Below are 72,089 nucleotides of genomic sequence, written 5' to 3'. Positions count from 1 at the left end.
CCTCCCACTTTCTTTTGACTTGCTTCACATTGGCCTCTTCAGCAGTCTGTTCTTTAATTCTTTCTTCAATCTGGTTCACTAGTTTGTGAGCCATTCTACATGCCTGTTGTATGGAGGCGGGCTCGTGTGAACTTATATCTTCTTCAATTCTTTCCGGTAATCCTTTCACAAACGCGTCGATCTTCTCTTCCTCATCTTCGAATGCTCCCGGACACAATAGGCACAATTCTGTGAATCGTCTTTCGTACGTGGTAATATCAAATCCTTGGGTTCGTAACCCTCTAAGTTCTGTCTTGAGCTTATTGACCTCGGTTCTGGGACGGTACTTCTCGTTCATCAAGTGCTTGAATGCTGACCACGGTAGTGCGTACGCATCATCTTGTCCCACTTGCTCTAGATAGGTATTCCACCATGTTAACGCAGAACCTGTGAAGGTATGCGTAGCGTACTTCACTTTGTCCTCTTCAATACACTTACTTATGGCAAACACCGATTCGACCTTCTCGGTCCACCGTTTCAATCCGATCGGTCCTTCGGTTCCATCAAATTCCAAAGGTTTGCAGGCAGTGAATTCTTTGTAGGTGCATCCTACACGATTTCCTGTACTGCTAGATCCAAGGTTATTATTGGTATGTAGCGCAGCCTGTACTGCGGCTATGTTTGAAGCTAGAAAAGTACGGAATTCCTCTTCATTCATATTCACGGTGTGTCGAGTAGTCGGTGCCATTTCCTTCAAAATAGTCAAATGGAACAAGTTAATCATACAGAATATTAAGAGTAGTTAATAGTATTTCGTAGCATAATATGAACTCATTTATAAAAGCTTTTTCTTCATATTAGCATTTTATAAGTTTAAATTCGGGTAGTACCTACCCGTTAAGTTCATACTTAGTAGCTAATATACAATTCAACTACTACAATTCTATATGAAAAACTGATTATAATAATATTTCGCGTTCAAACTTTTATACAATATTTTACAAACTTACAATACCGCTTATTTTACATAAAGCATGAAATATAGCACAAAATAACTTTGATACAAGATAGTTGTGAAGATAATTCTAGCTAGTACACAAGTCGTTCAGCAAAGGCAATAAAGACACGTAATTCATACGTCCAGAAACAAGTCATGCATTCTGGTTTTACTAGGACTACTTCCCATCCTTGGTCTTGTGGAACATAACCGTTATGGCCGTTGATAAGACAGCGTGTTGTAACGTCGTCAAAGGGACGAGGGTTACGTAATGTCCAACAGTCCCGTAATAATCTAAAAACCTCATTTCTTACCCCAATTACCGACTCCGTCACTTGTGGAAACGTTTTGTTTAATAGTTGTAGCCCGATGTTCTTGTTCTCACTTTGGTGAGAAGCGAACATTACTAATCCGTAAGCATAACATGCTTCTTTATGTTGCATGTTAGCCGCTTTTTCTAAATCACGAAGTCCAATATTCGGATATATTGAGTCAAAATAATTTCTTAACCCGTTGCGTAAAATAGCATTTGGGTTCCCCGCAATATATGCGTCAAAGTAAACACATCGTAACTTATGGGTTTCCCAATGTGATATCCCCCATCTTTCAAACGAAAGTCTCTTATAAACCAAGACATTCTTGGAACGTTCTTCGAATGTCTTACAAACTGATCTCGCCTTAAATAGTTGTGCCGAAGAATTCTGGCCGACTCTAGACAAGATTTCATCAATCATGTCTCCGGGTAGGTCTCTTAAAATATTGGGTTGTCTATCCATTTTGTGTTTTTAAACTGTAAAATAGACAAGAGTTAGATTCATAAAAAAAATACTTATTAATACAAGCAATTTTTACATATATCATAAAGCATAAGCACACTATATTACATATATTACACCACACGAATACAACTATCTTATTCCGACTCGCTCGTTTCTTCTTCTTCGGTTTTGGTTCGTTTTGCCAAGTTTCTAGGGATATATGATGTTCCCCTAATACGAGCCGTCGTGATCCACATTGGTTTAGAAAAACCTGGTGGTTTAGAGGTTCCCGGGTCATTGTTACAACTTAAGGACTTCGGGGGTTGACGATACATATAAAGTTCATCGGGGTTGGAATTAGATTTCTCTATTTTTATGCCCTTTCCCTTATTATTTTCTTTTGCCTTTTTAAATTCAGTTGGGGTAATTTCTATAACATCATCGAAATTCTCGTCGGAATCCGATTCATCGGAGAATTGGTAATCCTCCCAATATTTTGCTTCCTTGGCGGAAACACCATTGACCATAATTAACCTTGGTCGGTTGGTTGAGGATTTTCTTTTACTTAACCGTTTTATTATTTCCCCCACCGGTTCTATTTCGTCATCCGGTTCCGATTCTTCTTCCGGTTCCGATTCTTCTTCTGGTTCCGACTCTTCTTCCGGTTCCTCTTCGGGAACTTGTGAATCAGTCCACGAATCATTCCAATTTACATTTGACTCTTCATTATTATTAGGTGAGTCAATGGGACTTGTTCTAGAGGTAGACATCTATCACATAATATCAAACGCGTTAAGAGATTAATATATCACATAATATTCACATGTTAAAAATATATAGTTTCCAACAAAATTTGTTAAGCAATCATTTTTCAAGTAAACACGGTCGAAGTCCAGACTCACTAATGCATCCTAACAAACTCGATAAGACACACTAATGCAAAATTCTGGTTCTCTAAGACCAACGCTCTGATACCAACTGAAATGTCCCGTTCTTATTGATTAAAAACGTTCCATATTAATTGATTTCGTTGCGAGGTTTTGACCTCTATATGAGACGTTTTTCAAAGACTGCATTCATTTTAAAACAAACCATAACCTTTATTTCATCAATAAAGGTTTAAAAAGCTTTACGTAGATTATCAAATAATGATAATCTAAAATATCCTGTTTACACACGACCATTACATAATGGTTTAAAATACAAATATGTTACAACAAAATAAGTTTCTTGAATGCAGTTTTTACACAATATCATACAAGCATGGACTCCAAATCTCGTCCTTATTTAAGTATGCGACAGCGGAAGCTCTTAATAATCACCTGAGAATAAACATGCTTAAAACGTCAACAAAAATGTTGGTGAGTTATAGGTTTAACCTATATATATCAAATCATAATAATAGACCACAAGATTTCATATTTCAATACACACCCCATACATAGAGATAAAAATCATTCATATGGTGAACACCTGGTAACCGACATTAACAAGATGCATATATAAGAATATCCCCATCATTCCGGGACACCCTTCGGATATGATATAAATTTCGAAGTACTAAAGCATCCGGTACTTTGGATGGGGTTTGTTAGGCCCAATAGATCTATCTTTAGGATTCGCGTCAATTAGGGTGTCTGTTCCCTAATTCTTAGATTACCAGACTTAATAAAAAGGGGCATATTCGATTTCGATAATTCAACCATAGAATGTAGTTTCACGTACTTGTGTCTATTTTGTAAACCATTTATAAAACCTGCATGTATTCTCATCCCAAAAATATTAGATTTTAAAAGTGGGACTATAACTCACTTTCACAGATTTTTACTTCGTTGGGAAGTAAGACTTGGCCACTGGTTGATTCACGAACCTATAACAATATATACATATATATCAAAGTATGTTCAAAATATATTTACAACACTTTTAATATATTTTGATGTTTTAAGTTTATTAAGTCAGCTGTCCTCGTTAGTAACCTACAACTAGTTGTCCACAGTTAGATGTACAGAAATAAATCGATAAATATTATCTTGAATCAATCCACGACCCAGTGTATACGTATCTCAGTATTGATCACAACTCAAACTATATATATTTTGGAATCAACCTCAACCCTGTATAGCTAACTCCAACATTCACATATAGAGTGTCTATGGTTGTTCCGAAATATATATAGATGTGTCGACATGATAGGTCGAAACATTGTATACGTGTCTATGGTATCTCAAGATTACATAATATACAATACAAGTTGATTAAGTTATGGTTGGAATAGATTTGTTACAAATTTTCACGTAGCTAAAATGAGAAAAATTATCCAATCTTGTTTTACCCATAACTTCTTCATTTTAAATCCTTTTTGAGTGAATCAAATTGCTATGGTTTCATATTGAACTCTATTTTATGAATCTAAACAGAAAAATTATAGGTTTATAGTCGGAAAAATAAGTTACAAGTCGTTTTTGTAAAGGTAGTCATTTCAGTCGAAAGAACGACGTCTAGATGACCATTTTAGAAAACATACTTCCACTTTGAGTTTAACCATAATTTTTGGATATAGTTTCATGTTCATAATAAAAATCATTTTCTCAGAATAACAACTTTTAAATCAAAGTTTATCATAGTTTTTAATTAACTAACCCAAAACAGCCCGCGGTGTTACTACGACGGCGTAAATCCGGTTTTACGGTGTTTTTCGTGTCTCCAGGTTTTAAATCATTAAGTTAGCATATCATATAGATATAGAATATGTGTTTAGTTGATTTTAAAAGTCAAGTTAGAAGGATTAACTTTTGTTTGCGAACAAGTTTAGAATTAACTAAACTATGTTCTAGTGATTACAAGTTTAAACCTTTGAATAAGATAGCTTTATATGTATGAATTGAATGATGTTATGAACATCATTACTACCTTAAGTTCCTTGGATAAACCTACTGGAAAAGTGAAAAATGGATCTAGCTTCAACGGATCCTTGGATGGCTCGAAGTTCTTGAAGCAGAATCATGACACGAAAACAAGTTCAAGTAAGATCATCACTTGAAATAAGATTGTTATAGTTATAGAAATTGAACCAAAGTTTGAATATGATTATTACCTTGTATTAGAATGATAACCTACTGTAAGAAATAAAGATTTCTTGAGGTTGGATGATCACCTTACAAGATTGGAAGTGAGCTAGCAAACTTGAAAGTATTCTTGATTTTATGTAACTAGAACTTGTAGAATATATGAAGAACACTTAGAACTTGAAGATAGAACTTGAGAGAGATCAATTAGATGAAGAAAATTGAAGAATGAAAGTGTTTGTAGGTGTTTTTGGTCGTTGGTGTATGGATTAGATATAAAGGATATGTAATTTTGTTTTCATGTAAATAAGTCATGAATGATTACTCATATTTTTGTAATTTTATGAGATATTTCTTGCTAGTTGCCAAATGATGGTTCCCACATGTGTTAGGTGACTCACATGGGCTGCTAAGAGCTGATCATTGGAGTGTATATACCAATAGTACATACATCTAAAAGCTGTGTATTGTACGAGTACGAATACGGGTGCATACGAGTAGAATTGTTGATGAAACTGAACGAGGATGTAATTGTAAGCATTTTTGTTAAGTAGAAGTATTTTGATAAGTGTATTGAAGTCTTTCAAAAGTGTATAAATACATATTAAAACACTACATGTATATACATTTTAACTGAGTCGTTAAGTCATCGTTAGTCGTTATATGTAAGTGTTGTTTTGAAACCTTTAGGTTAACGATCTTGTTAAATGTTGTTAACCCAATGTTTATAATATCAAATGAGATTTTAAATTATTATATTATCATGATATTATCATGTATGAATATCTCTTAATATGATATATATACATTAAATGTCTTTACAACGATAATCGTTACATATATGTCTCGTTTAAAAATCATTAAGTTAGTAGTCTTGTTTTTACATATGTAGTTCATTGTAAATATACTTAATGATATGTTTACTTATCATAGTATCATGTTAACTATATATATATCCATATATATGTCATCATATAGTGTTTACAAGTTTTAACGTTCGTGAATCACCGGTCAACTTGGGTGGTCAATTGTCTATATGAAACATATATCAATTAATCAAGTCTTAACAAGTTTGATTGCTTAACATGTTGGAAACATTTAATCATGTAAATATCAATCTCAATTAATATATATAAACATGGAAAAGTTCGGGTCACTACACAAATCAACGAAAAACTTCAATTCATCGAAGAACCCGTTGAAATAATGGATCGTGAGGTTAAAAAACTTAAGCAAAACAAGATACCAATTGTTAAGGTTCGATGGAATGCTCGTAGAGGACCCGAGTTCACCTGGGAACGAGAAGATCAGATGAAGAAGAAATACCCGCATTTATTTCCAGAAGATACGTCAACACCTCCAACTGCTTAAAATTTCGGGACGAAATTTATTTAACGGGTAGGTACTGTAGTGACCCGAACTTTTCCATGTTTATATATATATATATATATATTAAATGAAATTGTTATTTACATGATTAAGTGTTTCCAACATGTTAAGCAATCAAACTTGTTAAGACTTGATTAATTAAAATAGGTTTCATATAGACAATTGATCACCCAAGTTGACCGGTGATTCACGAACGTTAAAACTTGTAAAAACTATATGATGACATATATATGGTTATATATATAGTTAACATGATATTATGATAAGTAAACATATCATTAAGTATATTAACAATGAACTACATATGTAAAAACAAGACTACTAACTTAATGATTTTGAAACGAGACATATATGTAACGATTATCGTTGTAACGACATTTAATGTATATATATATATCATATTAAGAGATATTTGTACATCATAATATCATGATAATATAATAATTTAAAATCTCATTTGATATTATAAACATTGGGTTAACAACATTTAACAAGATCGTTAACCTAAAGGTTTCAAAACAACACTTACATGTAACGACTAACGATGACTTAACGACTCAGTTAAAATGTATATACATGTAGTGTTTTAATATGTATTCATACACTTTTGAAAGACTTCAATACACTTATCAAAATACTTCTACTTAACAAAAATGCTTACAATTACATCCTCGTTCAGTTTCATCAACAATTCTACTCGTATGCACCAGTATTCGTACTCGTACAATACACAGCTTTTAGATGTATGTACTATTGGTATATACACTCCAATGATCAGCTCTTAGCAGCCCATGTGAGTCACCTAACACATGTGGGAACCATCATTTGGCAACTAGCATGAAATATCTCATAAAATTACAAAAATATGAGTAATCATTCATGACTTATTTACATGAAAACAAAATTACATATCCTTTATATCTAATCCATACACCAATGACCAAAAACACCTAAAAGCACTTTCATTCTTCAATTTTATTCATCTAATTGATCTCTCTCAAGTTCTATCTTCAAGTTCTAAGTGTTCTTCATAAATTCTACAAGTTCTAGTTTCATAAAATCAAGAATACTTCCAAGTTTGCTAGCTTACTTCCAATCTTGTAGAGTGATCATCCAACCTCAAGAAATCTTTCTTATTTACATTAAGATATCTTTCTAATATAAGGTAATACTCATATTCAAACTTTGATTCAATTTCTATAACTATAACAATCTTATTTCGAGTGAAAATCTTACTTGAACTTGTTTTCGTGTCATGATTCTACTTCAAGAACTTTCAAGCCATCCAAGATCCTTTGAAGCTAGATCCATTTGTCTCTTTTCCAGTAGATTTATCCAGAAAACTTGAGGTAGTAATGATGTTCATAACATCATTCGATTCATACATATAAAGCTATCTTATTCGAAGGTTTAAACTTGTAATCACTAGAACATAGTTTAGTTAATTCTAAACTTGTTCGCAAACAAAAGTTAATCCTTATAACTTGACTTTTAAAATCAACTAAACACATGTTCTATATCTATATGATATGCTAACTTAATGATTTAAAACCTGGAAACACGAAGAACACTGTAAAACTAGACATACGCCGTCGTAGTAACACCGCGGGCTGTTTTGGGTTAGTTAATTAAAAACTATGATAAACTTTGATTTAAAAGTTGTTCTTCTGAAAAAATGATTTTTCTTATGAACATGAAACTATATCCAAAAATCATGGTTAAACTCAAAGTGGAAGTATGTTTTCTAAAATGGTCATCTAGACGTCGTTCTTTCGACTGAAATGACTACCCTTACAAAAACGACTTGTAACTTATATTTACGACTATAAACCTATACTTTTTCTATTTAGATTCATAAAATAGAGTTCAATATGAAACCATAGCAATTTGATTCACTCAAAACGGATTTAAAATGAAGAAGTTATGGGTAAAACAAGATTGGATAATTTTTCTTGTTGTAGCAACGTGAAAATTGGTAATAAATCTATATTAATCATATCCTAGCTAACTTATATTGTATTATACATGTATTCTAATATATTATGTAATCTTGGGATACCATAGACACGTATGCAAATGTTTTGACATATCATATCGACCCATGTGTATATATTATTTGGAACAACCATAGACACTCTATATGCAGTAATGTGGGAGTTAGCTATACAGGGTTGAGGTTGATTCCAAAAAATATATATACTTTGAGTTGTGATCTAGCCTGAGACGTGTATACACTGGGTCGTGGATTGATTCAAGATAATATATATCAATTTTTTCTGTACATCTAACGTTGGACAACTAGTTGTAGGTTACTAACTAGGACAGCTGACTTAATAAACTTAAAACATCAAAACGTATTAAAAGTGTTGTAAATATATTTTGAACATACTTTGATATATATGTACATATTTGTTATAGGTTCGTGAATCGACCAGTGGCCAAGTCTTACTTCCCGACGAAGTAAAAATCTGTGAAAGTGAGTTATAGTCCCACTTTTAAAATCTAATATGTTTGGGATGAGAATACATGCAGGTTTTATAAATGATTTACAAAATAGACACAAGTACGTGAAACTACATTCTATGGTTGAATTGTCGAAATCGAATATGCCCCTTTTTATTAAGTCTGGTAATCTAAGAATTAGGAAACAGACACCCTAATTGACGCGAATCCTAAAGATAGATCTATTGGGCCCAACAAGCCCCATCCAAAGTACCGGATGTTTTAGTACTTCAAAATTTATATCATGTCCGAAGGAGGATCTCGGAATGATGGGGATATTCTTATATGCATATTGTTAATGTCGGTTACCAGGTGTTCACCATATGAATGATTTTTATCTCTATGTATGGGATGTATATTGAAATATGAAATCTTGTGGTCTATTGTTACGATTTGATATATATAGGTTAAACCTATAACTCACCAACATTTTTTGTTGACGTTTTAAGCATGTTTATTCTCAGGTGAATATTAAGAGCTTCCGCTGTTGCATACTAAAATAAGGACAAGATTTGGAGTCCATGTTTGTATGATATTATGTAAAAACTGCATTCAAGAAACATATGTCGATGTAATATATTTCTATTGTAAACCATTATGTAATGGTCGTGTGTAAATAGTATATTTTAGATTATCATTATTTGATAATCTACGTAATGCTTTTGAAACCTTTATTGATAAAATAAAGGTTATGGTTGTTTTAAAAATGAATGCAGTCTTTGAAAAATGTCTCATATAGAGGTCAAAACCTCGCAACGAAATCAATTAATATGGAACGTTTATAATCAATATGAATGGGACATTTCACGTGGATTAACCCAGTACACTGTGTACCTAAGAAGGGTGGTATGACTGTTACCACCAATGATAAAAACGAGTTAATTTTCACTCAAACTGTCACGGGGTGGCGTGTTTGTATTGACTATCGTAAGTTGAACGACGCCACACGCAAAGACCACTTCCCGTTACCTTTCATGGATCAAATGCTAGAGAGGTTAGCGGGAAACAGTTTTTATTGTTTTCTTGTTGGTTTTTCGAGCTATTTTCAAATTCCCATCTTGCCCGACGACCAAGAGAAAACCACTTTCACGTGCCCGTATGGCACATTCTCATACCGCCGCATGCCCTTTGGCCTTTGCAACGCTCCGGCCACTTTTCAAAGGTGCATGATGGCCATATTCCATGATATGATAGAAGATTGCATGGAGGTGTTCATGGATGACTTTTCGGTCTTCAGTGACACTTTCGATTCATGCCTTCTTAATTTAGAGCGGATGTTGGTAAGGTGTGAGAAATCTAATCTTGTGCTCAACTGGGAAAAGTACCATTTCATGGTACAAGGGGGCATAGTTCTCGGGCACAAGATTTCTAGGAACGGTATTGAGGTGGATCTCGCAAAGGTAATGGCTATTAAGAACCTTCCGCCTTCCACCGATGTTAAGGGTGTTCGGAGTTTTCTCGAACACGCCGGGTTTTACCGGCGGTTCATAAAGGATTTTTCCAAAATCGCTAACCCGATGAACAAACTCCTCGAAAAGGACACACCTTGGAACTTCTCCGAAGAGTGCCAAAAGGCATTCGAACTTCTTAAGGAGAAACTCATCAATGCACCTATCATAATTGCTCCGAATTGGTCTCTTCCGTTCGAGCTTATGTGTGATGCATCCGATTTTGCTGTTGGCTCTATTTTGGGCCAAAGGGTCGAGAAACACTTCCGACCCATCTATTATGCAAGCAAAACCTTGCAAGGAGCACAATTGAATTATACTACCACTGAAAAAGAGCTCCTTGCGGTGGTCTTTTCGTTTGATAAGTTTCGGTCCTACTTAGTCTTATCTAAGACTATAGTCTTTACGGACCATTCTGCTCTAAAGTACCTTTTAGCCAAGCCGGATGCCAAACCTCGACTGCTTAGATGGATCTTGCTTTTGCAAGAATTCGATATCGAGATCCGGGATAAGAAGGGTGCTGAAAATCTCGCGGCTGACCACTTGTCTAGACTCGAGAATCCAAATCTCGAAGTCCTTCATGAGTCGAGTATCCATGATGATTTTCTCGATGAATATCTCATGAAGATGGACAAGGTAGACGAGCCATGGTATGTGGACATTGCTAATTATCTCGTTGGGAAATTCTTGGAAAAAGGGTGGTCACATCAAAAGAGGAAGAAATTCTTTAGTGACCTTAAGTACCATTTCTGGGAGGATCCTTATCTTTTTCGTTGTTGTCCCGATGGGGTTATCTGCCGGTGTGTTTCCGGTGAAGAGTGTATGCAAATTTTAACCGAGTGCCATAGTGGGCCTACCGGTGGGCATTTTGGACCCCAAATCACGGGGCGTAAGGTTTATGATGCCGGTTTCTTTTGGCCGACAATTTTCAAAGATGCCCACCTGATTTTTAAATCGTGAGATTCTTGTCAAAGGGCCGGTAAAGTCACCAAACGGGATGAGATGCCTCAATAAAGCATCCAAGTATGCAAAGTATTTAACGTTTGGGGAATTGACTTTATGGGGCCATTTCTGAAATCTCATAATTATAGTTACATACTCGTTGCCATTGACTACGTGTCTAAATGGGCCGAAGCACAAGCTTTAGCCATAAACGATGCACGAGTTGTGATTTCCTTCCTTCAGCGTTTATTCTCTCGATTTGGAACTCCTAAAGCATTAATTAGCGATAGGGGTACTCATTTTTGTAACGCCCAAATGGAGAAGGTATTGAAGCGATATGGAGTTCTTAATAAAGTTTCTACTTCATACCATCCCCAAACGAGCGGGCAAGTTGAGAATACCAATCGAGCTCTTAAAGGAATTCTTGAGAAAACTGTGGGGTCGAATCCGAAAGAGTGGGCGAACAAGCTCGATGAAGCTTTGTGGGCGTTTAGAACCGCCTACAAAATACCGATTGGTACCACTCCTTATCGGTTGGTTTATGGAAAAGTGTGCCATCTCCCGTTGGAGATTGAGCATAAGGCGATGTGGGCACTTAAAAAGTGCAATTTGGATTTAAAGGAAGCCGGACGCCTAAGGGCGGGGCAATTGAATGAGCTTGGTGAATTACGCCTTGATGCGTATGAAAATTCGTTGATTTATAAGGAGAAAACCAAGCAATGGCATGATAGAAGGTTAAAGGATCCGAAAGAGTTTAATGAGGGCGATCGAGTGCTTTTGTTTAACTCTAGATTGAAGCTTTTACCCGAAAAACTTAATACCTGGTGGACGGGACCATTTGAGGTTGTTAAGGTGTACCCATATGGTACAGTTGAGTTGAAAAATGCGAGTGGTACTACCTTTAAGGTTAACGGACATCGAGTGAAGAAATATTTCAATGGTCCGTTGGAGATTAATAACGGGGTTCACGTTGAACCTGATTCTAATGTCACTTGAAGTTGGGGACGAGTCTTGTGAATGACTCGGTAATAAACTTCACATTGTTGTAGAGTTTGTATGTTTTTGTGTTTGTTTGATGATATGTGCAATGTGATCATGCTCGGCTTTTTGTTTGGGTTGTTTGTTGGTTTTTAGGTTGAGAAATTGGGTTAAAATGGCTTAAAATTAAAATTGCGAAATTCTGGGTTATCAGTACTTGGAGCGCCGCTCCAAACCTTTGAGCGCCGCTCAAGGTGCACGTATTTGATATACCAGATGTTAAAAAAACCCTCGACATGAATTTTATGACTAATGGAGTGCCGCGCAATGGTTTTGAGCGCCACGCAATGGTTTTGAGCGCCGCGCGAAAGCCCGGCGCGCCGCTCCGTTTCACAGTCGGGCATGCTGTTTTTTTTAATATTAAAAAAAGCAATCCGAATTTTCCAACCACACAAAAATAGGAGACGGGTTCCAGCTTTATTTTACACTCAAACCATCTTATTCCATCTATTCTATCTAACTTTCTACACCTACAAACCCTTAGATCTAAAAACCCTAAATTCCTAATGTGACGACCCGGAAATTTCTGAACAAATTTAAATTTTATCTTTATATCATTAGATAAATATTTCAAACATATATATTACGTACAAATTTACAATTCTAAATAAATATATATATATATATATATTTTAACTTAGTCATAAAACGTCCTGATTTAAAATAATATATTTTGATAAACAACGAGCCACTGATTTATAGAAGCAGATGACCACAACGCTCAAATATATAAGTTACATACCTTATAAAATGTTTCATTATTGTCTTAGTCTAATTTTTGTAAAAGGTACACGTCGCGTAACGTAAAAGGCTAGTTTTCTAAACATACGAAAGTGCGGTCGAAAAACCGAAAGTGGAACATGAGTCGTGAGACCACGTCCGTGTCATTTTTGTAAAAATTATATTTTTACCACGAACATAAATATAATATAATATATAATTAAATATATGAATTAAATATATTAAATATAAAATATATATATTAATGAGTGTCGGCATGTAAGGTTAAGAGATTATGAGCTGTATATCTAGCTCATGCGATTGCATGCTAACACCATGAAGACCTCATGCAATCGCATGAGGAGCTTGGCCAAAAACTATCTATAAAGCTCGACTAACTGGTTCCGAAAACACACACATCTATATATCTATTTTACTCATTCTGTATTATTATTATTATTATTATTATTATTATTATTATTATTATTATTTATATTAATATTAATATTAGTATTATTAAACTTAATATTATTATTAAGTAGTATGAGTATTATTATTAGTATTATACATAAAATACTACGACAAGGGGTACGCACGAATTATTTCAACATGGGTTTTTCGAGTAGGATAGGGCTAAGGAAATTATGGGTTATGGCTATGGAGGTTATGGGTATGGATCATGGGTATGCTAGTGAGGTCAATCTAGTGTTTATCATCTCTGCTGCGTCTACATACCTTTCCTGTAATATTGAATCTCAATATTAATACGTGAGTACTCATAAATTAACTTTTATATATTAATAGTATATCCTTGACTAGTGCTCGAGAATATAGGATTATGCATGCTTGTACTTTTTTATATTGCCATTAGATACGTTAGGTTGAATCTTGAATTAGTTACATATGCGGTTGAGATAAGGCATAAGATATGCATGTCGTTGGAAAGCTGGCGAAAAATTAAGAACTTTTCATTTAGAATTCGTGTGATTTCGATGAACGGATTAAAAGATACGACCAACTGAATTTTTGTATTGTTATTAAAATAATTATTATTATTATTATCGTCGTTATTATCGTTGTAATTATTATTATTACAAAATAATACAACTTTTACACATTATTATTATTGTCAATTTTATTTTATTAAATAAATATGATACAAAGATATTTTTACAACGCGTAATATAATTACAATAATAATACCTATCACTATAGTTTTACGATATTAATTGAACTTCATAAATTTTATAAAAGTATATTTTTATCATATATAAATTTTAATATATTTTTGTATTTATAAATGATTTTTATTATTTACTTTAATAAAAACCGATAAATATATTTAAAACGACTATATTTATATAATAAACAAGTATAGATTTTGGATATCATTTTGAGTCAAGTTAACTTTTGTTGACTTTTGCATGATAATCTCGAGCATTAGGATTGTGATACACTATGACCAAACCTAGCTTATTAGACATGTATTGACCAACATATGTTCTCTAGGTTGAGATCTACGGTTAATTTTGCATTCTGAGTTTCGGTCACTTTTTGGTGAATGACCTTATGTGCTGCTAAGGTGAGTTTCATTTGCTCCCTTTTTAATTGCTTTTGCAATCTATATTTTTGGGCTGAGAATACATGCACTTTATTTTAAACACAATGGATACAAGTACATACTAAATTCTACACTGAGTTTGAACCGAAAATCCCTTAGCTTTGGTAACTAGTAACTGCCAGTTATAAGAACTGGTGGGCGCAAGTAGTAGTATATGATCCATAGGGCTTGACATCCCCGTCCGAGCTAGAGCACTAGCCTTTTAACGGATGTATGCTATTTGAGAAGCGTATACATTGGTTTGCGTGTATTATTAAGATTATTATACAAAGGGTACTTATTATATAGACGTTAAAGTTCAGTTACCAGGGTGCTCTGTTACGTAGAATCTTTTGATAAACGTTTCTGGATGAAACAATTGAAATATTGTGATCCACCTTTATATACAGATTATGCGCAACATTAAAACTATGAACTCACCAACCTTTGTGTTGACACTTTTAAGCATGTTTATTCTCAGGTTTCTAGAAGTCTTCCACTGTTTGCTTATATGTGATACAAGCTATGTGCATGGAGTCATACATGCTTTATTCAAGAAAACTTTGCATTCACAAAATCATCACCGTGTATCTTATTTTGACTGCATTGTCAACGAATGTATTATGGTAAACTATTATTTATGGTGATTGTCTGTATGTAGAAATCATCAAACGTTGAAAACCTTAGAAATTGATATTCATTTATTGTGTACCTTTTAAAAAGAATGCAATGTTTACAAAACGTATCATATAGAGGTCAAAACCTCACTATGAAATCAATGAATGATGTATTCGTCCAAAGGGATTTGGAAGGATCGTCACACCTAAACTTCAATTTCTTGTCTAATTACTTCCACATCTTGCAAGAATGCTCCTACTAAGGTTTGGATTTGTTTTCTATCTTGCTAATTTCATCTAATTATGTGTATTTACTTGCTTAATCTTTGATTTACATGATGAATAGTGTGGGGTTTGTTTAATTGGGGTTTTGTGTTCTAATTAGTAATGGGTTTTGTTAGATTATGATTGTATGCTTTGAATTCATGATTAATTTTATATTTTTAGAAGTTATACTTGAACCTAGGGTTTGTGTGTTTGAGAATCCGGATTTGTATGTGATAGATGAGTTACTTGCTTAAAATTGTTCTTGTTCTTGAATTGTTGATATGCTTTTGAGCTAGTGTGGGGTTGTGATCATATGGGCGGGTCATATTGGTTTGAATGACTTGTGCTATATTTGGTTTATTTATTTATGATGCCATGCTAGAGGGAACATAACATGTATTTTTGAGATGTGATGAGTATTTTGTTAGTGGTAATTTGAATTGGTGAAAGTTAGCAAACATGATGAATTTTATTATATATGTGGAATTTAAAAGAGTGATATGTAATCATGTTTGTCATGTTTTGGTTGTGTTATTATGTGCGTATGGTTGATATGTTGCTATGTTTTAAGAGATAATGCGATATGCGTAGATTTGGGGTCTTGGCATGCTTTGATTGTGTTACTTGGTTAACTTGGTGATTGTCTTTAAGGTGGATTAACATGCAACATGGTTTGGTTGTGATGGGTATTTGGTGCTTATTATTTTAACTAAAACTAACTTTTGAGTTTGGTGTTTTGTTTTCTTTATTTGTTTCATATGTTTAGAGATCGAGAGGCAACATGTAACAACCACGACAACCACCAAATAACCCTGAACTTTGGTTGTCCCAAATCGCTAATGATGAGGAATTAGAGGAACGTTTTACGATAGTTAGTGCCCGTCCGATCGAACGAACATATTATTTGGATTGGACGCAACTTACAGCGTTGGGTAATAATATTGTTAGAACATTGCGTGAGTATTTGTGGGTAACATACGCGGTCAAGAGTTGAGGCCGTACGAACGGTTATTTGAAATTCGTGAAGATATTTTTGAGCAATTGACTATCGAGTTCTTTTCGACGATTAGTTGTCGATCGCGAGCCTCTCTAACCGAGGAGAATTTCTTGACATTTCGGTTAGACGGGTTAGAGCGTAGCATGAGTAAGATCAGTTTAGCTCGGGCGTTGGATTTGTATCCCGAGTTGAATGACAATGATTTAAAGTGGTTCTTGATACAGTGTAAGGTGTTTGGGCAAGAAGCCTTTAGTGAGAGTGAGTATTGGCCGACTGTGGTGAAAGATAACGTGGGTGCTTTTAGTTCAAGTAGAAGTGTTCAGTTAATGTTTCGACTTCCAGAGGACCGAATGATTTTCAAGATGATTGCTCATATGTTCATGGCTAGAGGAAATGCGAATAAGGTTCAGCGAAGGGATCTTTGGATTCTACAGCAGATTAAATTGAGAGAGCGAATTGATGTGCCTTGCATGTTAGGAGCGTGGTTACAGGAGATTGGGACGGATAAACGCACAGAACGCCCGTTGTTAGGTGGGCATTTGGTGATTAGGTTTGCTCGTACATTTTCAGTCCCGACTAATAGGTGTAATATGTTGGGGGTTGAGGCGATGGCCACTAATATTCTATTTTTCTCTAAAGCCGAATTTATCAGAAGAGGTCCAACATGTTGGGTTTTATGGGAGGATGAACAACAACGACCGGGTGATGGTGCTGGACGTGGTCGCGGGCGTGGTGGTAGTCGATCCACTTATGAAGCAGGCAGTTCGAGTGCAAAAGTACCGGGTACGTGGGCACTGAGTGAAGAAAGTTGGGATTCTCTAGTTAACAGTGTAGATGTGATGCATTTGGAGTATCAGGATAGTTGGTCAGCGTATAATGCTCAGGTTGAGCATATCAGAGGATGTTGGAGGAGCAACGACTGCATAACGAGGATATGAGGGTTTGGCACCAGAATAGTTATGGTTTGATTAACACAGCGTTGGGACAGTTCGGAACGGAGGTTGGTCGTTTGGGTGAGCGAGTTGATAGGGTCGAGTATGATGTGAGGGGGATTCGGGCTCACAATCAGTGGGAGATGCATCAGAGGCAAATTCAGAGACAGATGTGTCAGAATCCGGAAGCTTACATTCCGACGTGGACTACCATTCCTGATTATACAGCCGTTACTCCCCCGAGGCCGGATCCATCGTATGACCCGTACCAGGCTTGCCAGGACACTTATGGTGTAGATTGGGACCCCTTCAGAGATTTGTGGCCGAGGGAATGATTTGTCGTTGCACATGTTATTGTTGTAATTTGTTTAAAACTATTTCCTTTCCGTTGGTTTGTATTTGGATAATTATGTATTCTGCTTATGTGAAATGTCCCGTTCTTATTGATTAAAAACGTTCCATATTAATTGATTTCGTTGCGAGGTTTTGACCTCAATATGAGACGTTTTTCAAAGACTGCATTCATTTTAAAACAAACCATAACCTTTATTTCATCAATAAAGGTTTAAAAAGCTTTACGTATATTATCAAATAATGATAATCTAAAATATCCTGTTTACACACGACCATTACATAATGATTTACAATACAAATATGTTACAACAAAATAAGTTTCTTGAATGCAGTTTTTACACAATATCATACAAGCATGGACTCCAAATCTCGTCCTTATTTAAGTATGCGACAGCGGAAGCTCTTAATAATCACCTGAGAATAAACATGCTTAAAACGTCAACAAAAATGTTGGTGAGTTATAGGTTTAACCTATATATATCAAATCGTAACAATAGACCACAAGATTTCATATTTCAATACACATCCCATACATAGAGATAAAAATCATTCATATGGTGAACACCTGGTAACCGACATTAACAAGATGCATATATAAGAATATCCCCATCATTCCGGGACACCCTTCGGATATGATATAAATTTCGAAGTACTAAAGCATCCGGTACTTTGGATGGGGTTTGTTAAGCCCAATAGATCTATCTTTAGGATTCGCGTCAATTAGGGTGTCTGTTCCCTAATTCTTAGATTACCAGACTTAATAAAAAGGGGCATATTCGATTTCGATAATTCAACCATAGAATGTAGTTTCACGTACTTGTGTCTATTTTGTAAATCATTTATAAAACCTGCATGTATTCTCATCCCAAAAATATTAGATTTTAAAAGTGGGACTATAACTCACTTTCACAGATTTTTACTTCGTCGAGAAGTAAGACTTGGCCACTGTTGATTCACGAACCTATAACAATATATACATATATATTAAAGTATGTTCAAAATATATTTACAACACTTTTAATATATTTTGATGTTTTAAGTTTATTAAGTCAGCTGTCCTCGTTAGTAACCTACAACTAGTTGTCTACAGTTAGATGTACAAAAATAAATCAATAAATATTATCTTGAATCAATCCACGACCCAGTGTATACGTATCTCAGTATTGATCACAACTCAAACTATATATATTTTGGAATCAACCTCAACCCTGTATAGCTAACTCCAACATTCACATATAGAGTGTCTATGGTTGTTCTGAAATATATATAGATGTGTCGACATGATAGGTCGAAACATTGTATACGTGTCTATGGTATCTCAAGATTACATAATATACAATACAAGTTGATTAAGTTATGGTTGGAATAGATTTGTTACCAATTTTCACGTAGCTAAAATGAGAAAAATTATCCAATCTTGTTTTACCCATAACTTCTTCATTTTAAATCCGTTTTGAGTGAATCAAATTGCTATGGTTTCATATTGAACTCTATTTTATGAATCTAAACAGAAAAAGTATAGGTTTATAGTCTGAAAAATAAGTTACAAGTCATTTTTGTAAAGGTAGTCATTTCAGTCGAAAGAACGACGTCTAGATGACTATTTTAGAAAACATACTTCCACTTTGAGTTTAACCATAATTTTTGGATATAGTTTCATGTTCATAATAAAAATTATTTTCTCAGAATAACAACTTTTAAATCAAAGTTTATCATAGTTTTTAATTAACTAACCCAAAACAGCCCGCGGTGTTACTACGACGGCGTAAATTCGGTTTTACGGTGTTTTTCGTGTTTCCGGGTTTAAAATCATTAAGTTAGCATATCATATAGATATATAACATGTGTTTAATTAATTTTAAAAGTCAAGTTAGAAGGATTAACTTTTGTTTGCGAACAAGTTTAGAATTAACTAAACTATGTTCTAGTGATTACGAGTTTAAACCTTCGAATAAGATAGTTATATATATATGAATCGAATGATGCTATGAACATCATTACTACCTCAAGTTTAGTAGGTAAACCTACTGGAAGTGACAAGAAATGATCTAGCTTCAAAGGATCTTGGATGGCTTGAAAGTTCTTAAAGTAGGATCATGACACAAAAACAAGTTCAAGTAAGATTTTTACTCGAATTAAGATAGTTTATAGTTATAGAAATTGAATCAAAGTTTGAATATGAATATTACCTAGAATAAGAAAGATAACCTACTGTATATAACAAAGGTTTCTTGATCTTAGATGATTACTTGGAATGGATTAGAAAGCTTGGAAGTAAATTAGTAAACTTGAAGGGATTTTTGAAGTGTTCTTGAAGTGTTCTTCCTATGATGATTATAGCTTGATTCTTGAAGTGATTTTTGATGAAGATGATGATTAACTACTGGAAAAATACATTCATAATAGTGTAGGTGTGTTGAGAGAGAATTAGAAAGAGAATTGGAAGTGAAATGGAGTGAATGATGAGTGGTAATTGGTGAGTGGTGAGTGGGGTTAAAAGGAGTTCTAGTTAGTTGACTAGCTCATGGTAGAAGTTAAAATTGATTAGTCATACATGACATAATCAAGAGTGGAATCCCATGCTAGTTCCTATTGGTATATACCCATAGTAAGTACGCTTTGAAGCTGTGTATAATACGGGTAAGAATACGACTAGAATTCTTGATGAAAGAAAAGAATGGGAAAGTAACTGTAACCATTTTCGTTAAGTATGAGTATTTTGATATATGTCTTGAAGTCTTCCAAAAGTATTTTAATACATCTAAATACACTACATGTATATACCTTTTAACTGAGTCGTTAAGTCATCGTTAGTCGTTACATGTAAGTGTTGTTTTGAAACCTTTAAGTTAACGATCTCAATTAATGTTGTTAACCCATTGTTTATTATATCTAATGAGATGTTAAATTATTATATTATCATGATATTATGATATATTAATATATCTTAATATGATATATATACATTTAAATGTCGTTACAACGATAATCGTTACATATATGTCTCGTTTCGAAATCCTTAAGTTAGTAGTCTTGTTTATATGTATATAACTCATTGTTAATATACTTATGGAGATAATTACTTATCATAATCTCATGTTAACCATATGTATATCCATATATATATCATCATGTCGTTTTTACAAGTTTTAACGTTCGTGAATCGCCGGTCAACTTGGGTGGTCAATTGTCTATATGAAACATATTTCAATTAATCAAGTCTTAACAAGTTTGATTGCTTAACATGTTGGAAACATTTAATCATGTAAATATCAATCTCAATTAATATATATAAACATGGAAAAGTTCGGGTCACTACATTATGTACTTTAAAAACTTATTTTTGGGGCAAGGCGTTTAGGCATCGGGTGTGTCAAGACCCGTCCTAATCCATCCGGACAAAGTCCATATCGATTATAAACGATTCACAACAGTTGATTACTTCGCGAGGTATTTGACCTCTATATGATACATTTTACAAACAATGCATTCCATTTTAAAAGACAATCTTTCTTTACAACGAAAATTGACGGCATGCATACAATTTCAGAATATATCCAACTATAATCGACTTAATAATAATCTTGATGAACTCAATGACTTGAATGCAACGTCTTTTGAAATATGTCATGAATGACTCCAAGTAATATCTCTAAAATGAGCAAATGCACAGCGGAAGATTTCTTTTATACCTGAGAATAAACATGCTTTCAAGTGTCAACCAAAAGGTTGGTGAGTTCATTAGTTTAACATAAATATTCATTTCATAATTTTAATAGACCACAAGATTTCATATTTCCATTTCTCATAAACATACGTCCCATGCATAGAGACAAAATATCATTCATATGGATTGAACACCTGGTAACCGACATTCACAATATGCATATAAGAATATCCCCATCATTCCGGGATCCTCCTTCGGACATGATATAAATTTCGAAGTACTAAAGCATTCGGTACTTTGGATGGGGCTTGTTGGGCCCGATAGATCTATCTTTAGAGTTCGCGTCAATTAGGGTGTATGTTCCCTAATTCTTAGATTACCAGACTTAATAAAAAGGGGTATATTCGATTTTGATAATTCAACCATATAATGTAGTTTCGATTACTTGTGTCTATTTCGTAAAACATTTATAAAAATTACGCATGTATTCTCAGCCCAAAAATGTAATGAGTAAAAAGGAATTAAATGAAACTCACCATACTGTATTTTGTAGTAAAAATACATATGACGTCATTTAACAAGTGTAGGGTTGACCTCGGATTCACGAACCTATATCATTTGTGTATATATATTAATACACATAATCGTAATCGAATAAATACATTTATTATTTTTTTATATAATATACTTGTTAAACTATTTGTGATATATATATAGATATATATTTAATTTATATATTTAATTTAACTAGTGTTTATCTTTCATTATAACATATTAATAGTAGTAATTTATATTAGGGTTTATATATGATAAAATATATATGTACCTATTAATTGATATATTTTATATATAGCTTAGTTACCAACTTGTTAATAATAAAATCATAGTGATATGTGATATTAATATTCTTATGATGTATTTTTGTATAAAAATATCTATTGGTATTAATACTAATAATAATAACTATGAATATAACAATTTTACTACTAATGATAATAATAGTAATTGCATTTAATAATAATAATAAAAATTTTAAAACCATGTTAATACTAATAATAATAATAATAATAATACGTATAAAAATAATGATAATAATAATATTTTTATTTTAGATCATAGCTTATTTATAGTTTTACTTATTTTCATATATATATATATATATATATATATATATATATATATATATATATATATATATATATATATATATATATATATATATATATATATATATATATATATATATATATATATATATATATATATAATTTTTAATCTTTACAATATTTTATCATAATACAATTATTACTATTAAAGTTTACAACTCTTATCGAATTCCTGTTTATCTAATATAATTTTTAACCATCTTGATAATATTAACCTTAAAGTATAAGTATGTTTTCAAATCCTTAATAATTTGTATACATTCTTGTATTCATACTAACTTCATAATTAAATCATAATCTTATTAATTTTCTCGTTTATTACTTTAAGTTCTAAGATCATATAGATGTTTATTTTATCATCATCTTTACTTGAATGTTATTAATTTTAATGTGTTTATAACCATAATAATAATTATTATTATTATTATTATTATAATAATAATAATAATAATAATAATAATAATAATAATAATAATAATAATAATAATAATAATAATAATAATAATAATAATAATAATAATAATAGTAATGATAATAATAATAATAACAATAAATATATAATAATAATGATAATAATGAAAATGAAAATATAAGTGTGTATACCCTTTTGAAACTTTTCTTAAAAAGAAATTGCCCGCGACGGGGCTCGAACCCGTAACCTCTCGCTTAAACGCAAACACCCTTAACCATTGCTCCATTGTTTCTTTTCTAACTTATTTGATACTTAATTTCCTTTAACTAGATGTCAGCCCGTTTAGCACTTTCATTTCGGCCCAACAATGTAAAAAGGGATTTGGCCCAACAGATCACACTACTGGATCTCAGTCCATAAGGAAATGTATACTGATATCGGCTCATTAGACTTATTAATAATAGGTTCATTAATGATAAAGGCTTAAACCCATTAACTTTGTAACTGATAATTCGATCGACAATATGAAGAAATACGATCCCTATTAATCCTAACTTCATCTTCCAGTCATCGTTAACATAACCTGGTATCATCATCACCATTTAAATCATCACGATGACATAAAATCATAATCATAGTCATATCGATATCATCACTTTTCTATCATCCACCTAATCGTTTCATCGATTGTCTTCTTCATCCTCATCACATCATCATGTATCTATCTCTGCCATCATCATTACTTATCATCATCATGATCACCTAATCAAACCATCCTTATCCTAATCATACGTATCCATAACCATCCGTTATTTTATATATTACGACTATCCTAACCGTGAGCTTATTATCAACGAGTATTAACAGGAGCATAATAGTCGTGTAAAATACAATTGTTATTATAAATCTGGCCCAACAGAAACAAGGCAGTCCGAATAAGCAGGAATATTGCCCAAGTGCACAAGTAAATTCGGTTTGCTTTAATCAATAAGTGGAAAGTAGAATTACCTGTTGGGCATCTGTCGGCCACAAAAGAAAAAGAAAAGGCATTTACCCATGACAGTATCATTTGATCATGTGGGTTTGTTTTGGGTTTTGGGTTTTGTGGTGTTTGATCGAACACAGAAGAAAAAGGAATTCATAGCTCATCCAATAACTTTTGCTTCCCACTTTGTCTTCCAATAAACCTTTACATTGTCCCACACACACTAGCATATGTCTAGGACTTTGGATATAATACAATCTAATGGCCACAACTTTTAATATATTCATCTTGCTTTAAGATTTCACGTACCAAAACTCATTTGCATTATTATTTTGTTTTTCTTTGTGTTAAACGAATAGCAAATACACAGAAATCGATAGGGTAGCAGTAGTTGTAAGTGGTGGTGATCAACTAGTGGTGGTGTTGTGTGATAAAAGTAGCGATTTATATGGTGTTGCGTATGGCTGCAAACAATAGAAAAACAAGTGGGTTTTGGGGTGATGTTCGATCGGGAAAGCAGTAGTAGAAGACATGGGTCATGGGTTGTAGCGTGCATTAAATAGAAGCAGGAAACAGAAAGGAAAAACGTGTGATGGTAGTGGTTCGAGGGTGGTTAAGGTTGAATATGGTGGTGAGTCTTAAACGGGTTATGATTTTTGTGGTGGTAATTTAAGGTGGTGGTATTTCTCGACTGGAAAACAGGTTATAGGAAGCGAGTAGCATTTGTTGATGAGGGTTCGATAATGGTGTTGATGAATGGTTCTCGGACAAAGCAAAAACGAAAGAAATGGTGTTGATGAATTCCCGTCTCATTATTCATATTTGCATGTATATATATTTGAAGAGAACGAGATGGTTGATTGATTCATAGTAATTGAAGGATTTCGACATAATATTCTTCAATCAGTAAGAAGACAGAAGTAAAGAAAAATGAAAAGTAGATAGCGATTCGAAACTGATTTTGGATTACTCTTCTGTTTTTATATCGTGATTGGTACTTGTAGATTTAAAAGATCAATCACACACAGTAGAGGAGATATAAGAAACTGATTACATTCTATTCTGTATTTGTAACTATATATATATATATATATATATATATATATATATATATATATATATATATATATATATATACATCTATATTCATGTATACGTATGTATGGATATCTGTCCTTATATATATTCGTAATCTGTATGTATATAGGTATATTTAAATAACCGTATATATATGATTCAGTAATTATATATTATAATTAGTTCTTTTATATAATTATATTAATATTACACTTAATATTATAAATGATAATAAAAGTAACAATGTAATAATAAAATTAGTAATAGAGATAGAAATAATAATAATAATAATAATAATAATAATAATAATAATAATAATAATAATAATAATAATAATAATAATAATAATAATAATAATAATAATAATAATAATCACATTATTAATGTTAATAATAATAAAATATATTATTTTCTAATGATAAGAATAATAATAATAATAATAATAATAATAATAATAATAATAATAATAATAATAATAATAATAATAATAATAATAATAATAATAATAATAATAATATCTATTCATAGTACTAATATTAATTATGTTACATGTTTAAATTTTATATAAGAATATTAATAATACAAATATTAATGAAAGTAATAATAATAATATTGATATAACAATTTATACATATCAAATCTCATATATATATTTATTTACATATTTACTTATACACACTTGTTCGTGAATCGTCGGACATAGTCAAGGGTTAAATGGATATATGAAATAGTTCAAAATTTTCGAGACTCAACATTACATACCTTGCTTATCGTGTCGGAAACATATAAAGATTAAGTTTAAATTTGGTCGGAAATTCCCGGGTCGTCACAGGGTGGTGCCACCTTGTCCTGTTATGTAGTTCGTTTGTTTTTCTTTTCTTAGGTTTGTTTGTGAAACGATTTTTCAAGTCTGGCATTAAGTTCAGCAAAACTACATGATTGATGATTGTTAACACCTATTTCCTTATGAGGTAAGGCTTAGTGTGTCAACACAATACTAGAAGTTATCTAGCTTTAGGAGGGCGGAGTGTTGCCGATTGATGTTTACCCTTGGGAAATAATCCCTGCAGACCCGGCTCACAAGTATAGAAACTTGTGGGGTGGCTTAATCAATCTTTCGTCCGCAGAGCGTAAAAGTACTGGCCGGATGACCTCTAGTGAGAGAAAGTGCTAGAGAGAGAGATGAAATCTCAGCTCTCAAGTTTGACAGAATGTCTGAATCTTGTAAAATGACGACCCAAGGGGTCTATTTATAGTGTCAGATCCACCAGATTGTTTGGGGACACGTGTCAGATGATGATACGTTCTGTTACTTGTGCGATGACCCGAAAATTTCTGACCAAATTTAAACTTTATCTTTAAATGATTTAATGTTTTCGACACGATAAGCAAAGTCTGTAATGTTGAGTCACGAAAGTTTTGGAACTATATTCATGTAATCAATTATTCTTTGACTGTTCTCGAAGATTCACGAACAATATATATATAATTTAATGTGCATATATATATATATATATATATATATATATATATATATATATATATATATATATATATATATATATGATTTTAAGTTATTTAGTAAACGATAGTAACATTCGATTATTGATTCGATTGATATTTAGATAAGTTAACTAAAACGTTTAAGATGAACCAGTAAAACACTAATTTGCTACAGTATTTTCGAATTGCTACAGTACCCGAAAAGCTACAGTGTTTTTTGAAAATTACTATTTGCTACAGTAAAAAAAGTTTGCTACAGTTCATATGTATATGTATATAATGAGACGATGATTTATATAAGTAAATGACCAAAATACTCGAAAGTTTAAGATATACTTCGAGTAATATAATTTAGGGATAATTTAAGGCTATATTTTGACAAAGGTACGTGACACGAAACGTAAAATGCAAGTTTTCTAAGCGTACGAAAATGCGTTCGAGAAACCGGAACCGGGACATAACTCGAGTGATGACGTACGACTTATCGGAACTAAAATTATTAATCAACTATGCACATGAATTTAATATAATATATAATTAATTATTTAAATTAAATATATTATATATATTATATAAAAACATGTCGACAAGCAAAAAGTTAAGAAAATGTGAGCTGGAATCCTAGGCCATGCGATCGCATGGCCATTACACACAAAACCCATGCGATCGCATGGGGTCTGAAATCTGGCAACATCTATAAATTCGCACGAGTTCGTTTCAGTTTTTCATTTCCTTTTCTATCTATCTCTGTATTATTATTATTATTATTATTATTATTATTATTATTATTATTATTATTATTATTATTATTATTAAGATTAATAATATTAATCTTATTATTATTAGTATTATCAGATATCGTTACCGTTATTATTAGTATTTTACATAAAATATTACGACGAGGTTATGGCCAAACAATTTCAAAATGAGTTTTCGAGCGGGATAGAGCTAAGGAAAATATGGGTTATTACTAAGGAGGTTATGGGTATTGTTCGAGGGTTTTGTTCGCAAGTCAAACCTAGTGTTTATCATCTCTGTTGCGTCTACGTACTTTCCTGCAATATTGAATCTCAATATTGATACGTAAGCATTCATATCTTATCTTTTATATATTAATAGCGTATCCATGTCTAGTGCTCGAGTATAAATGTTTATGCATGCTTGTATGCTTAATTTCGTCATTAAACAGTTTATTATGAATCATGAATTAAATACATATATTACTGGTAAAAGATATATGATATACATGTTTTTGGAAAATTGGCGAAAAATCAATAACTTTTCATTTAGATATCGAATAGTTTCGATGAATGGATTAAAAGATATGATCAACTGAATTATGATTGACATTAATTGGAATTGCTCTTGAATCTGCAATTGATATTTAAAAAACTTGTTTGTAAGATTAATAAATTGGATTTTTGAATATTACCAGTCGAATAAATGAATCCTTATATAAAACACGTCTCGTTTTGTTAAGCAACTGTCAAAATTGACTTTTTGAAATGACTGTGGATAACTATTGTATGTCGATCTCGAGCATTAGGATTATGATACACTATGACCTGACTTAGCTTGATAGATATTTATTGACCAACATATGTTCTCTAGGTTGAGATCTACGATTATTTGGTAATCCGAGTTTCGGTCACATTACGATGAACAACTTTATATGCTGCTAAGGTGAGTTTCATTTGCTCCCTTTTTAATTGCTTTTACAATCTATATTTTTGGGCTGAGAATACATGCACTTTATTTTAAACACAATGGATACAAGTATATACTAAATTCTACACTGAGTTTGAACCGAAAATCCCTTAGCTTTGGTAACTAGTAACTGCCAATTATAAGAACTGGTGGGCACGAGTAGTAGTATATGGATCCATAGGGCTTGATATCCCCGTTCGAGCTAGAGCACTAGCCTTTTAACGGACGTATGCTATTTGAGAAGCGTACACGTTGGTTTGCGTGTATTATTAAGATGATTATACAAAGGGTACAAATTATATATACGTTAAGTTTAGTTACCAGGGTGCTCAATTTCGTAGAATATTTTGATAAACGTTTCTGGATGAAACAACTGAAATCTTGTGGTCCACCTTTATATACAGATTATGCGAAACACTAAAACTATGAACTCACCAACCTTTGTGTTGACACTTGTTAGCATGTTTATTCTCAGGTTCCTAGAAGTCTTCCGCTGTTTGCTTATATGTTAGACAAGCTATGTGCATGGAGTCTTACATGGCATATTTATCAAGGAAACGTTGCATTCACCAAATCATCACCATGTATCTTATTTTGACTGCATTGTCAATGGAAGTACTATTGTAAACTATTATTTACGGTGATTGTCTATATGTAGAAATCATCTGATGTCGAAAACCTTTGATTTAAATATTCATTTATGGTGTGCCTTTTCAAAAGAATGCAATGTTTACAAAACGTATCATATAGAGGTCAAATACCTCACAATGAAATCGATGAATGACGTGTTCGTCCATATGGATTTGGAGTGATTGTCACAATTGGTATCAGAGCGTTGGTCCTAGCGAACCAAGTCTTGCATGAGTGTGTCTAAATGATAGTGGTAAGGATGCATTAGTAAGTCTGGACTTCGACCGTGTCTGCATGTTAAAAGTTTTGCTTATCATTTCTTGTCGGAAATTACATATTTATCATCTTAAGTCTAAACGCGTCTTATTGCATTGATTGCATAGATAGTGTATACACAAAATTCATATCTTAGCGTATCTGTTACTGTAAACTTTTTCTGACATCTTCCGAAAATTCCTCCGTGATTTATGGAATTTTGGTATTATATATACATATGTAAATTATGTATTGAAGAGTACCAATCTAAATTCTATAATCTATTTCATATCAAAAATCATCTCTCTAATTATACAAGATGGTTCCCTTATCTAGTTCAAATTCCTTAAACTCCAACAACTATTCCGATATGGATATTCACCTGAATTCTGAAGACAGTGTAACCGGAATGGATCAACCAATTAGCCATCACCTATTCTGGATGAATTAGGGATGGGTTCGTAGCCTACTTAATGATTGGAGATAAGAAGAAGGAGATCACTTCCATCCACCACATTGCCCTCTTGGCGAAGAACCTGAAGCACTTACCGGCAAACTTGTTCGAGACACCATTTTCTCTCTCATTTCCAGAGTATCTCGCCTCGATAATATACTATCTCAAATTCTGGATCTTATTCATCCGCTCATCCGAACCGCCAATCATCCCGGTGTAGTAGAAGAAGTCAACGAGCTTCGTGCTCGGGTAGTGGCTTTGGAGAATATGGTACAAAGGTTACAAGCACCAGCAGCATCACCGGCATCAACAGTACCACCGACAACAACACCAACAGTACCATTACCACTACCAACAACATCCGCATCGCAAACCTCAACTTCACAATCTGTTCCACGAGCATCAACGTCATACGCACCGTAGTTACCAAGAAATACCAGCAATAATAATCGATGAAGTATTAACTCATTTCCCCTGAAGAAATTTTATGTATATTTAATATACATGAATTTTGAAATCAAAATAAATCTTTTCGTACTAAGCTATTACATGTGAATCTTAACTGGTAGGTACTACTCGGTTAGTTCATATTACTAATATGCAATGATGTACATCCTTCCTTAACAACTTAACCATTGTTAACTACAATCTCTGTTTCAACCCAATGAATTCCATTTCATAATAAACCAAGTGTATTAATCAATTACATAATTGATTTTACGTTTTCAATTTCGATATACTCGAAACTTTCCAGAAAACATCATATGTACCTTGTAAGGTTCACAAAAATTCCACGAGCACCAACATCCTTCACCGAGGAATATCAATAAGAATAAATAATGAAGTGTTGATTTCATTAGTGAAAAACTCCGCAAAGATTATGTAATCTTTAATGTTTTAGAGATTAATCATTTCTAAGTCAAGCCGAAAATCAAATGAGCTTAATATGATATTAACTCATTAAGTCCGTATTACATCTGAAGAAATATACATACATATATTTTCATAAAGACTGTAATGAAAATTCTTTTGTACAAAATATTACTTGTGAAATCTTTAACGGGTAGGTAATTCCCGGGAAATATATAAGTTTACAATTAATATGTAATACTGTACATTCTTCAACTTTGATTCAAAAAAAAAATTATTAACTATGTTCACAGCGATATACAATCGTTTCCATACAAATTCAATTACATATTCTGATATTGGCGGATCAGAACCCAAGTCAAGATTTAACGGGTGACATCATTCTTAGATCTCTACATCTTTCAAAGCTATACTTTGACTTCAAAAATGTGAAAGATCCTTTAGCATTGTTATTACTGAAAATAATATTGCAATCCCTTTTCAAAGTATCCAGTTTTACCACACTTTCAACCAGTTAACTTCTACTTTTCAGATTAACCTTATTATAACCTTGACATATACGTTCTTGTTACTGGGGAACCTTTCATGTTCCACCACATTAGCAGTAAATGTACCAACAACTTTATTAATCCTTGACCTTTCGAAAAATCCTTATACTCATTGAAACCCTATCATGTACTCATCCACATCTTGTAACAATAATTGCCATACCAACCACCGGGAATTAGCAATCAGTATTTTGAATCTCGCAGCATATTCTACAACAACAGTTATATATAGATAACATCCAACTTCTATACTTACATACTTCGAATGTGAAGTTTCTGAAAAACATCCCAAACTATGAACTAGTTCTCTGAAATTGGAAAAATGCTGATGAAGCAGCAAAAACTGTAAATGACCTTAACAGTCAAAAGTTTGATGATAAAGAATAGTATGATGGTAAATCCGAGAAAAAGAGAAGGTTTGGAACTGAAAAATGGATTGAGTAAAGTATGAAAGAGGCTGTGGATAAATCACAAAGACTGAACCTGCCTTCAAAGAATCCAAATGATTCAGTGACTGCTAAAACCATTAGTAAGAACCTTACTTCTTATTCTAAACCTTCACAGACAGATTTTCCGCATCATCCTCTGATATTAGAAATTCTAAGATATCATCGTATCTTTCATTATAAATATCCTCGATATTTATGGAGATATCTTCATACCTATTCTTATCGGGAATCATTCATGTAGTGACCCGAACTTTTCCTTGTTTATATATATTAATTGAGATTTATATTTACATGATTAAATGTTTCCAACATGTTAAGCAATCAAACTTGTTAAGACTTGATTAATTGAAATATGTTTCATATAGACAATTGACCACCCAAGTTGGCCGGCGATTCACGAACGTTAAAACTTGTAAAAACGACATGACGATATATATATGGATATACATATGGTTAACATGAGATTATGATAAGTAAGTATCTCCATAAGTATATTAACAATGAGTTATATACATATAAACAAGACTACTAACTTAAGGATTTCGAAACGAGACATATATGTAACGATTATCGTTGTAACGACATTTAAATGTATATATATCATATTAAGATATATTAATATATCATAATATCATGATAATATAATAATTTAACATCTCATTAGATATAATAAACAATGGGTTAACAACATTAATTGAGATCGTTAACTTAAAGGTTTCAAAACAACACTTACATGTAACGACTAACGATGACTTAACGACTCAGTTAAAATGTATATACATGTAGTGTATTTAGATGTATTAAAATACTTTTGGAAGACTTCAAAACATATATCAAAACACTCATACTTAACGAAAATGGTTACAGTTACTTTCCCATTCTTTTCTTTCATCAAGAATTCTAGTCGTATTTTTACCCGTATTATACACAGCTTCAAAACGTACTTACTATGGGTATATACCAATAGGAACTAGCATGGGATTCCACTCTTGATTATGTCATGTATGACTAATCAATTTTAACTTCTACCATGAGCTAGTCAACTAACTAGAACTCCTTTTAACCCCACTCACCACTCACCAATTACCACTCATCATTCACTCCATTTCACTTCCAATTCTCTTTCTAATTCTCTCTCAACACACCCACACTATTATGAACGTATTTTTCCAGTAGTTAATCATCATCTTCATCAAAAATCACTTCAAGAATCAAGCTATAATCATCATAGGAAGAACACTTCAAGAACACTTCAAAAATCCCTTCAAGTTTACTAATTTACTTCCAAGCTTTCTAATCCATCCCAAGTAATCATCTAAGATCAAGAAACCTTTGTTATATACAGTAGGTTATCTTTCTTATTCAAGGTAATATTCATATTCAAACTTTGATTCAATTTCTATAACTATAAACTATCTTAATTCGAGTAAAAATCTTACTTGAACTTGTTTTTGTGTCATGATCCTACTTCAAGAACTTTCAAGCCATCCAAGATCCTTTGAAGCTAGATCATTTATTGTCACTTCCAGTAGGTTTACCTACTAAACTTGAGGTAGTAATGATGTTCATAACATCATTCGATTCATATATATAAAACTATCTTATTCGAAGGTTTAAACTCGTAATCACTAGAACATAGTTTAGTTAATTCTAAACTTGTTCGCAAACAAAAGTTAATCCTTCTAACTTGACTTTTAAAATCAACTAAACACATGTTCTATATCTATATGATATGCTAACTTAATGATTTAAAACCTGGAAACACGAAAAACACCGTAAAACCGGATTTACGCCGTCGTAGTAACACCGCGGGCTGTTTTGGGTTAGTTAATTAAAAACTATGATAAAATTTGATTTAAAAGTTGTTATTATGAGAAAATGATTTTTATTATGAATATGAAACTATATCCAAAAATTATGGTTAAACTCAAAGTGGAAGTATGTTTTCTAAAATGGTCATCTAGACGTCGTTCTTTCGACTGAAATGACTACCTTTACAAAAATGACTTGTAACTTATTTTTCCGACTATAAACCAATACTTTTTCTGTTTAGATTCATAAAATAGAGTTCAATATGAAACCATAGCAATTTGATTCACTCAAAACGGATTTAAAATGAAGAAGTTATGGGTAAAACAAGATTGGATAATTTTTCTCATTTTAGCTACGTGAAAATTGGTAACAAATCTATTGCAACCATAACTTAATCAACTTGTATTGTATATTATGTAATCTTGAGATACCATAGACACGTATACAATGTTTCGACCTATCATGTCGACACATCTATATATATTTCGGAACAACCATAGACACTCTATATGTGAATGTTGGAGTTAGCTATACAGGGTTGAGGTTGATTCCAAAATATATATAGTTTGAGTTGTGATCAATACTGAGATACGTATACACTGGGTCGTGGATTGATTCAAGATAATATTTATCGATTTATTTCTGTACATCTAACTGTGGACAACTAGTTGTAGGTTACTAACGAGGACAGCTGACTTAATAAACTTAAAACATCAAAATATATTAAAAGTGTTGTAAATATATTTTGAACATACTTTGATATATATGTATATATTGTTATAGGTTCGTGAATCAACCAGTGGCCAAGTCTTACTTCCCGACGAAGTAAAAATCTGTGAAAGTGAGTTATAGTCCCACTTTTAAAATCTAATATTTTTGGGATGAGAATACATGCAGGTTTTATAAATGATTTACAAAATAGACACAAGTACGTGAAACTACATTCTATGGTTGAATTATCGAAATCGAATATGCCCCTTTTTATTAAGTCTGGTAATCTAAGAATTAGGGAACAGACACCCTAATTGACGCGAATACTAAAGATAGATCTATTGGGCCTAACAAACCCCATCCAAAGTACCGGATGCTTTAGTACTTCGAAATTTATATCATATCCGAAGGGTGTCCCGGAATGATGGGGATATTCTTATATATGCATCTTGTTAATGTCGGTTACCAGGTGTTCACCATATGAATGATTTTTATCTCTATGTATGGGATGTGTATTGAAATATGAAATCTTGTGGTCTATTATTATGATTTGATATATATAGGTTAAACCTATAACTCACCAACATTTTTGTTGACGTTTTAAGCATGTTTATTCTCAGGTGATTATTAAGAGCTTCCGCTGTCGCATACTTAAATAAGGACGAGATTTGGAGTCCATGCTTGTATGATATTGTGTAAAAACTGCATTTAAGAAACTTATTTTGTTGTAACATATTTGTATTGTAAACCATTATGTAATGGTCGTGTGTAAACAGGATATTTTAGATTATCATTATTTGATAATCTACGTAAAGCTTTTTAAACCTTTATTGATGAAATAAAGGTTATGGTTTGTTTTAAAATGAATGCAGTCTTTGAAAAATGTCTCATATAGAGGTCAAAACCTCGCAACGAAATCAATTAATATGGAACGTTTTTAATCAATAAGAACGGGACATTTCAGTTGGTATCAGAGCGTTGGTCTTAGAGAACCAGAAAATTTGCATTAGTGTGTCTTATCGAGTTTGTTAGGATGCATTAGTGAGTCTGGACTTCGACCGTGTTTTCTTTAAAAATGATTGCTTAACATTTTTGTTGGAAACTATATATTTTTAACATATGAATATTATGTGATATATTAATCTCTTAACGTGTTTAATATTATGTGATAGATGTCTACCTCTAGAACAAGTCCCATTGACTCACCTAATAATAATGAAGAGTCAAATGTAAATTGGAATGATTCGTGGACTGATTCACAAGTTCCCGAAGAGGAACCGGAAGAAGAGTCGGAACCGGAAGAAGAATCAGAACCGGAAGAAGAATCGGAACCGGAAGAAGAAATAGAACCGGTGGGGGAAATAATAAAACGGTTAAGTAAAAGAGAATCCTCAACCAACCGACCAAGGTTAATTATGGTCAATGGTGTTTCCACCAAGGAAGCAAAATATTGGGAGGATTACCAATTCTCCGATGAATCGGATTCTGACGAGAATTCCGATGATGTTATAGAAATTACCCCAACTGAATTTAAAAATGCAAAAGAAAATAATAAGGGAAAGGGCATAAAAATAGAGAAATCTAATTCCAACCCCGATGAACTTTATATGTATCGTTAACCCCCGAAGTCCTTAAGTTGTAACAATGACCCGGGAACCTCTAAACCACCAGGTTTTTCTAAACCAATGTGGACAACGACGGCTCGTATTAGGGGAACATCATATATCCCTAGAAACTTGGCAAAACGAACCAAAACCGAACAAGAAGAAACGAGAGAGTCGGAATAAGATAGTTATATTCGTGTGGTGTAATATATGTAATATAGTGTGCTTATGCTTTATGATATATGTAAAAATTGCTTGTATTAATAAGTATTTTTTTTTATGAATCTAACTCTTGTCTATTTTACAGTATAAAAACACAAAATGGATAGACAACCCAATATTTTAAGAGACCTACCCGGAGACATGATTGATGAAATCTTGTCTAGAGTCGGTCAGAATTCCTCGGCACAACTATTTAAGGCGAGATCAGTTTGTAAGACATTCGAAGAACGTTCCAAGAATGCATTGGTTTATAAAAGGCTTTCGTTCGGAAGATGGGGGATATCACATTGGGAAATCCATAAGTTACGATGTGTTTGCTTTGACGCATATATTGCGGGGAACCCAAATGCTATTTTACGCAACGGGTTAAGAAATTATTTTGACTCAGTATATCCGAATATAGGACTTCGTGATTTAGAAAAAGTGGCTAACATGCAACATAAAGAAGCATGTTATGCTTACGGGTTAGTAATGTTCGCTTCTCACCAAAGTGAGAACAAGAACATCGGGCTACAACTATTAAACAAAACGTTCCCACAAGTAACGGAGTCGGTAATTGGGATAAGAAATGAGGTTTTTAGGTTATTACGAGACTGTTGGTCATTACGTAACCCTCGTCCCTTTGACGACGTTACAACACGCTGTCTTATCAACGTCCATAACGGTTATGTTCCACAAGACCAAGGATGGGAAGTAGTCCTAGTAAAACCAGAATGCATGACTTGTTTCTGGACATATGAATTACGTGTCTTTATTGCCTTTGCTGAACGACTTGTGTACTAGCTAGAATTATCTTCACAACTATCTTGTATCAAAGTTATCGTGTGCTATATTTCATGCTTTATGTAAAATAAGCGGTATTGTAAGTTTGTAAAATATTGTATAAAAGTTTGAACGTGAAATATTATTACAATCAGTTTTTCATATAGAATTGTAGTAGTTGAATTGTATATTAGCTACTAAGTATGAACTTAACGGGTAGGTACTACCCGAATTTAAAATTATAAAATGCTAATATGAAGAAAAAGCTTTTATAAATGAGTTCATATTATGCTACGAAATACTATTAACTACTCTTAATATTCTGTATGATTAACTTGTTCCATTTGACTATTTTGAAGGAAATGGCACCGACTACTCGACACACCGTGAATATGAATGAAGAGGAATTCCGTACTTTTCTAGCTTCAAACATAGCTGCGGTACAGGCTGCGCTACATACCAACAATAACCTTGGATCTGGCAGTACAGGAAATCGTGTAGGATGCACCTACAAAGAATTCACTGCCTGCAAACCTTTGGAATTTGATGGAACTGAAGGACCGATCGGATTGAAACGGTGGACCGAGAAGGTCGAATCGGTGTTTGCCATAAGTAAGTGTACTGAAGAGGACAAAGTGAAGTACGCTACGCATACCTTCACAGGTTGTGCGTTAACATGGTGGAATACCTATCTAGAGCAAGTGGGACAAGATGATGCGTACGCACTACCGTGGTCAGCATTCAAGCACTTGATGAACGAGAAGTACCGTCCCAGAACCGAGGTCAATAAGCTCAAGACAGAACTTAGAGGGTTACGAACCCAAGGATTTGATATTACCACGTATGAAAAACGATTCACCGAATTGTGCCTATTGTGTCCGGGAGCATTCGAAGATGAGGAAGAGAAGATCGACGCGTTTGTGAAAGGATTACCGGAAAGAATCCAAGAAGATATAAGTTCACACGAGCCCGCCTCCATACAACAGGCATGTAGAATGGCTCACAAACTAGTGAACCAGATTGAAGAAAGAATTAAAGAACAGACTGCTGAAGAGGCCAATGTGAAGCAAGTCAAAAGAAAGTGGGAGGAAAACGGTGATAAGAATCACCAATACAACAACAACAGCAATTACAACAATAATCGCAACAATTATCCCAACAATTGCAACATCAATCGCAACTACAACAAACGGCCCAACAACAACAACAACAACAACAACAACAACAACAACAGCAACTACAACAATCATCCCAACAACAATAATAACCGCAACAACAACAACAATCAGAAGCAGCTATGCCAAAGGTGTGAAAAGTATCACTCTGGGTTCTGCACCAAATTTTGCAACAAGTGTAAAAGAAATGGTCATAGCGCGGCGAAGTGTGAGGTCTACGGACCAGGGGTTAATAGAACGAAAGGAACAAATGGTGTCGGAACGAGTAATGGCGGAGCAAGTAGTGTCGGAGCAAGTTATGCCAATGTAGTTTGTTATAAATGTGGAAAACCGGGCCACATTATTAGAAATTGCCCGAACCAGGAGAACACGAATGGACAAGGCCGTGGAAGAGTTTTCAATATTAATGCGACAGAGGCACAGGAAGACCCGGAGCTTGTTACGGGTACGTTTCTTATTGACAATAAATCTGCTTACGTTTTATTTGATTCGGGTGCGGATAGAAGCTATATGAGTAGAGATTTTTGTGCTAAATTAAGTTGTCCATTGACGCCTTTGGATAGTAAATTTTTACTCGAATTAGCAAATGGTAAATTAATTTCAGCAGATAATATATGTCGGAATCGAGAAATTAAACTGGTTAGCGAAACATTTAAGATTGATTGGATACCAGTAGAGTTAGGGAGTTTTGATGTGATAATCGGTATGGACTGGTTGAAAGAAGTGAAAGCAGAGATCGTTTGTTACAAAAATGCAATTCGCATTATAAGAGAAAAAGGAAAACCCTTAATGGTGTACGGAGAAAAGGGCAACACGAAGCTACATCTTATTAGTAATTTGAAGGCACAAAAACTAATAAGAAAAGGTTGCTATGCTGTTCTAGCACACGTCGAGAAAGTACAAACTGAAGAAAAGAGCATCAATGATGTTCCCATTGTAAAAGAATTTCCCGATGTATTTCTGAAAGAATTACCGGGATTACCCCCACATCGATCCGTTGAATTTCAAATAGATCTTGTACCAGGAGCTGCACCAATAGCTCGTGCTCCTTACAGACTCGCACCCAGCGAGATGAAAGAACTGCAAAGCCAATTACAAGAACTTTGAGAGCGTGGTTTCATTCGACCAAGCACATCACCGTGGGGAGCTCCTGTTTTGTTTGTCAAGAAGAAAGATGGTACATTCAGGTTGTGTATCGACTACCGAGAGTTGAACAAACTTACCATCAAGAACCGCTACCCACTACCGAGAATCGACGACTTATTTGATCAACTACAAGGCTCGTCTGTTTATTCAAAGATTGACTTACGTTCCGGGTATCATCAAATGCGGGTGAAAGAAGATGATATTCCAAAGACTGCTTTCAGAACACGTTACGGTCATTACGAGTTTATGGTCATGCCGTTTGGTTTAACTAATGCACCAGCTGTGTTCATGGACCTTATGAACCGAGTGTGTGGACCATACCTTGACAAGTTTGTCATTGTTTTCATTGATGACATACTTATTTACTCAAAGAATGACCAAGAACACGGTGAACATTTGAGAAAGGTGTTAGAAGTATTGAGGAAGGAAGAATTGTACGCTAAGTTTTCAAAGTGTGCATTTTGGTTGGAAGAAGTTCAATTCCTCGGTCACATAGTGAACAAAGAAGGTATTAAGGTGGATCCGGCAAAGATAGAAACTGTTGAAAAGTGGGAAACCCCGAAAACTCCGAAACACATACGCCAGTTTTTAGGACTAGCTGGTTACTACAGAAGGTTCATCCAAGACTTTTCCAGAATAGCAAAACCCTTGACTGCATTAACGCATAAAGGGAAGAAATTTGAATGGAATGATGAACAAGAGAAAGCGTTTCAGTTATTGAAGAAAAAGCTAACTACGGCACCTATATTGTCATTTCCTGAAGGTAATGATGATTTTGTGATTTATTGTGACGCATCAAAGCAAGGTCTCGGTTGTGTATTAATGCAACGAACGAAGGTGATTGCTTATGTGTCTAGACAATTGAAGATTCATGAACAAAATTATACGACGCATGATTTGGAATTAGGCGCAGTTGTTTTTGCATTAAAGACTTGGAGGCACTACTTATATGGGGTCAAAATTATTATATATACCGACCACAAAAGTCTTCAACACATATTTAATCAGAAACAACTAAATATGAGGCAGCGTAGGTGGATTGAATTATTGAATGATTACGACTTTGAGATTCGTTACCACCCGGGGAAGGCAAATGTGGTAGCCGATGCCTTGAACAGGAAGGACAGAGAACCCATTCGAGTAAAATCTATGAATATAATGATTCATAATAACCTTACTACTCAAATAAAGGAGGCGCAACAAAGAGTTTTAAAAGAGGGAAATTTAAAGGATGAAATACCCAAAGGATCGGAGAAGCATCTTAACATTCAGGAAGACGGAACCCGGTATAGGGCTGAAAGGATTTGGGTACCAAAATTTGGAGATATGAGAGAAATGGTACTTAGAGAAGCTCATAAAACCAGATACTCAATACATCCTGGAACGGGAAAGATGTACAAGGATCTCAAGAAACATTTTTGGTGGTCGGGTATGAAAGCCGATGTTGCTAAATACGTAGGAGAATGTTTGACGTGTTCTAAGGTCAAAGCTGAGCATCAGAAACCATCAGGTCTACTTCAACAACCCGAAATCCCGGAATGGAAATGGGAAAACATTACCATGGATTTCATCACTAAATTGCCAAGGACTGCAAGTGGTTTTGATACTATTTGGGTAATAGTTGATCGTCTCACCAAATCAGCACACTTCCTGCCAATAAGAGAAGATGACAAGATGGAGAAGTTAGCACGACTGTATTTGAAGGAATTCGTCTCCAGACATGGAATACCAATCTCTATTATCTCTGATAGGGATGGCAGATTTATTTCAAGATTCTGGCAGACATTACAGCAAGCATTAGGAACTCGTCTAGACATGAGTACTGCCTATCATCCACAAACTGATGGGCAGAGCGAAAGGACGATACAAACGCTTGAAGACATGCTACGAGCATGTGTTATTGATTTCGGAAACAGTTGGGATCGACATCTACCATTAGCAGAATTTTCCTACAACAACAGCTACCATTCAAGCATTGAGATGGCGCCGTTTGAAGCACTTTATGGTAGAAAGTGTAGGTCTCCGATTTGTTGGAGTGAAGTGGGGGATAGACAGATTACGGGTCCGGAGATTATACAAGAAACTACCGAGAAGATCATCCAAATTCAACAACGGTTGAAAACCGCCCAAAGTCGACAAAAGAGCTACGCTGACATTAAAAGAAAAGATATAGAATTTGAAATTGGAGAGATGGTCATGCTTAAAGTTGCACCTTGGAAAGGCGTTGTTCGATTTGGTAAACGAGGGAAATTAAATCCAAGGTATATTGGACCATTCAAGATTATTGATCGTGTCGGACCAGTAGCTTACCGACTTGAATTACCTCAACAACTCGCGGCTGTACATAACACTTTCCACGTCTCGAATTTGAAGAAATGTTTTGCTAAAGAAGATCTCACTATTCCGTTTGATGAAATTCAAATCAACGAAAAACTTCAATTCATCGAAGAACCCGTCGAAATAATGGATCGTGAGGTTAAAAGACTTAAGCAAAACAAGATACCAATTGTTAAGGTTCGATGGAATGCTCGTAGAGGACCCGAGTTCACCTGGGAGCGTGAATATCAGATGAAGAAGAAATACCCGCATCTATTTCCAGAAGATTCGTCAACACCTTCAACAGCTTAAAATTTCGGGACGAAATTTATTTAACGGGTAGGTACTGTAGTGACCCGAACTTTTCCATGTTTATATATATTAATTGAGATTTATATTTACATGATTAAATGTTTCCAACATGTTAAGCAATCAAACTTGTTAAGACTTGATTAATTGAAATATGTTTCATATAGACAATTGACCACCCAAGTTGGCCGGCGATTCACGAACGTTAAAACTTGTAAAAACGACATGACGATATATATATGGATATACATATGGTTAACATGAGATTATGATAAGTAAGTATCTCCATAAGTATATTAACAATGAGTTATATACATATAAACAAGACTACTAACTTAAGGATTTCGAAACGAGACATATATGTAACGATTATCGTTGTAACGACAGTTAAATGTATATATATCATATTAAGATATATTAATATATCATAATATCATGATAATATAATAATTTAACATCTCATTAGATATAATAAACAATGGGTTAACAACATTAATTGAGATCGTTAACTTAAAGGTTTCAAAACAACACTTACATGTAACGACTAACGATGACTTAACGACTCAGTTAAAATGTATATACATGTAGTGTATTTAGATGTATTAAAATACTTTTGGAAGACTTCAAAACATATATCAAAACACTCATACTTAACGAAAATGGTTACAGTTACTTTCCCATTCTTTTCTTTCATCAAGAATTCTAGTCGTATTTTTACCCGTATTATACACAGCTTCAAAACGTACTTACTATGGGTATATACCAATAGGAACTAGCATGGGATTCCACTCTTGATTATGTCATGTATGACTAATCAATTTTAACTTCTACCATGAGCTAGTCAACTAACTAGAACTCCTTTTAACCCCACTCACCACTCACCAATTACCACTCATCATTCACTCCATTTCACTTCCAATTCTCTTTCTAATTCTCTCTCAACACACCCACACTATTATGAACGTATTTTTCCAGTATTTAATCATCATCTTCATCAAAAATCACTTCAAGAATCAAACTATAATCATCATAGGAAGAACACTTCAAGAACACTTCAAAAATCCCTTCAAGTTTACTAATTTACTTCCAAGCTTTCTAATCCATCCCAAGTAATCATCTAAGATCAAGAAACCTTTGTTATATACAGTAGGTTATCTTTCTTATTCAAGGTAATATTCATATTCAAACTTTGATTCAATTTCTATAACTATAAACTATCTTAATTCGAGTAAAAATCTTACTTGAACTTGTTTTTGTGTCATGATCCTACTTCAAGAACTTTCAAGCCATCCAAGATCCTTTGAAGCTAGATCATTTATTGTCACTTCCAGTAGGTTTACCTACTAAACTTGAGGTAGTAATAATGTTCATAACATCATTCGATTCATATATATAAAACTATCTTATTCGAAGGTTTAAACTCGTAATCACTAGAACATAGTTTAGTTAATTCTAAACTTGTTCGCAAACAAAAGTTAATCCTTCTAACTTGACTTTTAAAATCAACTAAACACATGTTCTATATCTATATGATATGCTAACTTAATGATTTAAAACCTGGAAACACGAAAAACACCGTAAAACCGGATTTACGCCGTCGTAGTAACACCGCAGGCTGTTTTGGGTTAGTTAATTAAAAACTATGATAAAATTTGATTTAAAAGTTGTTATTCTGAGAAAATGATTTTTATTATGAATATGAAACTATATCCAAAAATTATGGTTAAACTCAAAGTGGAAGTATGTTTTCTAAAATGGTCATCTAGACGTCGTTCTTTCGACTGAAATGACTACCTTTACAAAAACGACTTGTAACTTATTTTTCCGACTATAAACCAATACTTTTTCTTTTTAGATTCATAAAATAGAGTTCAATATGAAACCATAGCAATTTGATTCACTCAAAACGGATTTAAAATGAAGAAGTTATGGGTAAAACAAGATTGGATAATTTTTCTCATTTTAGCTACGTGAAAATTGGTAACAAATCTATTCCAACCATAACTTAATCAACTTGTATTGTATATTATGTAATCTTGAGATACCATAGACACGTATACAATGTTTCGACCTATCATGTCGACACATCTATATATATTTCGGAACAACCATAGACACTCTATATTTGAATGTTGGAGTTAGCTATACAGGGTTGAGGTTGATTCCAAAATATATATAGTTTGAGTTGTGATCAATACTGAGATATGTATACACTGGGTCGTGGATTGATTCAAGATAATATTTATCGATTTATTTCTGTACATCTAACTGTGGACAACTAGTTGTAGGTTACTAACGAGGACAGCTGACTTAATAAACTTAAAACATCAAAATATATTAAAAGTGTTGTAAATATATTTTGAACATACTTTGATATATATGTATATATTGTTATAGGTTCGTGAATCAACCAGTGGCCAAGTCTTACTTCCCGACGAAGTAAAAATCTGTGAAAGTGAGTTATAGTCCCACTTTTAAAATCTAATATTTTTGGGATGAGAATACATGCAGGTTTTATAAATGATTTACAAAACAGACACAAGTACGTGAAACTACATTCTATGGTTGAATTATCGAAATCGAATATGCCCCTTTTTATTAAGTCTGGTAATCTAAGAATTAGGGAACAGACACCCTAATTGACGCGAATCCTAAAGATAGATCTATTGGGCCTAACAAACCCCATCCAAAGTACCGGATGCTTTAGTACTTCGAAATTTATATCATATCCGAAGGGTGTTCCGGAATGATGGGGATATTCTTATATATGCATCTTGTTAATGTCGGTTACCAGGTGTTCACCATATGAATGATTTTTATCTCTATGTATGGGATGTGTATTGAAATATGAAATCTTGTGGTCTATTATTATGATTTGATATATATAGGTTAAACCTATAACTCACCAACATTTTTGTTGACGTTTTAAGCATGTTTATTCTCAGGTGATTATTAAGAGCTTCCGCTGTCGCATACTTAAATAAGGACGAGATTTGGAGTCCATGCTTGTATGATATTGTGTAAAAACTGCATTCAAGAAACTTATTTTGTTGTAACATATTTGTATTGTAAACCATTATGTAATGGTCGTGTGTAAACAGGATATTTTAGATTATCATTATTTGATAATCTACGTAAAGCTTTTTAAACCTTTATTGATGAAATAAAGGTTATGGTTTGTTTTAAAATGAATGCAGTCTTTGAAAAACGTCTCATATAGAGGTCAAAACCTCGCAACGAAATCAATTAATATGGAACGTTTTTAATCAATAAGAACGGGACATTTCAATTCATCTCTTCGCACTATCTGTGTTACATCATAAAAGAAACTATTTTAGTTTCTAAAATCTTAAAAATTCGAAAAAAATGGATGTTTTGAAGTAATGTTGGGAACTGAAGCATGAGTTAGTATAATATAATGACACTTGATCAACGTGATTATATTACAGTAAGTCATGCTGAGTTTCTAATGGAACGTGATAAAGGTTCACAGATCACACCCTCATCATGAACCATGTTACATAACTCTTTCATTCTATTTAATCTCTAAATTTATCAAGAAAATACTTTTCTTGATGATTCGGTCTTATTTTCCAGATATTCTGGTAATTTGACAAATCAAGATCGTGTCATTACAATTTCTTTCTTAGAACATTAACTATGTTCATTCCGAAATGTATAGCTACGAATTCTGGACCATTATCCGCTTGACTTAAGGTCGGGAAGAGAAAACGAAAGCATGAAGCTCCGAAATATAATGGAGAATATAAAGCCCGATAACAACCCCGAAATTACAAACCATGTATATCAATGAGTATAGCAATATAAAGACACGGGAGAATGAAAAACACTATAACCCCAAGGTAGTAGAAGAAAATAACTTCCTCTGGTGGCAGATGAAAAAGAAGAATGAAGGATACGATAGCCAGGAAAATATCAAGAATCAGAACTGGATTAAGCATTTTCACAATCTATTGGGATGTATGAAATAAGAAAGAAGATTATAGGAGTGGTGAAAATAAATGAAACGGAAGAGGTCAATTTATAGCGAAATATCAGACATAGCAATTGAGGCAGATTACGCATTTAATCAAAGAAAATTCTAATTTCCGCAAATTCCGAAGAATCAAATCTTATATAGATTATGAAGATTTTCTATTCCTTAAATTCCGGAAATCAATCGTTAATACGTCAAAAGTTAAGATGAATCTCTATTCCCTCATTTCACTTTATTACGATAACTTCCCTCATACGCTTCGAGTAATCGGATTATTTTGTCCATATTATTCAACAGTGATAAAATTCTATTTATCAACTCATATTCGTCATGAAAACATTTTTATTATTAGCCATGACGACCTCACTCAAATTTCGGGACGAAATTTCTTTAACGGGGAGGTACTGCGATGACCCGAAAATTTCTGACCAAATTTAAACTTTATCTTTAAATGATTTAATATTTTTGACATGATAAGCAAAGTCTGTAATGTTGAGTCACGAAAGTTTTGGAACTATATTCATGTAATCAATTATTCTTTGACTGTTCTCGAAAATTCACGAACAATATATATATAATTTAATGTGCATATATATATATATATGATTTTAAGTTAATTAGTAAACGATAGTAACATTCGATTATTGATTCGATTGATATTTAGATAAGTTAACTAAAACGTTTAAGATGAACCAGTAAAACACTAATTTGCTACAGTATTTTCGAATTGCTACAGTACCCGAAAAGCTACAGTGTTTTCGAAAATTACTATTTGCTACAGTAAAAAAACTTTGCTACAGTATATATGTATATGCATATAACGAGACGATGATTTATAGAAGTAAATGACCAAAATACTTGAAAGTTTAAGATATACTTCGAGTAATATAATTTAGGGATAATTTAAGGCTATATTTTGACAAAGGTACGTGACACGAAATGTAAAATGCAAGTTTTCTAAGCGTACGAAAATACGTTCGAGAAACCGGAACCGGGACATAAGTCGAGTGATGACGTACGACTTATCGGAACTAAAATTATTAATCAACTATGCACATGAATTTAATATAATATATAATTAATTTTTTAAATTAAATATATTATATATATTATATAAAAACATGTCGACAAGCAAAAAGTTAAGAAAATGTGAGCTGGAATCCTAGGTCATGCGATCGCATGGCCATTACACACAAAAACCATGCGATCGCATTAGGTCTGAAATCTGGCCACATCTATAAATTCGCACGAGTTCGTTTCAGTTTTTCATTTCCTTTTCTATCTATCTCTGTATTATTATTATTATTATTATTATTATTATTATTATTATTATTATTATTATTATTATTATTATTATTATTATTATTATTATTATTATTATTAAGATTAATAATATTAATCTTATTATTATTAGTATTATCAGATATCGTTACCGTTATTATTAGTATTTTACATAAAATATTACGATGAGGTTATGGCCAAACAATTTCAAAATGAGTTTTCGAGCGGGATAGAGCTAAGAAAAATATGGGTTATTACTAAGGAAGTTATAGGTATTGTTCGAGGGTTTTGTTCGCAAGTCAAACCTAGTGTTTATCATCTCTGTTGCGTCTACGTGCTTTCCTGCAATATTGAATCTCAATATTGATACGTAAGCATTCATATCTTATCTTTTATATATTAATAGCGTATCCATGTCTAGTGCTCGAGTATAAATGTTTATACATGCTTGTATGCTTAATTTCGTCGTTAAACAGTTTATTATGAATCATGAATTAAATACATATATTACTGGTAAAAGATATATGATATACATGTTTTTGGAAAGCTGACGAAAAATCAATAACTTTTCATTTAGATATCGAATAGTTTCGATGAACGGATTAAAATATATGATTAACTGAATTGTGATTGACATTAATTGGAATTGCTCTTGAATCTGCAATTGATATTTAAACAACTTGTTTGTAAGATTAATAAATTGGATTTTTGAATATTACCAGTCGAATAAATGAATCCTTATATAAAACACGTCTCGTTTTGTTAAGCAACTGTCAAAATTGACTTTTTGAAATGACTGTGGATAACTATTGTATGTTGATCTCGAGCATTAGGATTATGATACACTATGACCTGACCTAGATTGATAGACATTTATTGACCAACATATGTTCTCTAGGTTGAGATCTACGATTATTTGGTAATCCGAGTTTCGGTCACATTACGATGAACAACTTTATATGCTGCTAAGGTGAGTTTCATTTGCTCCCTTTTTAATTGCTTTTACAATCTATATTTTTGGGCTGAGAATACATGCACTTTATTTTAAACGCAATGGATACAAGTACATACTAAATTCTACACTGAGTTTGAACCAAAAATCTCTTAGCTTTGGTAACTAGTAACTGCCAGTTATAAGAACTGGTAGGCGCGAGTAGTAGTATATGGATCCATAGGGCTTGATATCCCCATCCGAGCTAGAGCACTAGCCTTTTAACGGACGTATGCTATTTGAGAAGCGTACACGTTAGTTTGCGTATATTATTAAGATGATTATACAAAGGGTACAAATTATATATACGTTAAGTTTAGTTACCAGGGTGCTCAATTTCGTAGAATATTTTGATAAACGTTTCTGGATGAAACAACTGAAATCTTGTGGTCCACCTTTATATACAGATTATGCGAAACACTAAAACTATGAACTCACCAACCTTTGTGTTGACACTTGTTAGCATGTTTATTCTCAGGTTCCTAGAAGTCTTCCGCTGTTTGCTTATATGTTAGACAAGCTATGTGCATGGAGTCTTACATGGCATATTTATCAAGGAAACGTTGCATTCACCAAATCATCACCATGTATCTTATTTTGACTGCATTGTCAATGGAAGTACTATTGTAAACTATTATTTACGGTGATTATCTATATGTAGAAATCATCTGATGTCGAAAACCTTTGATTTAAATATTCATTTATGGTGTGCCTTTTCAAAAGAATGCAATGTTTACAAAACGTATCATATAGAGTTCAAATACCTCGCAATGAAATCGATGAATGACGTGTTCGTCCATATGGATTTGGAGCGACCGTCACAACTTGTGATCCGAAATTTAAGCTGAAGGTGGCGTTCTCCGGCCAGGGCTTACGCGCTAGGCGGCCTTCAGGGCTTACGCATGATGGAGCAGCCTATACAACGGAGAACGCTGGACGGATAACTCCACAAAACTGCTATTTCCAGCCTTCCTGATGGTACTTTTATGCAACCATTACGCCTTTTATGCGTGTATACGATAGGATACACCATTAAGTCCCCCCAGTTTAATGACTTAAGCATTTAAAAAATGTTTAAGTTATTAAACTTTTGATAACGCATGCCAAACTAGCCTGCTCATTGCCCATTTGCATCGGGGAAAACATTGCAGGCATTAAATGCAGATGAATTTTACTGACGTTGTTATGATTAATTTTACACGGTTGAAATCCTCCACGCGCCTCCAGCTGTAAAAGTGTTATTTCGTACCCCACATTTAAACTCGCCCGTACACGTGTCTCAATTGTGGCCATAAAAATTGCATCGATAAACTCCTATATAAACCGTCACAACCCTTTTACCTTCACTTTTTTACCTTTGCCAAGATCTAAAAAGCTCATTTCTCCCCAAATCTTCATCGCATTCTTCAATTTTCAACTTTTTAAGGTTTAGTATCTTCCAAGGTCAGTTATACTTCATCCTTCTGCTATTTTCTTCTTGTTGATATCTTTTTACTGTATTATTATGGCTTCTATACCGAGTACTGGCCAAGAACACGCAAAGCCTTCTTCGTCAAATACTGCTAACATTCCAGAAGTTAGCACGATGGCTTCATTACTGACAAGTGAATAATTAGACGGTTTAAAGATTTCCTTCCGCCATCTTAATCAATACAACCCTGTTCTTCCTACCAACAAACAAACTACTGACAACCCTCCTGACGGAAAAATTACTTTATATGCCTTACAAATTACCCACGGCAACCTTCGTGTTCCCCTTACTAACTTTCTCCTTTGCCTTCTTAGATATTATAAGGCGTGCCTTAGTCAAATGCATCCCCATGGCCTTCAAAAAATCATCCTTTTTGAAATGTACTGCAATACTGCTAATATTGAAAGGACCCATCCTAATCCATCCAGACGAAGTCCATATCGATTATAAACGATTCACAACAGTTGATTACATCGCGAGGTACTTGACCTCTATATGATACATTTTACAAACATTGCATTCGTTTTTGAAAAGACAATCTTTCATTTCATCGAAAGTGGATAGGCATGCATTCCATTTCATAATATATCTAACTATAATTGACTTAACAATAATCTTGATGAACTCGACGACTCGAATGCAACGTCTTTTGAAATATGCCCGGAATGACTCCAAGTAATATCTATAAAATGAGCAAATGCACAGCGGAAGATTTCTTTCGTACCTGAGAATAAACATGCTTTCAAGTGTCAACCAAAAGGTTGGTGAGTTCATTAGTTTAACATAAATAATCATTTCATAATTTTAATAGACCACAAGATTTCATATTTCCATATCTCATAAACATACGTCCCATGCATAGAGACAAAAATATCATTCATATGGATTGAACACCTGGTAACCGACATTCACAATATGTATATAAGAATATCCCCATCATTCAGGGATCCTCCTTCAGACATGATATAAATTTCGAAGTACTAAAGCATCCGGTACTTTGGATGGGGCTTGTTGGGCCCGATAGATCTATCTTTAGAGTTTGCGTCAATTAGGGTGTATGTTCCCTAATTCTTAGATTACCAGACTTAATAAAAAGGGGCATATTCGATTTCGATAATTCAACCATATAATGTAGTTTCGATTACTTGTGTCTATTTCGTAAAACATTTATAAAAATTGCGCATGTATTCTCAGTCCCAAAATATAAAGGGTAAAAGGCAAATGAAACTCACGCATATAAATATTGTAAAACGGTTAATAAAACATTTGCATGTATTCTCAGCCCAAAAATATATATAAAAAGGGAATAATGAAACTCACCTAATGTATTTTGTAGTAAAAATACATATGACTATATTGAACAAGTGCAGGGTTGGCCTCGGATTCACGAACCTATATCATTTGGATATTTATTAATATATATAACTGCAATCGAATAAGTTTATTTATTAATTATATCCTTTTTTTTATATTAATAATATATATATATGTCTCATATATTCTTCTTGTATATGAAAATATTGATTTTTGTTACGTTATATGTATTATATAGATTATATCTATATATATTATTTGCTTGTTACCATTAGTAATTATAATATATCTATCTATTTTAGTTATAATGATAATAATAATAATACTTCGTTTAAAAGTTCATAACCATGATTATTCTTATATCATAATTATTTTTCATGTTCAAGTTCAAATGATAACTGATGTTTTAGCAGAGTAGTATATAAAATAGCTTATATTTTTGCAGAAAATACTATTAAATACGATACAATTTTACACAAGATATTTATTTATTTATAGAATGGATATACTTAAACCTTGCTACAACACTTATAGGCAGTGTACCTAATCGTACAGTAGTGTAGTTTTTAGTAAGTCCGGTTCGTTCCACAGGGAATCTTTTTAAACAAAGCTTAACGCTATATTAGTTTACTTTTATAAAAATACAAATATATATATATAAGTAATATTATTATTATAAAGGGGGTTTTTACCGTTTAATGACCGGTTTGTCGATTTTAAAACTTTAGTCGCAGTTAAAACCAAATGTAAAATATTAAAAATAAATACAAGACTTAAATTAAAGCATAAAGTAAATAACGATAATGAAATTGCGAATAATAAAAATGAGATAAAATAAACTTGCGATAATTAAAAAGTACGATAATTAAAAGTGCAATTAAATAAAATAACAATAAAAATGCGATAATTAGAAGTGCAATTAAATATAAAATAAAGGAAATTAAATATGAAATAAAAGAATTATGCTTATTTAAACTTCCGTAATCATGATGTTTGACGTGTTGATTTTAGTATTATGCCCATGGGTTAATTGTCCTTTGTCCTGGATTATTTAATATGTCCGTCTGGTTTTTGTCCATAACAGTCCATCAGTCATAAATATAAAGTGCGAGTGTCCTCGTCAAATTATTCTTTTACCCGAAGTTAAATATTCCAACTAATTGGGGACTTAAACTGTAACAAGATTTTAATACTTTGTTTAATAATTACACTAGGATGTCGACTGAGTGTAACCCAAGGTTTTAATATTTTGTTATCAATTATACCAAGTGTCCTTGTACATAATTTCACCCCTGTTTTAATTATTCTAGTGGCTATTAATCCATTCCCGTGTCCGGTTAAATGAACGATTATTCGTACATATAAATACCCCACCCATCGTGTCCGATTGAGTGTATATGGTAATTTATAGGGACGCCCAATTGTAAATCTTTATATTAACATTAACAAACTATCATTTAGTTAAACAAATATAAAGCCCATTAATAGCCCATAGTCTAATTTCCACAAGTGTCGTTCTTTTGTCCAAACCCCAATTATGGTACAAAGCCCAATTACCCAATTTTAGTAATTAGCCCAACATCATGATTACTTCGGATTAAATAAGCATAATAATAATTTAGCTACGATACATTAATGTAAAAAGGTTGAACATAACTTACAATGATTAAAAAATAGTGTAGCGTTACACGGACAGAATTTCGACTTACACCCTTACAATATTCGCTAACATACCCTTATTATTAGAATTATAATTATAATTATAATTAAAATTAAAATTAAAATTAAAATTAAAATATAAATATTAATATTTACGTAGTATTATGAGAGAAGAAGAAAAAGATGATGAAAAATGCTCAGAATTCGGTTGGCTTTATAGGCAGGTTCTCATTTTGGGGCTCCGCGACTCGCGGCCTTTTTGGCCTTCAAACTCCGCGAGTCGCGGAGTTTGCTTTTACAGCTCAGAGGAGTTTGGCTCTTTGTTTACCGACGGTTTTAAATAAATATAATATATTAAATAATTATAAGAATTATTTAAATATTATATTATATTTATGTGCATAGTTGACTTGTAATTTTTAGTCCGTTGCGTCGAGCGTTGAGAGTTGACTCTGGTCCCGGTTCCGGATTTTCGAACGTCCTTGCGTACAATTTAATATCTTGTACTTTGCGTTTTAAATCTTGTACTCTTGTAATTTCGAGACGTTTCTTATCAATAATTGGAACCTCTTTGATTGTCTTTTGTACTTTTGAGCTTTTTGGTCGTTTGCGTCTTCAATTCGTCGAATCTGTCTTTTGTCTTCACCTATTATTTAAACGAATATCACTTGTAACTAGAACAATTGCAACTAAAAGCTTGTCTTTCTTGAGGAATAATGCTATGAAATATATGTTCGTTTTTAGCATTATCAATAACCTATGATTATTGATCACCTTTTTATGAAAAGAATCTTCATAACACATGTATTCACTTTACATTCATGTTCTAAATCTTACACATTTTATAATCTTTTATAATATGACATATAGTTTTCATTATATTTGTAACCAATTTTTATTACTTATAATAGTAGTAATAAAAATCTAATATTAATATTAATGATGATAATAATTATAATAATAATACTAATGACTATAGTACTTGTAACTAGGGTTATGTAAAAAAAAAATAACTAATACTTGTATTAGTAATAATAATAATAATACTAATAATAAATGTTTGTATTACTTAATAATAATAATAATAATAATCTTAATATTGATAATTAATAATGAGTATGATAATAATATTAGTAATAATACTAATAAATAATAATGGGAAAACTACCTCATAAGCCTTTCATAAAAAAAAACTGCACAAAGCCGGGCTCGAACCCGTGACCTCCCACTAATCCATCAACACGCTTAACCATTCAACAATCAATGTTTTTCTTGAATTATATCAATCCAGAATATATAAAACCCGTTTATTTCGACCCAATCTGGACACAATTCAGCTTTCGGCCCAGCATTAGAACTTTAGCCCAACAGAATTATAATGTAATCGGCCCAAATAATATTTAAACCAAGGGTTTGGTTCCTTTAATAACTGAGCGGTTTTTAAAAAAAAATGAGAATTGAAAATACGCGTTTCCTAGTATTCCACATCTGTTCTTTACAGCTCATCAATAAACACATCACCATGTTTGTTATCGTTTGAATAAATAAAAAAATATATATATAATTATATCACAGAACTCTCCCTCATTCTTCTTTATTATCGACTTGCTTCTTCATCATTGTTTTAAACAGAAAAAAATAATACTAGTAGCAACAACCAGCGACTAGCAGAATAAATGCAGCAGTTTTTAACGGATTGTTGGGTTTGTTTGAGAGCAACATAATTGTATAGAGGCTGTATTAGTAAAACTGGGTTCATAAAAAAAAATAACAAGAAAGGAGGAGGAGGGAGAGAGAGAAGGCGAGTGAGAGAGAGATAAAAGATGGTGGTTAACGGTTGTGAGAGTGGCTCACGGTGGTTATGTTTGTGACCCGGATACAGAAAATAAAAAGAAGCTGAAGGGTTCACAGCAATATTCGAATGGGTTTGTTCATGGGTGGAAGGTGTTTCTAATGGTGGTCGAACAAACAAGGATGGTGTACATATATTAAATTAAATATAACAATATATATATATATATATATATATATATATATATATATATATATATATACAAGTAATATACATATATTATGTATAAAATGATAGTTTTTATTACAATGTATTTTATTTTACATATTTATTTATAATAATAAATATATTTAATAGTTTATTAATGTTCATGTTATTATATACATATACATATATTTATATATACACATATTTACATATATCCATATATTTACAAGCAATGGTTCGTGAATCATCGAGAACAGTCAAAAAGGTAATTGATTATATAAACACAATATTACAGACTTTGCTTATCGTGTCGAAATCAATAAAGATTAAGTTTATAATTTGATCGAAAATTCCCGGGTCATCACAGTACCTACCCGTTAAAGAAATTTCGTCCCGAAATTTGAGTGAGGTCGTCATGGCTAACGATAAAAATGTTTTCATGACGAATATAAGCTGATAAATAGAGTTTTATTACCATAGAGTAATAAGGATAAGACCATTCAATTATTCGAAAGGTACGAATGAAGCTATCACAAAAAAAAATGAAATAGGAAAGTAAAGATTTATCTTAACTTTTGACAGAGTCAGGGTTGAATTCCGGAATATGTTTAAGATAACTTGGTAAATTTTCCCACACTTGGCTTTTATTTTCCTTTTTATCGTCCTCTATTCCATTTTAAATGAATTTTAACATTTTGGTTTGTTTCTCAATTTATGTCCTTTCCGAAGTAACAATAATTTCGGTGTTAACACCTAGTTTTATCGTTCATAAATATGTATAAACATGAATTTGAGTTCATTTAATTGAAAATTTTTTAAAAATTTTACTAGAATTGGGTAGTCAGTATATAAGACTAGGGCTGTTCTTTATTATCAGAGAGCACTAGATTCTAATACAACTACTGCTTTACTAGTATTTTTAATGGTAACCAAGTGTATAAAGTAAAAAATTTTAAAATCCGAAAGAATTTAACCCCTTCCCACACTTAAGATCTTGCAATGCCCTCATTTGCAAGAAATCAGTAATAATTTAAATTATTGAGGGTGATTTGTGTGAAAATGATTAAATTTTTACCAAAGTTTCCAAATATATTGGCGTTTGTTTGCTGAATGATAAATGGTGCACATCATTTGTTCATTCCGTCTTGTTGTTATTTCACATATATTTTGCATCTTGTCGTCAAAATTAGTTGCTTTTGCTGAACTTAATGCCAGTCTTTGAAAATGCGTTGTTTTACCCTGTTGTGTACATAAGATAAACTGCAAACATATATACATATTTTTGAAGTTTGGTATATTACCCCACATTCAAAAATTATTAAAATCTAAGAATAAAAGTTAGAAAATTATAAAAACTATTACAATATTAACATAAGTATTAAACGTATCAACATTACAAATTACAAAATAAATAAAACTAAGTAGACTAGGGATGATACTGGTACCAATAGGGGTTCCAGGCATAACCATAGGTGCTACAGAATGCTTCGGCAGGGTTATACGTAGGATACGGTGGTTGCATCTCTATAGACCAGGGAGGGAAGATGGGTTTCGGTGTAGGAATATAGTTTCTACCTATATGTTGGCAATGAGCTATGATTTGGTTCTGATGAACTTGCCAATCTTCAAATGCTCTCTGTCTAGCATTTTCGTACTCCTGTGAAGCTATAAACCTTTGCATTTCTTGCATCTCATTTCCCCCTCCTACATTACCTTGTTGTTGGTTTCTCTCAACCTGTGGATGTCTACCATGGTATTGTACTGCGGCGTTATTTAGCCTTTTCAAAACTTTCGCACCATGGTATACATTTAAACCTATAGTATCGCGGGGTTCTGGTTCTTATACTAATAATCCCCCCCGACTTATATCCACACCGAGATATTCACCAATCAAAGTAATAAAAATACCACCTCCTATTATGCTATGCGGTCTCATCCCCCTAACCATAGCTGATAAATAATAACCCACACAATATGGTATACTTACAGTGCTTTGTGGGTCTCGAATACACATATGGTAAAACAAATCCTGTTCATTTACCTTTTCCTTGTTCTTACCTCTTTGTGTAATCGAATTAGCTAAAAACCTATGAATCACTCTTAATTCGGCTCTATCTATATCCAAATAAGAGTAATTTCCCCCTTTGAAACGGTGATGGCTTGTCATTTGACTCCACACACCGTGTGTATCAAAATTTTCATCTATCTTTCTACCATTTAGTATCAACCCTCTACAATCGGCAGATACTAACTCCTCAGGCGTATATATACGTAAAGCCTGAGCCATGTCTAGTAAAGACATGTGGCGCATCGAACCGCCTAACAAAAATCTAATAAAAGAACGATCGGTTAAACTAGCTAACCGATCATTCAGCTCTATACTACACAACAATTCTTCACACCATACTTTATATACAGGTCTACGCATGGTGAATAAACGTACCCAGTCATTAAAAGTAGAATTACCATACCTCTGTACAAGTAATTCCCTAATTGGCCCGGCCAATTCTACAGCTTCTAAGGGTCCTCATTCTATGACCCTCGGTACCTCAACAACCTTAGAATGAAGAGTATGCAAACCCCTTTGGTATTTTGGATAATCTATCCAAAGTCTGTCAAATCTCAGGTTCGGGTGCAAATCTTCCAAGTGCATATCAGAAAATGTCATGACTGGATGAGGTATATCCTGCTTGTAGTAGTTATCCACCTCCTGTTGTTCCGCATTCTCAGCAGGAGCATTGCGAGCTTGGGATGAAGATTCACCCCTTTCAGTCTGCAAAACACATCAAACACAATTTTTGTGCATCCAAATATGCATTAGTGTCAGCAAAATCATCAATCAAAATAATTACAATGACATGATCAATTTATATCAAACTTAAGCTCATTTTCACATTTTTATCAAATCTACACTTTTTCAAACAAGCATATACGAAAATGTTCGCCAAGTTCATAAGCATTCAACTCAAATAACATGTCAAAATAATCATTACTAGCAATTAAACAAGTCTCAAATGGCATTATCTTTCAAAAATCAAGTTCATGAATTTTTAGACTTGAAAAAGTCCACTTTAATTCTCAAAATCATGTTTAGGCTCAAAGTTTGGATCATTTAACTACCTAAACATGTTACACTACTTAATTTAGCAACAATTCATGACAAAAATCGGCCATAACCTGTTTATATCAAAAAGCCCCAAATTTGCTCAAGAACACAAACCCTAGATTACTCAAAATTTGAAGTTTAAGGCTTCTAATCATGTTAAATAGCATCAATCTAGGTTATACAAGCATAATACATAAACAATTTAAGCATAATTACACTAAAAAGCATCAAAATCAAATTGGGAAAAAAATTGCTCAAGAACACAAATTTCGGATTAAATGGTGTTTAGGTGTAGAAATTTACCGTTTTTCTTGAGTAATTCCTAGATAGCATCCTTCTCAACATGATTTTAGTAAAAATTTTGGTGATTAACGGTTAAAAATTGTGATTTTGGGGGTGTTTTTGGGGTTTTTTTCGCGTATATGTTCGCAGTATTTTTTGGTTTGAGATGTGGACTGATCAGTTGCAGCTCTTTTATTTTTTCTGTATTTCGGTCCTCCCGCGACTCGCGGTGTTTGGACCCTTCAAACTCCGTGAGTCGCGGAGTTTGCTTTTTTTTTTTTTTTTTTTATCATTAACTTATAAAACAATTAAGTAAATAATTTTTAAAATTTTGCTTCCCTTATTATTGAGGACGAGGTCGTTTCGGATCGCTGTCCTAGTCCGTTTCTCGACAAAATTTTAAAATTTGTCTTTTTGTAGCGATTGTTTTAAAAGCTAAGATTTTTGGTTTTTTTTTTTTATGTTTTTGGCATACTTTAATTCAATAAGATTAAAAATAATGATAATAAAAGTTCTCGTCCCTCCCTCGGGTAAAGCAATTTCGGTTCAAAGACCTAGTCTTCAACTTACGACGAATTTTAAAAATCATATTTTTAACTTAATGAGATAAAGTAAAAAAAATTTTGTTTTTAAATTCACACAATTTAAATATAAAATTCAAAATTAATATTAAAAATTCACACCAAACTTAAAATTTGAAATGCATAAAATTAAAATTTCATATTTTAAAAATTAAAAATTCACACCAAACTTAATTTAAAAATTCATATTATAAATTCATACCAAACTTATATTAATTTTTCAAATATTTACAATTTTAAATATATTGTTTTTACAAAGTTTACAATATTAATTTAAGATTTAAATATTAATTTTAAAAACATGGTAAAAATAAAATTAAAAATCTTTTTGGCTTTTTATCCCACTTTAATCAATCAAATATTATCAAAAATATGCGCCCCTCTTTTCGGTAAAGTAATTTCGGTTCCAAGACCTAATTTAACTCATGACGAATTTTTGAAATATTTTGGGTTGATTAATTAAAGATATTTATACCTTAAAAATAAACGTTAAATTTCGCAGTGATGTAATAAATTTTTGAATGATATCAATAATTTCGGTCGCCAAACCTAATTTTATTTAATACCAATTTAATACTTTTTAGCGAACAAATTAGCGTTTATTATCAAAAGGTTAAAAATAAAATAAAAATAAAAACTGTACAGACTTACCTGTGAAATAGATTTCTTAGTTATATGATCTATCCCATTCATAAGATAGTCGGTTTAATTGGTTTTCCATGGCTACATAGGCGTAACCTCGAGCATTCAGTGTCTTTTCTTCTAAACATATGAACGGTCCGTCTCTGCATAAAGTAACAAATTCGGTATTTGAATAGGTTTGATTATTTGAACATTTACCTCCATGTGACCATTTTCCGCATTTGTGACATCGTTCTAGGTGTCGTGCTCTTCTTTTTGCTGCAAATTTTGATTTTCTTTTACCAAATTGTAACTTATTATCTTCGCATCTGGATTCTTTTCTAACTCCGTCCATTCTTTCTCTGATTACTGATACTAATTCACTCGGTAGTATGTCATTATTTCATTTAGTGATCAAAGCGTATAGCATTAGACCATGGTTTAGTTCACAGGCAGTCTTCATTTTGTAAAAACCTAAAAAAAATAAAAATTCAGAATGGGGGGAGAAGACTAGTTCTTTAGGGTCTGCTAGGGAAAGACCATTCGGGTTCCATTTTCGAGAACTACACGAAAACAGACAATCTAACTCTAATAGAAATACATATTATCCTTTAAAGACTTGATTCTCCCCACACTTAGTTAGTTGTCGTGTCGAAATTGTGATTAACTTCGTTGTCGACTTCCATCGGACCATGTATGTAATGTTTAACTCTGTGACCATTAACTTTAAATTCAATCCCATTTGAATTTATTAATTCTATCGTTCCGTATGGGAAAACTCTTTTGACTATGAATGGTCCAGACCATCTTGATTTCAATTTTCCAGGAAATAGCTTGAATCGTGAATTGAAAAGAAGAACTCTGTCTCCTTCCTTAAATTCTTTTGAACTTCTGATTCTTTTATCATGCCATTTCTTTGTTCTTTCTTTATAGATTAACGAATTTTCGTATGCTTCATGTCTTAATTCTTCTAATTCGTTTAGTTGACTTAATCGTAGACGTCCAGCTTCATGTAAATCAAGATTACATGTTTTCAAAGCCCAAAATGCTTTGTGTTCAATTTCTACTGGAAGATGACATGCTTTTCCATAAACAAGTCTAAAAGGTGTGGTTCCAATTGGAGTTTTGTAGGCTGTTCTAAAAGCCCAGAGTGCATCCTCCAATTTAATGGACCATTCCTTCGGATTTGATCCTACAGTTTTCTCTAGAATACGTTTTAAAGCTCGGTTGGTATTTTCAACTTGTCCACTTGTTTGTGGATGATATGCGGTGGAGATTTTATGAGTTACTCCATATCTTTTAAGAACTTTCTCAAGTTGATTATTACAAAAATGAGTACCCCGATCACTTATTAAAGCTTTCGGTGTTCCAAACCTTGCAAAAAGACGTTTTAAAAAGTTGACTACAACTCGTGCATCGTTAGTTGGGAGAGCTTGTGCTTCCGCCCATTTAGATACATAATCAATGGCTACGAGTATATATAGATTATTATGAGATTTTGGAAACGGACCCATAAAGTCAATACCCTAAATGTCAAATACTTCACATACTTGGATGACATTTTGTGGCATTTCACCACGTTGACTTATTTTTCTGGCTCTTTGACAAGCATCACAGGATTTGCAAAGAAGGTGTGCGTCTTTGTAAATTGTAGGCCAATAGAATCCAACATCATAAACTTTTCTTGCTGTTAGTTGAGGCCCATAATGCCCTCCTGTTGGTCCTGTGTGACAATGGTTTAATATTTTACTAGCTTCATCTCCAAATACACATCGGCGTATTATTCCATCGGGACAACTTTTAAACAGATGTGGATCTTCCCAAAAATAGTGTTTTATATCACTGAAGAATTTCTTTCGTTTTTGGTACGATAATCCTTTTTCAAGGAATCCACAAACTAAGTAGTTTGCATAGTCTGCAAACCATGGGATTTCTTTATAATCTATCTTCAATAGATATTCATCAGGAAAGTTGTCTTGTATGGCCGATTCATTTAGAACTTCTAATTCGGGATTTTCAAGACGAGAAAGATGATCAGCGGCGAGATTTTCTGCTCCTCTTTTATCTCGGATTTTAATATCAAACTCTTGTAAGAGTAAGATCCAACGGATTAATCTTGGTTTAGCGTCTTGTTTCGAAAATAGGTATCTAAGAGCAGAATGGTCGGTATAGACCACCGTTTTTGCTAGAACGAGATATGATCGAAATTTGTCAAAAGCAAAGACAATAGCAAGGAGTTCTTTTTCAGTAGTTGTATAGTTCGTTTGTGCTCCTTGTAACGTCTTACTAGCATAATATATAGGTTGAAATCGTTTTTCAATCCTTTGTCCTAAAACGGCTCCCATTGCAAAATCACTTGCATCGCACATTAGTTCAAATGGTAGATTCCAATTTGGTGTTATCATGATCGGTGCATTAGTGAGTTTCTCTTTAAGAATATTAAAAGATTTGATACACTCATCTGAAAAGATGAATGGAGCATCCTTTTCTAGGAGTTTATTCATAGGAGTGGCAATTTTAGAAAAATCTTTTATGAAACGTCGGTAAAAACCGGCATGCCCTAGAAAACTCCTAACTCCTCTAACATTGGTGGGATGTGGAAGTTTTGCAATGACATCTACTTTAGCTCTATCCACTTCAATTCCTTCTTTTGAAATTTTATGTCCAAGAACGATGCCTTCTTTAACCATGAAATGGCATTTCTCCCAATTAAGTACTAGATTTGATTTTTCGCATCGAATAAGCATTCGTTCAAGATTAACTAGACATGATTCAAATGTATCACCGAAGACTGAAAAGTCATCCATGAAAACTTCCATGCATTCTTCTATCATGTCGTGAAAAATCCCCTTCATACACCTTTGAAAGGTTGCAGGGGCGTTGCAAAGTCCAAATGGCATGCGTTTGTAAGCAAAAGTACCATAAGGGCACGTGAATGTGGTTTTCTCTTGGTCTTCGGGTGCTATTGGAATTTGAAAATATTCGGAAAATCCATCTAGAAAACAATAGTAACTATTTCTGGCTAATCTTTCCAACATTTGATCTATGAAAGGTAAGGGAAAGTGATCTTTTCTGGTGGCGTCATTTAATTTTCTATAATCAATACACACACGCCATCCTGTTACGGTTCTAGTAGGAATAAGCTCATTTTTCTCATTTGTAATGACAGTCATGTCACCCTTCTTAGGTACGCATTGAACTGGGCTTACCCATGGACTATCAGAGATTGGATAAATTAGACCTGCATCTAGCAGTTTAATAATCTCTTTCTTAACTACATCTTGCATATTAGGATTTAGTCTTCGTTGGCGTTGCACATACGTTTTATGACCTTCTTCCATAAGGATTTTATGTGTGCAATACGAAGGACTTATTCCTTTAATATCATGAATCTTCCATGCAATGGCTGGTTTATGAGCTTTCAACACAGAAATGAGTTGTGATTTCTCATTTTCAGTAAGAGAAGACGATATTATTACAGGTAATTCAGATTCACCATGTAAATAAGCGTATTCCAAATGGTTTGGAAGTGGCTTTAACTCTAATTTCGGAGGTTCTTCTATCGATGATTTGTATCGATATCTGTCTTCTTCTTTTAGCATTTGAATTTCTTCTGTTGTTGGTTCATATCCATTAGCTATTAGTGTAGCTAACATTTCAGCTTCATCAATTGGTTCATTACCTTCTCCTAAAGAACATTCTCCTGTTCCTTGTAATTCTGGAAATTCTTCTAATAATTTTGCATGCGCATCTATAGTTTGAATATAATAACATGTATCATCTGCAGATTGCGGTTGTTGCATTACTCTATCAACTGAAAAGGTAACACTCTCATCCTTTATACTTAGGGACAATTTCTTACCGAACACGTCTATCATTGCTTTAGCCGTGTTTAAGAATGGTCTTCCTAATATGAGAGGAACTTGAGAATCTTCTTCCATGTCCAGAACAACAAAGTCTACTGGAAATACTAAAGTACCAACTTTAACTAGCATGTTCTCCATTATCCCTCTAGGATATTTTATTGATCTATCGGCTAGTTGTATGCTTATTCTGGTTGGTTTCAATTCTCCAAGGTCTAGTTTAGCGTATAGTGAATACGGCATTAGATTTATACTAGCACCTAAGTCTGCCAATGCTTCTATTAAACTAAGACTACCCAGAAAACATGGAATTGTGAAACTTCCTGGATCAGATAGTTTTTATGGTATCTTATTCAACAGCACTGCTGAACAATAACATTCATAGTAACAGTCGAGAGTTCTTCCATTTTCTTTCTATTTGAGATTAGATCCTTCAAGAATTTAGCATATCTAGACATTCCTGAAATCACATCAATGAAAGGAAGATTTACATTTATCTGTTTAAACATATCCAAGAATTTAGATTGCTCGGCTTCAAGTTTCTCTTTCTTCATTTTACTCGGGTAAGGAAGTGGTGGTTGGTATGGTTTAACATAAGGTTTAGCCTTAACTGTGTTATCTTCATTAACCTTTTCAACTACCGGTTCTTTTTCCTTATCTTGATCAGGTTGTGGTTCTTGTGGAGTAGGAATAGCTTCATCAGAAGTTACAGGTATTTCAGGTGGTTTAAGTGTTGTACCACTTCTTGTGGTAATGGCTTTAGCTGTTTCATTCCGGGGGTTGGCATTTGTATCACTAGGTAGACTTCCTGGTTTTCTTTCACCTATTAACCTTGCTAGGTTACTTACTTCTTGTTCCAGATTTTGAATAGAAGCTGGTTTTCTTTCACCTATTAACCTTGCTAGGTTACTTACTTCTTGTTCCAGATTTTGAATAGAAGCTTGTTGATTTCTAAATGCTTGAGCATTTTGTTCATTGGTTTGTTTCTGAGATGTGAAAAACTGCGTTTGAGTTTCAACTAGCTTCGTCATCATATCTTCTAAATTCGGCTTTTTATCATCGGTTTTTGTGGTGGTTTGTTTTGAAAATTAGGTCTTTGCTGATTGTAAGTATTATTGGATACTTGTTGATTTCTAGGACCTTGTTGGTTGTTGTATGGAATATTTCGGTTATAATTCTGGTTTTGATTGTAAATTGGTCTTGGCGGTTGATAATTATTCTGATAATTATTTCCAGGCCTTTGGTTTATGTATGAAATATTCTCTCTTTGTTCCATTATTAATTCAATAATGAGACAATCTTTTGTCAAATGTGGTCCTCCACACTGCTCACAACTAATTCGTATTGAGTGAATATCTTTAGTCATCTTTTCCATTCGTCTCTCCACAGCATCTATCTTTGCGGAAATGGAATCTAAGTCATGGCTAGAATCGGCTCTAGCTGCTTTAGATGATCTAACGATGTCTTTTTCTTGGTGCCACTCATGTGAGTGGGAAGCAGTGTTATCAATAATTTTGTAAGCATCAGTTTCGGTTTTCTTCATAATAGAACCACCAGCTGCTATATCTATGTCTTTCCTTGTAGTGATGTCTTTGTACTATTTGACAGGTGTCTAAACCATGTTGCGGACATCCTCTTAATAACTTTCCATATCTTGTCCACGCCTCATATAGAGTTTCATTCGGCTTCTGTGTGAACGTAACAATTTTTGCTTGAAGTCTTACGGCTTTAGATGCCGGAAAGAATTGTTTAAGAAATTTGTCAACTAAAACATCCCATGTATCGATCGCCTCTTCAGGTAACGATTCCAACCAATCTTTGGCTTCTCCCTTTAAAGTCCAGGGAAATAACATGAGATATATCTGTTCATCCTCCACTTCTCGGATTTTAAATAGTGTGCAGATCCTATTAAAGGTACGTAGATGTTCATTTGGATCTTCCTTCGGCGCACCACTAAATTGGCATTGATTAGTCACCATGTGTAGAATTTGTCCTTTGATTTCATAATCTGGCGCATTAATGTCTGGATGAGTAATTGCGTGACCTTGGCCAGTGCGTTTAGCTCTCATTCGGTCTTCCATACTTAAAGGTTCCAGATTCTCCATAATTGAATTTGTTGAATCGGAATAACTAGAGGATTCTGATTTAATGGTTCGTTCCTCAACAATCTCTGTTTGAATGATTGGTGGTTCCGGAGGAAAGTTTAGTGGTTCAGGATCTACGAATCGTTCCTGAATATTCTCCGGATTCTCAATTGTGATGTCGGGTTCAAAAAATGGATTATCGGAAATTTGAACTGAAGTACTTGGTCGACTGGATGACGATTCTAAAGAAAAATCAACGGCAGTAATATTTGCTAAATGTTTTGATCTAGTTACAGGTGGTGAACGTACAAAAGGTGGTGAACGTCTTGCTCGGTGCATGCACTGAATATCCTATTAGTTTTTAAAAGGAAAGAAAAATTATAATAAGTTATCCAATCAATAGACTTTTCTGATTTTGCCCAAGTTTTGAATAGCCAAAAGATGCAGCAGAGGGGCAGGATTCGTTTGGTCTCAATATAATTGAGGACTGTTTGGCTCCAATAACCCGGTCCACGTACAAATCCAACTATTACTACGAACCAGAAAATTTTGATGTCTATCAATTTAACCACTTAAAATAAATTTTCGTAATTTTAAGAAATTTAGATAAGAAGTAGAATAAAAATCTATGTCCTAAAAACTAGAATAGCGAGAAATAAGAAAGAAAAAGAGTTCGTCGAAAAAGGTCGAAAAAGAAAAATGGTTGAAAAATAAAAGGTGACAGAAAAATAAAAGAAACTTATAAAAACTTAAAAATACTTGACTAACCTAACCTTATTACTACAACTAACTTAAAATTATAATCGCAAATTGAGATTACTAATTGGAATGATAATTGATATATAGGTAAAAGTCGTCTAAAAATATTAAAGCTTACAGGAAAACTAAATCCCAAATGAAAATAACTTAAAAAGGCGTCGCAAAATTCTAAAGTACCTAAATCTTAGTCTAAAGAAAAAGCACTTAAGGAATTCTACGGCAAATCCTAAAAATCTAGAAGTAAAAATAACTATGGCAAAAACTGAGTTCAAAACTAAAAACTAGCTAAAAATACAAATATTACGCTAAAACGATTAAAAAGGGACAAAATATAAAAATATACAAAAAGTTGTAAAAAGTACAATTTTTATAAAAATATTATTTTTATATTATTTATTTAATAAAACTACTAATTTTACAATTTAATTAAACTAATTTAACTAAATAAAATAAATTAAATAAAAAATAAAACTAATTATAATAAAACTAATTATAATATAATAATTAATTAGGGTTTAAAATAATAATTATTAATAATTACTCGTAATTAATACTGAATTAGGGTTTCTGTCAGCGTGTCAGGTTTACTCCGCGAGTTGCGGTATTTAAAGCTGTAAACCTCCGCGAGTCGCGGGGTTCAGAAATTCAACTGACAGCTTTAAATTTCGACGCGTATTTATTTTTTATTTTTTTTTATTTTTCGTTTTTAATTTTTCTGTTTATAAAAAAAAATATGTGTATAATAAAAACTTATATTTAAAATTTAATAAAAATAGAATTACTTTATAATTTTTTAAATAAAAATCTTAAAACTAGATTTATATATATTTTTTTTACATGTTTTTAAATAAAAACAAAATACTTAAATAAAACTTATATAAAAATAAAGAAACTTTATAAAACTTAAATATTTAACAAAATCTTAAAAATACATAATTTTTTTTTTTATATTAGCGTTGCGCTTCCGGCTTTTAAGAGATTCCCCGGCAACGGCGCCAAAAATACTTGATGTTTTAGCAGAGTAGTATATAAAATAGCTTATATTTTTGCAGAAAATACTATTAAATACGATACAATTTTACACAAGATATTTATTTATTTATAGAATGGATATACTTAAACCTTGCTACAACACTTATAGGCAGTGTACCTAATCGTACAGTAGTGTAGTTTTTAGTAAGTCCGGTTCGTTCCACAGGGAATCTTTTTAAACAAAGCTTAACGCTATATTAGTTTACTTTTATAAAAATACAAATATATATATATATATAAGTAATATTATTATTATAAAGGGGGGTTTTTACCGTTTAATGACCGGTTTGTCGATTTTAAAACTTTAGTCGCAGTTAAAACCAAATGTAAAATATTAAAAATAAATACAAGACTTAAATTAAAGCATAAAGTAAATAACGATAATGAAATTGCGAATAATAAAAATGTGATAAAATAAACTTGCGATAATTAAAAAGTACGATAATTAAAAGTGCAATTAAATAAAATAACAATAAAAATGCTATAATTAGAAGTGCAATTAAATATAAAATAAAGGAAATTAAATATGAAATAAAATAATTATGCTTATTTAAACTTCCGTAATCATGATGTTTGACGTGTTGATTTTAGTATTATGCCCATGGGTTAATTGTCCTTTGTCCTGGATTATTTAATATGTCCGTCTGGTTTTTGTCCATAACAGTCCATCAGTCATAAATATAAAGTGCGAGTGTCCTCGTCAAATTATTCTTTTACCCGAAGTTAAATATTCCAACTAATTGGGGACTTAAACTGTAACAATATTTTAATACTTTGTTTAATAATTACACTAGGATGTCGACTGAGTGTAACCCAAGGTTTTAATATTTTGTTATCAATTATACCAAGTGTCCTTGTACATAATTTCACCCCTGTTTTAATTATTCTAGTGGCTATTAATCCATTCCCGTGTCCGGTTAAATGAACGATTATTCGTACATATAAATACCCCGCCCATCGTATCTGATTGAGTGTATATGGTAATTTATAGGGACGCCTAATTGTAAATCTTTATATTAACATTAACAAACTATCATTTAGTTAAACAAATATAAAGCCCATTAATAGCCCATAGTCTAATTTCCACAAGTGTCGTTCTTTTGTCCAAACCCCAATTATGGTACAAAGCCCAATTACCCAATTTTAGTAATTAGCCCAACATCATGATTACTTCAGATTAAATAAGCATAATAATAATTTAGCTACGAGACATTAATGTAAAAAGGTTGAACATAACTTACAATGATTAAAAAATAGCGTAGCGTTACACGGACAGAATTTCGACTTACACCCTTACAATATTCGCTAACATATCCTTATTATTAGAATTATAATTAAAATTATTATTAAAATATAAATATAAATATAAATATTTACGTAGTATTATGAGAGAAGAAGAAAAAGATGATGAAAAATGCTCAGAATTCGGTTGGCTTTATAGGCAGGTTCTCATTTTGGGGCTCCGCGACTCGCGGCCTTTTTGGCCTTCAAACTCCGCGAGTCGCGGAGTTTGCTTTTACAGCTCAGAGGAGTTTGGCTCTTTGTTTACCGACGGTTTTAAATAAATATAATATATTAAATAATTATAAGAATTATTTAAATATTATATTATATTTATGTGCATAGTTGACTTGTAATTTTTAGTCCGTTGCGTCGAGCGTTGAGAGTTGACTCTGGTCCCGGTTTCGGATTTTCGAACGTCCTTGCGTACAATTTAATATCTTGTACTTTGCGTTTTAAATCTTGTACTCTTGTAATTTCGAGACGTTTCTTATCAATAATTGGAACCTCTTTGATTGTCTTTTGTACTTTTGAGATTTTTGGTCGTTTGCGTCTTCAATTCGTCGAATCTGTCTTTTGTCTTCACCTTTTATTATTTAAACGAATATCACTTGTAACTAGAACAATTGCAACTAAAAGCTTGTCTTTCTTGAGGAATAATGCTATGAAATATATGTTCGTTTTTAGCATTATCAATAACCTATGATTATTGATCACCTTTTTATGAAAAGAATCTTCATAACACATGTATTCACTTTACATTCATGTTCTAAATCTTACACATTTTATAATCTTTTATAATATGACATATAGTTTTCATTATATTTGTAACCAATTTTTATTACTTATAATAGTAGTAATAAAAATCTAATATTAATATTAATGATGATAATAATAATAATTATAATAATAATACTAATGACTATAGTACTTGTAACTAGGGTTATGTAAAAAAAAATAACTAATACTTGTATTAGTAATAATAATAATAATACTAATAATAAATGTTTGTATTACTTAATAATAATAATAATAATAATCTTAATATTGATAATTAATAATGAGTATGATAATAATATTAGTAATAATACTAATAAATAATAATGGGAAAACTACCTCATAAGCCTTTCATAAAAAAAAAAACTGCACAAAGCCGGGCTCGAACCCGTGACCTCCCACTAATCCATCAACACGCTTAACCATTCAACAATCAATGTTTTTCTTGAATTATATCAATCCAGAATATATAAAACCCGTTTATTTCGACCCAATCTGGACACAATTCAGCTTTCGGCCCAGCATTAGAACTTTAGCCCAACAGAATTATAATGTAATCGGCCCAAATAATATTTAAACCAAGGGTTTGGTTCCTTTAATAACTGAGCGGTTTTTAAAAAAAAATGAGAATTGAAAATACGCGTTTCCTAGTATTCCACATCTGTTCTTTACAGCTCATCAATAAACACATCACCATGTTTGTTATCGTTTGAATAAATAAAAAAAATATATATAATTATATCACAGAACTCTCCCTCATTCTTCTTTATTATCGACTTGCTTCTTCATCATTGTTTTAAACAGAAAAAAATAATACTAGTAGCAACAACCAGCGATTAGCAGAATAAATGCAGCAGTTTTTAACGGATTGTTGGGTTTGTTTGAGAGCAACATAATTGTATAGAGGCTGTATTAGTAAAACTGGGTTCATAAAAAAAAACAACAAGAAAGGAGGAGGAGGGAGAGAGAGAAGGCGAGTGAGAGAGAGATAAAAGATGGTGGTTAACGGTTGTGAGAGTGGCTCACGGTGGTTATGTTTGTAACCCGAATACAGAAAATAAAAAGAAGCTGAAGGGTTCACAGCAATATTCGAATGGGTTTGTTCATGGGTGGAAGGTGTTTCTAATGGTGGTCGAACAAACAAGGATGGTGTACACATATTAAATTAAATATAACAATATATATATATATATATATATATATATATATACAAGTAATATACATATATTATGTATAAAATGATAGTTTTTATTACAATGTATTTTATTTTACATATTTATTTATAATAATAAATATATTTAATAGTTTATTAATGTTCATGTTATTATATACATATACATATATTTATATATACACATATTTACATATATCTATATATTTACAAGCAATGGTTCGTGAATCATCGATAACAGTCAAAAAGGTAATTGATTATATAAACACAATATTACAGACTTTGCTTATCGCGTCGAAATCAATAAAGATTAAGTTTAAAATTTGATCGGAAATTCCCGGGTCATCACAGTACCTACCCGTTAAAGAAATTTCGTCCCGAAATTTGAGTGAGGTCGTCATGGCTAACGATAAAAATGTTTTCATGACGAATATAAGCTGATAAATAGAGTTTTATTACCATAGAGTAATAAGGATAAGACCATTCGATTATTCGAAAGGTACGAATGAAGCTATCACAAAAAAAAAATGAAATAGGAAAGTAAAGATTTATCTTAACTTTTGACAGAGTCAGGGTTGAATTCCGGAATTCAAGGGATTTAAAGAAAATTTTCGAAATCTAAAAGATTTGATTCTTCGATGAATAAGGAAGTTAAGATCTCTATAATTAAATATGGTGATCTGCCTCGATTGCTCTGTCTGATGTTCCCATTATAAATTAAACTTTTTCCGTTCCATTATTTTCATCATTTCTATACTTTCTTTCCTAATTCATACATCTAATAGATTGTGAAAATGCTTAATCACGTTCTAATCCTTGATATTTTTCTAATTATCTTTTCTGTCATCCTTCTTTTCAATCTTCCACCAGATGACTCTGATTACTTCTACTATTACCTTGGGGTGATACTATTCTTAATTATACCATGTGTTTATATTGCTATTCATATTAATATCCATGGTTTGTAATTTCTGCGTTGTTGTTGGATTTTATATCTTCCCTTATATCTCAATGCCCCTGCTTCTGTCTCCTATAATTATTGTTATCCACAGTTAATGTGCTCCCTTATTTGCTGCGATTTATACCCCCTTTCTATTTCGGAGCTTCATGCTTTTGTTTACTTTTCGCAAGTAATGGTACAGAATTCATCGGTATGGAGTTTTGAATTATCATAATATACAAGGTAGAAAGGAAAGGTAGTAGCACGTTTTGTTTTGTCAAATTACCTGAATCACTGAGAATAGAACTATCAAGAATATATTTTCTTGATATGTTCAGAAGTTAAGCAGAATGAAAGAGTTATGTAACATGGCACATGATGATGGTACTGTGAATCATCACATTCCATTAGAAACTCATCATGACTTACTGTAATATAATCACGTTGATCAAATGTCATTATATTATACTAACTCATACATCAGTTCCCAACATTACTTCAATAACATTCATATTTTAAGCTCGAAAGTTTACAGAATATAGAAACTAACAGTTTCTATATGATGTAATACTGATAGCACGAAAAGATTAATAATTTCAGATAAGAATAGTTATAAAAATATCTTCAGAAATATGGAGGATATTTATAATGAAAGATATGATAATATCTCGGAATTTCTAAGATCAGAGGATGATAGAAACTATTGTCTGCAAGGGTTTAGAGTAAGGAGCAAGATATTCACTAAAGACTTTAGCAGACATTGAATCATTTGGATTCTTTGAAGTCAAACTTATTCTTTGTGATTTGTCCACGGTTTTCTTCATAGTTTCGCATAATCTTCTTTTCGGTACTAAATTTTCTATTGAATGTTTCCAATATATGATACACAGGAAGCACGAAGAGGTATATAATTTCGAACGAGAATATTTATGAAAATATTCTCAGAAATATCGAAGATATTGATGATGATATTTTGGAATTTCTAAGTTCGATGGTTAATGGAGAAAGATTTTCCGCAAAATTTTAACATGACTTCGGAGCAAGATACTCTCTAAAGATTTCAAAGGATCCAGAGTTACCTGGATTCTTTGAATATAGGGTATGGTCCTTGTATTTGTCCTTGGTCTCCTTCATGGTTAGCTCAATCCGTTTTCAAGTTCCAACTTTTATGAGCTTTTCCAACATACTATTCTTTATCATCAAATTTCCGATGATTAAGGGCGTTTATCGTTGTCTATGGTTTCTGCTGCTTCATTCAGCTTTCTCAACATTCAGAGTATTGATTTGTGACAGAGTGCTTTTCAGAATTTCAGAATGAGAGATCATAATTCTAAGAGATAAATGTCATACATATAACTGTTGATGTAGATATGCTGTGAGTTTTCAAAGTACTGATTGCTGATTCCCGGTAATTGGTATGGCAGTTCTCATTACAAGATACGGATGAGTATATGATAGGGTTTCAATGAATACATATAATGATTTATCAGAG

The sequence above is a fragment of the Rutidosis leptorrhynchoides genome, chromosome 1 (genome assembly GCF_046630445.1).
Source record: "Rutidosis leptorrhynchoides isolate AG116_Rl617_1_P2 chromosome 1, CSIRO_AGI_Rlap_v1, whole genome shotgun sequence".
NCBI classification, from domain to species: domain Eukaryota; kingdom Viridiplantae; phylum Streptophyta; class Magnoliopsida; order Asterales; family Asteraceae; genus Rutidosis; species Rutidosis leptorrhynchoides.
The sequence above is the reverse complement of the archived record's forward strand: the minus strand, read 5'-3'. Positions refer to the sequence as shown.